Source organism: Melanerpes formicivorus, unplaced genomic scaffold (assembly GCF_026170545.1).
Source record: "Melanerpes formicivorus ecotype bairdi unplaced genomic scaffold, bMelFor1.0.p_v2 SCAF_105, whole genome shotgun sequence".
Taxonomy (NCBI): domain Eukaryota; kingdom Metazoa; phylum Chordata; class Aves; order Piciformes; family Picidae; genus Melanerpes; species Melanerpes formicivorus.
The window spans coordinates 549,200-621,288 of NW_027142457.1; the positions used below are offsets into that span (position 1 = coordinate 549,200).

Consider the following 72,089-nt stretch of genomic DNA (forward strand, 5'->3'; position numbering starts at 1 on the left):
ATTCTGTAGCTGTACACAAGGTTTTACTGGGGAGCAGGCTGAAACACATAGGTGGTGCATAACAAGCATAGCTTCAAGAACCAGTAAGGCTGTGACATACAAAAACTATGTAAACTACATTTTTTCTCAATGACTGTTCAGAATCATTACTGAGTATGTTAGGAGTTTGTTTGACAGAATTTCCATTCTGGATATACATAAAGATTATAAAATGAAACATGTGACAAATATTCCTAAAAACCAAAGCCATGGCTAGATATTTATGTATCTATATATAAAAAAAAATGATGGCATGTAACAATAACAGATAGATCCTGGTGTTCTTTTCAGTGGCAGATATCAGCAAGGAAAGACTTTTTCTGTCCTCATAGTTTGCATTACAGCACTTCATGTTAATCAGTTTATTTAGATGCTTCACAAGTTGACCTTCAGGGGAGACCTTATTGCTCTCTACAACTACCTGAAGGGAGGTTGTAGCCAGAAGGGAGTTGGTCTCTTCTCCCAGGCAACCAGCACCAGAACAAGAGGACAGTCTCAAGCTGCACCAGGGGAGGTTCAGACTGGATGTTAGGAAGAAATTCTACACACAGAGTGTCTACTGGAATGTGCTGCCCAGGGAGGTGGTGGAGTCACCATCACTGGAGGTGTTTAGGAGGAGACTGGATGGGGTGCTTGGTGCCATGGTTTAGTTGATTAGGTGGTGTTGGATGATGGCTGTACTCTATGATCTTGAAGGTCTCTTCCAACCTGTTTTTTCCTATTCTATTCCTATTCCCATTCCAATTCTACTCCTATTCCCATTCCAATTCTACTCCTATTCCTATATTGCTCATGTGTTTTACGCTATATAAATGCCAGTCACACCTTTCTCAATCTTAAAAATCAAGGCACCTTTCAGAGCATCATAAATCATCAATGCTACTGTCCACATAAGCTTAAATACACGTGTTTTACTTTAGGCAACAATAAAGTGAGACTAGAAAGCTCAATTTATTTGAACTCTCAGCATGGAATTCTGTTCTCAGCTCACCTCTCTGCTCAGGATAGCATCCCAGGGCCTGCACTGTACTTCTTGGTACGTCTTCCACACAGAGTGGCAGGACACACACAGGCCTTGGTGCTCAACAAGCTTTTTGTACACCCCAAAGCAGCGCTGCTTGTAGGTGCACAATCCTCTAGGGCCATCACTACATCTGCAGTTTTACCCAACCTGGAAGGACTTGACAAACATCCTTTTTCTCCATGGAGAAAATGATGGGGGGGGGGGGGGGAGGGGGGCTTTTGACTTACCTTTGAAGCAAACTGCTCAATAACAGAAGAGAGGTGGTCTCATCTTGTGGTGCTGAATTGCACTTTGATCCAAAGAGCCATTGCTGCTACTCAAGGAGTAACTGGCCTCCCAGACATGGAAGGACTCTGTACCTCTTTGCAAAGCCTGGTGGCTACTGGGAGACTTGTCCTTCAGGACAAGTGATTTCACAGCAGATGTGTGATTAGCTGAGGCTGGGAAAGTTTTGTCAGCAGGGCAAAAGATATTGAAGCTTCTAAACACTCAGTATTTTAGGGACGGATTGTGCTACGTGTGCAACTTTTTACACCACTCCTGGCTGAAGGAACCAGACTGCACCAAACCACATGGACTGAATTCCCATGTAGGTGAAGGTCAAAAATGCAGTGCCAAAGCAGTATTGCATCATCACCACTACTCTTGACCACTTCAAACCTGTTCTAAAGCTCTACGCCACTGACACATTTGACACTGGGCAGTACTCAACTGTGGTCACATTGCTCTTGAAGGACAAGGCACATTTTTTGCTAAGTGACTTAAGAAGCCAACACATCAAGTGGAAGCATTAGGTAAGAACACAACTTGACATTCTGCTTGCTGGAGATCAGCTCTCTCACATTTATTTCATCAAAGGTGTGATACAATTACAAACCCATGCAATCCAGAAAAACCTGAAACTTAAAACTGTCATGGAACAAAAATGTTAAATAAAGCATGTACAGAAGTTTGTGGGTATCCAGGTGGACTGCTTAGCCTGGAGGAATATTCTATGTGCAACACATGGGCAGAAGCACAAACATATGCATACGATCACTCCTTTACCTGTTTTCCTTCTCCACTCCACACTTCCTGAAGTCACAGTATCACAGTATCACTTAGGTTGGAAAGGATCTCGAGGATCATCAAGTCCAACCTATCAACACAGACCCCATGACTAGACCATGGCACCAAGTGCCACGTCCAATCTCCCCTTGAACGCCTCCAGGGTCGATGACTCAACCACCTCGCTGGGCAACCCGTTCCAATGACGAATGACTCGCCTGGTGAAGAACTTCCTCCTCACCTCGAGTCTAAACCTCCCCTGGTGCAGCTTGAGAGTGTGTCCCCTTGTTCTGGTGCTGGTTGCCTGGGAGGCCAACCCCTTCCTGGCTACAACCACCCTTGAGGTAGTTGTAGAGGGCAATGAGGTCACCCCTGAGCCTCCTCTTCTCCAGGCTAAACAATCCCAGCTCCCTCAGCCTCTCCTCATAGGGCTTGTGTTCAAGGCCTCTCCCCAGCCTTGCTGCCCTTCTCTGGACATACTCAAGTGTTTCGATGTCCTTCTTAAACTGAGGGGCCCAGAACTGGACACAGCATTCAAGGTGCGGCCTAACCAAAGCAGAGTACTCTATGGATTAAACCCTAGACCTGAGCAGACAGCTGCATCCAGAACTTTGTGTTGGCTACACATGTAGAGTACATATTTTTATACTGCTATTAAAAAAATAAATTAGACTACATTTGTAAGATGCAGCCTGTTGTGAAAAGTGTGATCTGTCCATTGAATCTCCTGACAAATCAACTCCTGTCTATTAAAAGTTCCTTTTTTTTTCAACCTAAGGTAATTCTTGCCACTCCTGAATGTCATTGAGTAACAACGCCTCTCGCAGGGAAAGTTAAGGTATTTCTACGTGATGAAGCCTCTGGAGGAACCAGACAGAAGCTGCAACAGATCAGAATGCAATCAGGATCACAGCTGGCAGTTAAAAGGCACACAAACACCTCCAGCACATACAGTTTCAAATCTTTATTGTTTTAAAATTCTACATGTCTTTTACAATTACAATAATTTGTTACTTAAATGACTCTGGTATGGTTAATGTACAATGAGGTGGTGGTTTGGTTTGCTTGTTTGTTTGTCTTCTTTTTTTTTCCTCCTGAAACTCAACCATGAAATACAATTTCATCAATATGATTTTGCTAAACAGATTACTACAAGGTTCGGCGGGAAGAGCAAGAGCCGCGCTGCGAATCAACGGCGCAGCTGCCCTTCCTTTCAGAATCTCTGTCATCAATCCATCGAAAGTGCTTTGGAAGATTGCAGATCGAACTGGGGCTGATTTTTCCCCCAATCAGCCTTATCAAATGGCAAGGGTTCTTTTGTTTTTAACATTAAAGAGCATTTTCATGTCATGAAACAAGTTGCGGTAGTTATTTGTTTGTTGTTGTTGTTGGGTTCTTTTTATTCACCTACTGAGGCAAACTCATGTTGAAGAAAAAATTATATGATTATCTGCATGCAATGAACACTCCTCTTTAAATAGTTGATGACTTTTACACATATAAAGAATCTGTTAAAGAGTGCAAGTACTTTGATAATGATTTCACAAACGGACATATGCTGGTAATAATGGCAGCTAACATTTAACATCTAGATACAAGCTAATGCATATTTAGCAGGCAATTGACATGGCTAACGAACCATGTTTCATGTGGTTGCCCTTTGAGAAAATGAACTCATTTGGTCCACACTCCTAAAGTTACCTGGGTAAAAAAATTGCAACAGTTAGGGCCAGAGGTTTTGCCTTTTTTTTTTTTTTTTTTGGGATGAAGTTCTGGTTTCTAAAATGTGACCTGTTAAAAAGTAAAAGCAGTACATCCATGATGTATCTTGTCACACGACCTCGGTATAAAAAGATGGCCTGGTGTCTGGAGCGATGAACGAGCACTGAAGGACAATCAAAAAAAGGATGGAGACAGTGAACTGAAGCTTGCTTGGGTTATACTTTCTTGTTCCACGGTACTGCTTTCACCCTGTAGAATTTTGTACCCAAAGGAACCTTAAATCTGTTTTGTGCCTACAAAACAAAAGCAAAGGATCAAATGACACCGGAGCCGTGAGAGTATTCCTCTGATTTTTGTGGTTTTGAGCAGAAACTGATTCCTGCTCCTCAGCATTCACAAGATCCTTCAGAGACTGGCAAGGTCTTGGACATAACTACCCAAGCCACCCATCACTTGCTCTTTTCTTTCTATTCGCCCTTCTCTTGCTATTCCCTGACTAAAAGACAGAGCAGGAATAGTAGGATCTTGGACAATTTTCACCTCATTTATTATGCAGAGAGAATTTGTCACAAACATTAAGTCTGATTTTCTTCTCTATTAATTTTAATCCGATCATTTTTTCCATTAGTTGTTTCCTTACCTTTTTTGCCTGGCAATATTCCTTTTCCATCACTTTTCCTAGCACCCAAGGTCTCCTAGATGCACCTGAAGCTAAAAAGACAACATAATTATTACTTTAGATAATCAGCTACAGGTAACAGGATATTATATTTAATATGAATAATAGAATAATAAACCAGGTTGGAAGAGACTTTCAAGATCATTGTGTCCAACCCATCAACCAATCCAACCCACCTAGATAACTAAACCATGGCACCACACACCCCATCAAGTCTCCTCCTGAACACCTCCAATGATGGTGACTCCACCACCTCCCCAGGCAGCCCATTCCAATGGGCAATCACTCTCTCTGTATAGAACTTCTTCCTAACATCCAACCCAAACCTCCCCTGCCGCAGCCTGAGACTGTGTCCTCTTGTTCTGGTACTGCCTGCCTGGTTACATATGGTTACAGATGTTTTTGTTCATGTGATTCATCTAAAAGCAGAGATTCATTCAACCCCCCTTTTTTTTTAGCAAAATGAAGTAATTTCAGATGTCAGAGAGGAAATCTGATTTTGCCATTTGAGTTTTGGTTTCAAAGTTAACATCTGAGGAGGCAAAAGCAAATCAAAGCTGAAATTCATTTAATGGTTCAAAACTACTCTTGTCAACCAAGCTTGACTTAGGGGTCTGGTTTAAGGTGAGAATCTATTAAAGTATTCCAAAGGATAGAAAGTTGTCTGTAGTTAGCTATTCTTATTGTCCTTACTGAAACAATTGATTTTCTGCATTAATGATGGACATTCATTACTCCTAACTATTCATTTTAATACCCCAGAGATCTGCTAGCTTGGGCTGCAGTCCTCAAAAGGCACCCAAATACTGTTCAGAAAGGAGAAAAGTGGAAAAACTCAGTAATAAACTGACAGGTCAGAGGAACAACAGTGGGCATAAACAATCTTTCAGAAGAGCTCTGAAGCAAAAGCTACAAAGACAGCTGACAGCTCTCTCCTGCTTCTCATAGTGGTCACATAGTCAGAAAATCAATTACTAAGTGTTAGTAAGTTAGGAGCATTAGTTGTAGGGGGAGATAATAATTGGAAGTAATTTGACACTTACCACACTCACCTGGTTTGAGATCCAGTGCAGCAAGAGATTCTGAGTGCAAGAAATACAAGGTTGGACTAACAGTAAACAATACATAGTTGTCATGCCTCTCATCCAAGATGATGAGAACCAGATCTCCAACCTGGAAACTGGGGGGGGGGGGGGGGGGGGGGGGGGGAGAGGGAAATAAATAAATAAAGAATCAAAACAAACAAACAAAAAAATGAAGTAACTTAACTATAAACCCCCCACAAAACTAGAGTTCCAAGTACTGCACAGGCTGAGACTGCAGCTGAATCACAGCACAGATGTTCCTCCCTGTTAAGCCAGCTTATGTATCTTATATTTTCTGAAGTCAACAAAACACTCTCCCTTAGTTTTTGAAATCTTCTTCCATCATCATCAGCCACAAGGATTTTTATTTTCAAAAGAACTGATGGTTTTGCTTTAAAATATTGGGGCTGTTTAGCCTGGAGAACAGAAGCCTCTGGGGAGACCTTAGAGCAGCCTTCCAGTACCTGAAGGGGGACTACAAGAAAGCCATAAAGGGACTTTTTACAAGGGCTTGTAGTGATGAGACAGAATGGATTGAGGCTTGAGGAGGGCAGATTTAGACTGGAGATTAGGAAGAATTCTTTACAGTGAGGGTGGTAAGAGACTGGAACAGGTTGCCCAGGGAGGTTGTGGATGGTCCCTCCATGGAGGTGTCCAAGGCCAGGCTGGATGAGGCCTTAAGCAACCTGGGCTATTGGGAGGTGTCCCTGCCCATGGCAGCGAGGCTGAAGCAGATGATCTCTGAACACCCTTTCAACCTAAGCCATTCTATGATTCCAGAAGTTCCATGGGGCATTATCCTTATGAATAATGCAAACTATGTCACTGAATTCATGAAAGCCAGCAACAGAGAATTCAGGAAGCCCTTTCTCTGTTTAATAAAAGGCTTTACAAAACTTCTATGTATGCCCAACAGGGATGGTTCAATAACCAACAGCTAAACTACAGGTAAGCACTGTGTCTCCTCACCACAGAGCAAGAACTGTGACACTCTTTAACTACACTCTGTTTATTGGAAGCACATTCATCTGCTTATATGACAATTCACCAGTACTTACTCTCTAATTGCTATTTTTTCTGAATGTCTTGAGGACACTGATGACATGCTCTGAGACATCTATAAAAAGAGAATAAAAGCTATGAAGCATTGGCAAGGTGTGATGAAATGAACATTGCAGGTAACAGTATGACAAAGAGAAGTCTTTATTATTGATTTCAACCTGTCTATTCTTGCAGATCTGTTATTCACTCCAGGAAACAGCCCCCCCTTCTATCATTCTGCTCTGTAGCAGGCTTGGTGTCTGAAGATTTTATTGCTTGTGGGTTTTTTTGGTGTTTGGGTTGTTCACTTTTGGTTTGGGGGTTCTGTTGTTGCTCTTGCTTGCTTGGTTTGATGTTTGGCTTTAATCTTTTTCTGCTTGCCTGGGGTTTTGTGTGTGTGTTCTGCTGTTGGGGTTTTTGTTGTTGCTTGTGTTGGTTTTGTTGTTGTTTGGGTTGTTTTAAACAGGTACCTTTGGTTATGAAATCTCTCCCACATTTGAGACTGAGAAAGGCTTTCCAAATGAAGATCTATTCAGTGCATACAGAAGACCTATGATAGAGCTGAGCACTCCAACACAGAAGCCACTGACACTCTGAAAAAGGCTGATGGTAAAACATTGGAGGTAAAACACACTTATTCCCACTGAACTCTGGATTTTGAGCTCAGTATGGTCTCAAGTTGACTAAGGACTGTCACAATCTAAACTTCACTGTAACAGAGCAGCACTCCCTGGAATGAATCTGGAGTCCAATTTACTAAGACCAAGGGCTCAACTATGTAAGTTTTTGGACTTCATTTTTATCTCCTGTTTGCATGTCTGCTTTTAACACTGGCATATGAACCTACTTCAGTAGGGTAAGCTAGATCTAAGAATCACTATCAATGGACATACACTTCCTACAGAAACTGGGATGAAAAGAAATGAAAATGTGGAGCGTGACTTTTTGTCTACAAAGGGATACAGAGCCCACATACAGGAAGGAGACAGAGAAGCTGATCTGAATGTATACATTTAGTTAGTTTTTAGTAACTTCCTCACAAGAAGACAACTCCTAATTGCCCTTCAGAAACTCTGACAGGAGGTCTTGCAGTTTTTCCATAGATCCCTACTTCCTGGACCATTTCTATATGCTAATCAAATCATGATTACTCATCCTTTAAGTTTAGCACATGATTTTTCAGCTGTAACTCAAATATTGTAACCTACAGTATACTTCCTATTGTCAGTCTTCCCCCCACACACTTCCCCAGAAGCAGTATCAGCCTGTTTTAATACAAGCCTGAAGCCTATTCACAGCTCAGTTTCTTCCTTTCCTCAAAGAATGAGGCTAAATTGAATGCAGCACCCCACAAAAAGCTCTCAACTTCTGATGACCCACTAAATTTTTTCTTTTACTGGGCAGAACTCCTTCTGGGTTCCTTATGTGAAGTAGCTTAATGCAGATGTAGGTTTCAGTTTTACAAATGTATTGAGAAGGAGGGGGGCAGGGGTGGAGCTTGTGGTCCCCAAGCTTGGACAGTCTGGGAAGATGTCTCTTACTCTGCATCCTTTGAATCTTTCTCAGAAGAAGATTGCTAAGTTGAGACAACTCTGAAAGGTTACCAGGTCACCCATTTGCCACTTGCCTTAACACTTAAAACATCTCTGAAGTTACTAAACCCCCCATTTTTAGACTTTAATATTTACAAGCTTCTCCAGTTTTTTTTATAAGACTTAAAACATGCATGGCTCAAGTACCTACCAATCTCTGATTTAATCTCTTATTTTCCTCTTCTTTCAACTGCAAAGTCTGAAAGAAAATCTTATCTGATTAACTAATTAACACACCTTACACAGAATAAACATCTTTTAAAAGCATTTTGATATGACCAGAGCTGACTACTTACAAAACAGCCATATTTACCACAGCTTTCCATTGTAGAACATATGCTATTTTACTTTCTACAGAAAGAAGACTGTCAAGATGCACCCAAGATAGAATTAAAGTTATCTAAGTAGTAACAACCTAAGAGAAGAATTTAACCATACCCTAGAGGAACAAGTAAATCAATCTTAATTCTTCTCCAGCTGCTTTGGATCCTTTGATAGGAAAGAGCAAATCACAACTACTTTTTGCTACAGAAATTCCCTTGTCACTTCTAAGATGGAATATTACCCCTGAAGCCTACATAAACCAAAGAAATGAACTTTAAGCTAGTGTGCAATATACTAGTACCTCTTTTAATTACTTCAAAGAATTATACTGCTCTGAAATGAATGCAATGGGGAAAATCATTCCCTGTAAAGGTATGTAGAAGTCCTGCAGACACTATGCTGCATCAGAGTAGACAACTGACCACAGCACAACTTCACACAGGCTTATGTATAAATGCTTAGGCTGTAATGCTTAACCTTACAAACAATCTACTCACTCTTTCTAACAACATTATCCTCTGTTTCTCTTCAGACATATGGACATTTTCACTAGAAGAGAAGGAAAGAAAATGGAAAGGTTAAAAATGAAAACTGTTTTCAGCACCAAAAATTATCTTTCCTACCCTTCTGCCATTCTCACTCAGTGATGGGTGCCATGTGTTTGCTAGCAGAGAGGGAGCAGCACAGAAAGTCACACTACAGGTGTTTGGACAATTTTCTCCAATTTTCATGTGGAGTTAGAACAAATTAACTGAAATCCCTTGGAAAACACTTTTTCATCCTTTTCCCCCCCCCCGAATTCTTTCCCAGTAATCCATTCTGAATGGATCTTTAGAAAGCACTAAGTATGATAATGGCTGAGTATCTTCTGGTAATGAGGCCCATATTACTGCACATGTATCATTTGCTATTCATGCTGTCTTATTCTGGTCACAGTGCCCACAGTAGAATGTGCTCACTTTAGTACAGGGTTTTTAAGCCTAACATTCTGTATTCATTGTGAGAAAATGACAAAAATTATAACAAAAACTGGGGGGGGAAATAATTTTGTTATTAAAAAAAGGTATTTTTGGAGGTATCTTCATAACCCAGTCCTGGGGGGGTATTACACAGTCCTTACAACTCCAATCTTTACAAAATTACTACAGGTACATTAAAAATAATAATCAAGGCTCTGGACTTCATGCACATCTTCAGGGAAGTCAGTATTGAAAGAACAGAAAATGCATCTGCAGTAGAAAACACCTTTGGACCAGTCTGTAGTCAAGTACTAAGACTAGATCACAGGCTAGTAGCTTAACATGTCCAACCAGTTCTACAAGTATAATCCATCAAGGCCACTTGAGTCCCATTACTTGTTTGGAGTCCTGAGGATTCTGCAGATGTGTCCATGAACATCATACAGCTTGTTTGGTTGGTTGTTTTTTTTCCCCCTAGAAGACATGCCAATAACATGCAGCCACCCAGATCCTTTACTATTACAACTGCTTTATCTTTCATACACTTAGGTCTACTTGTTCAGTCTTCAGCAGCAGCCATTTGCTGGTTGCCTACCTACTTTGTATTTCTTCCATATATCATTTCCCCTTTTCCTTTGTGGCATCTGCCCTTCATGCTGGTAAGGGGTTTGGAGCACAAATCCTATGAGGAGAGGCTGGGTGAGCTGGGGTTGCTTAGCCTGGAGAAGTGGAGGCTCAGAGAAGACCTTATTGCCATCTCTAACTGCCAGAAGGGAAGTTGTGGCCAGGTGGGGGTTGGCATCTTCTCCCAGGCAACCACCACCAGAACAAGAGGACACAGACTCAAGCTGTGCCAGAGGAAGTTTAAACTGGAAGTTAGGAAGAAATTCTTCACAGAAAGAGACATTGGCTATTGGAAGGGGCTGCCCAAGGAGGTGGTGGAGTCACCATCCCTGGAAGTGTTTAGAGAGAGACTGGATGAAGCAATTGGTGCCATATGGTTTAGTTGATTAGAGGGTGTTGGGTGATGGGTTGGACTCGATGATCTCAAAGGTCTTTTCCAACCTGGTTATTTCTGTATTCTGTACTAAACCGACACATTTCTGAAGGTAGTGACACCACAACTGTGAGCACACGTTTAAAAGAGTGGTTTTAGCATGAACAAAGGCAGAAGCAGTGTTAAAAGGTGCTTGTTTGTACTTCACAACACCCAACTGCACACATTCAAAGAAAAGAAAGTCCTTTGTGTATTTCCACTACAAAGCCTCCTACTTACTGCACAGCCATCATGCTGGTCTCCATTGTGGAGTCCATCCTCCCTTCAGCTGCAATGTCTGAAACCAATCTGTCTGTGTCAGTAGGAATATCAGCTGCACAGGCTCCACAAGGTTCTGAAGCTGCTGCTAAGTAGGTTGAAGGAGAAAAACTACTGCTTCTCAACTTAGTAACTTCTTCCTCAAGTTTCTTCTTCTCTTCAAGCAAGCGAGCTCGATCTTCAGAAAGTGTTTCAATCAAATCTGTCACATAGGGAAACAAAAATTCACAATGAACAGCCCTGTGGATCAAAACCTAACAGGAGGGAAGAGAATTGTGACCACTTCACCAGAAGTTTGCTTACCCTTATCTTTTTCTTGCTGCTGTGTAAGCACTTTTAATTTGTCACTCAGATCATTAATTATGTTTTCTTTTTTCATTTTCTCTCTTGCCAGAACAGTATTAAAGTTGGTCTGAAAGCAGAAAGATTGGAATAAGAGATGTCATGTGTAAATGTAATGCAAAAATACATCACTAGAACACAAAGAGTACAGAAGATACCACACACACCAGTTCATGTGGCCACATTAGTTGGCCAAGAAGGTCAATGGCATCCTGGCCTGGATCAGGAACAGTGCGGCCAGCAGGAGCAGGGAACTCATTCTGCCCCTGTGCTCAGCACTGGTTAGGTCACACCTTGAGTCCTGTGTCCAGTTCTGGACTCCTCAGTTTAGGAAAGATGTTGACTTGCTGGAAGGTGTCCATAGAAGGGCAACAAAGCTCAGGAGAGGTTTGGAGCACAGCCCTGTGAGGAGAGGCTGAGGGAGCTGGGGTTGCTTAGCCTGGAGAAGAGGAGGCTCAGGGGAGACCTTATTGCTGTCCACAGCTACCTGAAGAGAAGTTGTAGGCAGGTGGGGGTTGGTCTCTTCTCCTAGGCAAGCAGCACCAGAACAAGAGGACACAGTTTGAAGCTGCACCAGGGGACGTTTAGGCTGGATGTTAGGAAGAAATTCTTGATAGAAAGAGTGATTGCCCATTGGAATGTGCTGCCCAGGGAGGTGGTGGAGTCACCATCCCTGGAGATGTTTAGGAAGAGACTGGATGGGGTGCTTGGTGCCATGGTTTAGTTGATTAGATAGTGTTGGATGATAGGTTGGACTTGACAATCTCAAAGGTCTCTTCCAACCTGGTTAATTCTATTCTAAATTAAAACAAGCACACAGTTTCCTAAATGACAATTAAACAAGGAATTAGGTTTGTTTACATATTGTTTTGGTGAAGAGATAACATATCTGCGAATTTAAGGTTTCTCTGTAATCATTATTTTCATCCCTCTACTTCCCCCAAGCCCAATATCCATATGTAGCATAAAGAAATCATTATTAAAAACAATCATTTCCAAGCTGGGGTATTTTTAAATCTAATGCTTCATATCCAGTTTCAATCTGTCAGTTGCACATTTAAACAGTTACTTTAAGGATTCAAAATGGTTATTAAGACAAAGCTGCACTGCATCAAGGTGAGTTACAGGCAATAAGAAAAAGATCTTTATTAATAACCTGGAATATGAATTAAAAATACATGTCCAGTCAGGGAACAATCAATGGATGCAGAAGTCACACAGGAATTCTGGCTAATAGCTTGAATAACTGAACATAAAAGAAGCCAACACATCCTTTATCCTTCAGCATCAGTCTCACAAGTCCTTCTGCTTCATCAATCCTCCTCCTAACCATTCTGCCGTTATCCTTTCTACTCTTAACACAGAGTTGAAGAGAGAGACACAAACTACTCATAGCCATCTACTAGAAGTATATTTTAAATTACAGTTTGACTTTTTTGGTGAATTTTAAGATAGTCTTGGCCTGTGGATTGCAGCTCTCAGTCTTAAAATGGAAGGCTACACACCTTCTGCTGTGCACAGCAGCCTCTGGTATGTGTGTAACAAAACCACCACACACCAGAAGCATAAAGAACACCTCTGAGATAAACTTCACTGAGGGGAAAATGAAAAATGAGAAAGGTGAGGTGAAGTACCCAGAATCTTCAGTGAACAGCAGAGCCAGTCCAGCAAGAATTCAGCACTGACTGCTACACTGGGTTTATGGGTTTAGTTTGTTTTGTTGCTGCCCTTAGTAAAAGGCTCCATCTTTCCTGGGAATTTGCTGTTATGCCTCAGAACCTTTCCTTTATGCTGTACAGCTGAAGAATATGATTAGATCATGAGGAAGATGACAGATTAATGCATATTCTGTTGGGAAAAAAAATAACCTTCAGATTGCCAATGTAATGCATGAACTGTTCCCATCAGATGTACTCTGTAAGGCTCACTTAGGCATCCGTGTTTGCAGTCCAAAAATCTCCAAGACACTCCCTTCTGTAGAACTGTCTGCAATTTTCTCCTCTCTGCATCAAGTGATTCATAGCATTCATTCACCAAGCTGGCTTGATCGCTACACTGTCTCTTTGTCCTTACTTGATCCTACCACAGCTAAATTAGAGGTGCTTAAAACAGAAAATCCTTTCTTAGTGTTCAAATGCAAAGCTGCAGATAATAGCTGTTACTAACAGAGATTTAATTTAAGAACTGAGAACTCATCCACAAAATCTGAGAGAGGCAAGATGTTCTGAAAGGAAAAAAAAATGTGTGGATACAGATAAAATCATTAAGCTAGCATCACACAAGTTTGTGTCAAGGTGTGGAGTTGGGATTCTAAGTTTATTAAGTAAAATACAACATTTGCTTTGAGCCTCAAATGCCACTTGCTCAGGCTAGTAAAGTTTAAAAGCCACTAAGCAGCACTTCAAATCAATTAGTATTTCAAATCCTTTTGTCATGCCCACAAGTTTGGGGGAGTTGAACTTAAACTATACTTAACCACATCTTCCTGGAGACCAAGAGATCCATGGATACAAATTCACAGCACTGGTTTAAGAACTTAAGCAAAAGAAGCCACAGAAGAACAAAAACAACCTGGTCTGCCCTGGTGTCAGATATTTAAGGTGGGGATTTTGGTGGGTTTTGGTTTTGTGTGTGTTTGTGATTTTGGTTTTTGGTTTATTGTTGTAAAGCTTTAGTGCTGGAGTCCACCAACACAGCATGGCCTGGTTCAAGACAGCAGGGCATCTTCAGACAGAATGTGTTAAGTAGCACCAACCCCACCTCCAAAACTCTTTAATTTCAAAATAGCCAAAAAAAATATTACCAAACCCCAAAATCTTACTAAGTAACTGTCATGGGAGGAAAAGTGGTAAAAAAGCAAACAGCTTTACCTGCTGTTCTGCTGTGAGTGATGTTCTGATGTTCTGCATTTCTTCATTCTTTCTTTTCTCTTGCTCTTCAAGTTGCTCCAAGAACTTAATTTTTTCTTCCTGAAGCTTCTCTTGAAGTTCAGCAACCAAGCTTGACTCAGCAGATGATTCAATGGGAGGACTTAAAAGAAAATGGTTAGGTTTTAAATTTGCAGCAGATACAGTCCCAGAACACATGAAATAAGCAAACACACACACACACAAAGTGAGAAGTTCTTTTTGAAACCTTTTTCTTCCTGAAGCATGGAGGGAAAGTCTCCTGCTATTAGCTAGGCTGTGATGAACTTGTGTGCTAATACATCGTGTGCTGACATACTGACACAAGCACAACTCCTAATGCTAAAAGAGCTCCAAGAATTTCTCCTAGCTTCTATGTTAAGACTAAGATAGAAGTGGCTACACAATACCAAGGCTGGAAGACAAAGCTGTAATTTAGTTTTCAAAGCAGTCAGGATTCCTATTCCATTTTTAACATTCTTTACAACATTATAAATCTCTTAACCAGCAAACTGCTTAACAAGACAAGTCCCCACAGAAGTTGTGTTTCTCAGTTCATCTTGGCTAGTACATACCATGTACAGTAGAAAGATTGAATAGGAGAGTTACAAATGCCTTGCAGTTTTATTATCTTTCCTAATCATGACTTGAATTTCAGGCACATGATAACCAAACATGTTAGTTTTCACATCTGGGTAATGCAGGTGTCACAAACATTTCTTTGTCAGTTCTAAACCTTTTCATTAGTTTTCTTCTAGCCTGGAGAAAAGGAGGCTCAGAGGAGACCTTAGTGCTGTCTACAACTACCTGAAGGCAGGTTGTAGCCAGGTGGGGGTCGGTCTCTTTTCCCAGGGAACAGCACCAGAACAAGAGAACACAGTCTCAAGCTGCACCAGGGGAGGTTTAGGTTGGATATTAGAAGTTCTTCACAGAAAGAGAGATTTGCCATTGGAATGTGCTGCCCAGGGAGGTGGTGGAGTCACCATCACTGGAGGTGTTTAGGAGACCAGATGGTGCACTTGGTACCATGGTTTAGTTGATTAGGTTGTGTTGGGTGATAGGTTGGACTCAATGATCTCTAAGGTCTTTTCCAACCTGGTTAATTCTATTCTATTCAAAAACTCTAAACTCCTTGGGTCAAGTTTAACAAATCATTTCCCTGTCTGTACCTTCTGGACTGCTAATGTAACACGGCTCTTGCAGAAAAGGACATTTATTTGACAAGCACGTGGGCACACACCAAGCAGAAGTTGCTTTCTACCATTACAAGTTATGTGTTAAGCAATGACTGGGGGAGAATAAACAAATCAACCAGAATTGCTGACATCACTTGAGGGTTTAAGAACTCAAAATCCAAACAGCGAGACTGTGACTTTGCAGTATTAAGGCAGGTTCACTTAACATATATACTTTGTGGAGACAAAAACATAGCATGTTTTCACTTCTAGAGGAAATAAACCCCAAAAGCTAACAGCAGATTAAAGACATCAAGGACAGCCTTAGGAGGCAATATGTATCACAGTATCACAGTATAACTTAGGTTGGAAAGGACCTCGAGGATCATTGAGTCCAACCTATCAACACAGACCTCATGACTAGACCATGGCACCAAGTGCCACGTCCAATCTCCTCTTGAACGCCTCCAGGGTCGATGACTCAACCACCTCCCTGGGCAACCCGTTCCAATGACGAACGACTCGTTCAGTGAAGAATTTCCTCCTCACCTCAAGTCTAAACCTCCCCTGGCACAGCTTGAGAGTGTGTCCTCTTGTTCTGGTGCTGGTTGCCTGGGAGAAGAGACCAACCCCTTCCTGGCTACAACCTCCCTTCAGGTAGTTGTAGACAGCAATAAGGTCTCCCCTGAGCCTCCTCTTCTCCAGGCTAAACAACCCCAGCTCCCTCAGCCTCTCCTCACAGGGCTTGTGTTCAAGGCCTCTCCCCAGCCTTGTTGCCCTTCTCTGGACACGTTCAAGTGTTTCGATGTCCTTCTTAAACTGAGGGGCCCAGAACTGGACACAGTACTCAAGGTGTGAAGTATTTTAAGGTCACACTGAAAATTAATTTGCTTGACACAACTCATAACTGCTAATGCTCTGCAAGACTGAAGCAGGCAGTATTTCTTTGAAATGCATCATCATCTGTTTGATCCAATTCAAATATATACACATCTCTGTTCAGAAATTGCTCAAGTTCAAGTGGAGATAGTGGACTTCCAAGAAGTCTGATGCCACAGCTACATCTCTTACCTGTTGAGCCAAGTTTTTTGACACTTCTACAGTACACTCATACATATAAAAGGAAGAGAACATCAACCTTGTCTTTTTTTTCCTCCTCATTTCACCATATTTCATCAAGAGAATATTTTGGGTTTATTTTAATCATATCCCAGTCACAACTGAAAAAACCCATAGTTTCAGCTTATGCTTTTTGTTGTATACTGACATAGAAACCACAGAGGATGACCCAACATCATGGATATGTTTGCATATCAAAGTAATGGGGCTGAAGCAGATAATTCAAGTGAATATTCAGATTTCCCTTGCAAAAACTGAACTGTGCACACTTGTTGGACTCTGTGTGGCCTCCCCTCTCCTTCCTCTTTTTTCTTAACAAATATTATATTGATATTCAAGAGGCAAATGCCAACAAGTCTGCATCCATGTTCTGCAGCACTATTCTGGCTTTTATTTCATTCTGTCCATTTTATTGCTCTTTACCCATTTTCACATGCTTGGTGTATCACAATGTCTAGAAGAAAATGCTCTGTTTGGGCATCGTTCAAACAAGCTGCTGTGCTCCTTCACACGAGAACATAAAGGAAAAGTCTGGCATTTCAGAATAGAATATTGTTTCTAGACAGCAGTCACATAGAAAAAATATCTATTTCCATTCCATAACACCAGCATCTACTTTGCTGACATGCATTATGAGCTAGTGAGCATACATATGAGAAGGCAGAAAGAGTAATTCCAGGCACTCATGGAAAGGGAAAATCTAGTTATGGAACAACACTGCAGAAATTAACAATATAAATGGTGCTAGGATGTTGCTTAAGATAATGTTGTCCATTTGTATTTCATTTTAAAACTCAAACTGGAGACCCTGAAATTCATAAGCATGACAGCTGAAGTCAAAGGAAGTCCAGGTGGCCATGGGACATATATATAATCCCATACACATTAGCACCAACAAGAGTACAGTTAGCAAAAGGTAGTTATCAGCCCAAAAGCTAGCCACTGCGTGTTCACACAGTGAACCAGAGGAAAGGACCAGGGAGCTGGAACACCTCCACAATGAGAACAGCCTGGAGAAGAGAAGCCTCTGGGGACACCTAATAGCAGCCTGCCGGTACCTGAAGGGGGCCTACAAGAAGGCTTGAAAGGGACTGTTTTCAAAGGCCTGCAGTGACAGGATGAGGGGCAATGGTTTGAAATTAGAGAAGAACAGATTTAGATTGGATGTTAGGAACAAGTTCTGTACAATGAGGGTGGTGGAACACTGGAACAGGTTGCCCAGAGAGGTAGTTGAGGCTTCACCCCTAGAGATATTCAAGGTCAAGCTCGACAAGGATCTGAGCAACCTGATCTAGTTGAGGATGTCCCTGCTCACTGCACGGAGGTTGGACTAGATGACCTTTGGAGGTCCCTTCCAATCCAAATTATTCTATGTAAGAGGAAAGAATTTGAGATCATCAAAATGGGGCCTTCAAGAGACATGTTACTGAGGAAACCCTCCTTCAATGTAACAAATATATATATAAAATACAAAGCCTTCATTGCTGCCTGAAAGTAAAGTTGTATCAAGTATTTACAGTCTTTGAGATTAACTACAGACACAGGAAGATCGCCACCTATAAAATGGATGTGACTTGCATATAGAAACCAACCCAGACAAACACTATTGGAGGTGTTTAGGAGGAGACTTGATAGGGTGCTTGGTTGCATGGTTTAGTTGATTAGGTGGTGTTGGATGACAGGTTGGATGTGACGATCTCGAAGGTCTCTTCCAACCTGGTTTAATCTATTCTATTACAAACACACAAGTTTTACTTACTGCATAGTGCATGAATACACCATATTAATTACTTTACAAATGGACCATATTGCTTTACAACACTAGGAAAACACAGGAACAGTTCTTACAGTACCTCCGATTTACTTGCATCTCAAGTTGTTGTATTTTTTCCAAAAGCCCCTTTTCAGCAGCTTCCCTCTGCAATTCAAACTCTTTACAAGCATTTTGCACTGCATCCTCTTTTTCACAATTGAGCTTCTGAATGAGCAACTGCCTGTCCTGTTCTTGGTTAGATACTAACAGTTCTTTCTCTTCCTTAAGCTTATGGATAATAGCTTCGTATTTTTCCCGCTGCTCACAGAGAGACAGTTTCTCTGTTTTTTCCTTCTCTAGGGCACTCGTTTCCAATTCTAACTTACTTTGCAGTTCAGTTATTTGCTCTGAAAGTCTCTTTTCTGCCTCAGAAGTTTTTTGATGAAGAAGTGTTACTTTGTTTAGCTCAGTTCTAAGCAAATTTGATTCTTCTTCATATCTGTCTATTAGCTCAGAAATGCACTGGTCTTTCTCCATCGTCATCAGAGTCCTTAGTTCCGACAAGCCCACTTGATACTCATCACTGCTAATTCGTATTTTACTGTTTAATTTATCTATCTCCTTTTTTAAGCTTTCTGTTTCCTTATCGATCTGAGATTTTAAGGTCTCTTGTTGCTGGTTTCTGCTTTCTTCCAGAAGCAGCTTCATTTCATCAGTTTCTGCCTCTTTCAGGGCAAGTTCGACTTCCAATTTGCACCTCAAATCGGACAGATCTGAAACCTTGAGCTGTAACTCTTCCACTTGTTGCTGCTTCTCTTGCACAACTACCGTGTGAGATTCCTGCATTTCTTCAAGCCTGTGCTGATTCTCTTTTTTCAATTTATCTAAACAGTCCTTGTGCTCAGCCAACATCTTCTCAAATTCCTGCAAATGCCTGGCCTGGAGTTCGGTTTCCAGTTCTTTCAAATGGCTTTGCTCTAAACTCTCGAGTTCCGCCCGCAGGAGTCGCAGTTTTTCATTGTTTTCAACATGAAGCTTTTTCATGTCTTCAAGGACTATTTCACGTGACTGCCTCAGTTCCTTAATCTCACTATTTCGTGTTTCCATTTGGCATTCCAATTCCAGCAATTTCTGGTCTTTTTCATTCTGGAGGCAAACCACAGCTTCCTTCTCGTTTTGCACCATTGCAAATTCATCGTTCTTATTCTGAAGGACTTCTTCAAGGCCGAGCAAGTCACCTTTTAACTTCTGAATCTTATTCTTGTTCTCTTCACCATCCTCCAACAGTTTATTAATTTTAGTTTCATATTCACTTTTCAAAGACTGCAATTCTTTTTGATGTTTATCTGTTAGTGTTTTTTCAAGGGACAGTCTGACGTTCTCAATAGTATTTACTATTTCCAGCGAAGTGCATTTTAAAGAATTAGAAAAGTCACACTGTTCTCTTTGTACAAGTGTTCTAAAGTGGCAAAGATCTTCTTTTATACCTCTCAAATGTACCTTTGAGTCCTGGGCAATAACCTTGCACTTCTCCATGCACACACTGAGAGAGGCATTTTCTACTGTAACGTCCTTTACACAAGAAGTTGTATCTTGCATACGTCTACTGTCTATTGCATTGATAACTGAAGAGTAAAGAGATTCCACCATCATTTCTGGACTCTGTGGATCACTTATTACATTAGGAGACACTGGATTTTCTTCTATTACAAATTCATTTACTGCTGACATAAAGTCAGATTCTGGACTTTCTGCTAATGAATCCAAGTCTAACGATCCTTGCTTAAGAGCTTGCTCCAAGTTCGGATGGGCAATAGTTTCAAAATCAAACGTGTGAGCGTCAATGCTGTCTGGAGACAATTCTTCTAAAGGAGCTGGGGGACACACAGGAGGACACAGGGGACCCTGAAGACTGAGTGATGGAGGAGGAGTTCTTGAAGAGGTAGCAATTGCGGCTCCTGTTGCACTTTCAATCCTTGGTGTGGTAGCAGATTGTGGCGATGCTTGGCTATTGGAGGCCTACGAGGGATAAAACATAAAGCAAACACTTAACCAAGAGATAAGCAAAACTGATACTATTTTAAATTGATTGAAAATTACCAGGCAGTTCAAGAACTTGAAAGGTCAGCCTTATTATCTCTAAGTCCAAACTACATGACTAAAAATTAAGTACAAAGTGTAGAAATTCAGAGAGATTTTCCTGTAAGCTTCAAGAAAGTACCCAACCATTACCTTGCTTTTCCATCCCATCATCCTTGAAGGCCTCATCTGATCTTACTTATCTAAGAAAATGTGGCCATCCTGAAAACAAACTCTTCCCAAATAAACTCATGGCAATATTTGCAGCAAAAGACTCCCCTAAGACATCCAGTCTCAAAGTGGTGGAGATCACAGTCTCAAGCTGCACCAGGGGAAGTTTAGGCTGGATGTTAGGAAGAAGTTCTTCATAGAGAGAGAGAGATTGGCCATTGGAATGTGCTGCCCAGGGAGGTGGTGGAGTCACCATCACTGGAGGTATTTAGGAAGAGACTGGATGGGGTGCTTGGTGCCACAGTTTAGTTGATTAGATAGTGTTGGATGATAGGTTGGACTCAATGATCTCAAAGGTCTCTTCCAACCTGGCTAATTCTATTCTGTTCTATCCCATCTTTCAGAGTGGTGCTGTTCTCCAAAAAGCCAACATGGCCTTCAACTGTTAATCCTGCTCCTGCCCCTTTTCCAACAGTATTCATACACTTAAATCATGTGCCTGGTATTCTTTAGTATTGAAGAAACTTTTGCTACTGATCTCAGCTACTTGACTGGAGAAGGTGGAGCTGGGCAATAAATGGCCAGCAACAGAACTCCAAAAAACCTCAGACAGTAGTGATGGATATCGATTGGACTGCTGACTGCTTCAGTAATTCTACACACACGAGAAAAAGAACACAAGCAAACGTAGCATAGTTTAAAGAACATTCCTAGATGATGTGTGGAACAAAGCAACAGAGAAAGACCCAGTACGACAGGAGTACTGGGCGCTGAGAAGGAAAAATCTCTCTGCTTCAATTCCAAAAGAGACTTCAAATGAATCACCGAAATTACACACTGAGATGGGCATTTTCAAGATGACATCATGAATGGCCCAGCTCTGACTGTGCAATGCAATTTACTCTAAGGAAGGAGACAATTATCCAAATCTGTCTAAGCACTTGACATTTCTGAGTCAGCCAAGAATCCAAACCGGTCAAAGCATGGCAAAAGAGAAGAATGGGAAGAACAAATTCTCCTAATTTGGAAAACATCTTTTTTGTACAGACAGATACTGGCAAAAATGTCTCAAACAAGCAGGTAGGAGCCAAAAATGGACAATCATCAAGACTTGAACAAGACACCTTTCCTGTTCATTTTTCTACTGTTACTACATACATTTTGAATTAAAGCTTACCCCTTTGATTTATTTCACAGTTTTCTGACACTCCAATCCTTAGTGAAAAATTGTTTGAACACCCAGTTTCTTATGAGACAGATTTCAGGATTCTCCAAGTTGGGGGAGGACTTCTGTATTTCAGAGCATGGTCCAATAGAAGAGCATGTTCAGAAAACGCCCAGATGTCCCAAAATTTACAGCAGTACTACCCATCCCATTGACTAATACAGGCCCTAACACTCTTAATGGCTGTCCCAGAAGAATAAGAATATAGAGGACTTCATGTCACCTAGTTTAAGCAGGAATTGGCCAATTCAAAATTCAACATTCTCATAACCTTGGCAGCTTCCAGTCAAAGTGGAATCAAACACACAATAGACAACATGGAGTCCCATGAAAGTGACACCTTTCTTCTATAGTGAAGCTGACAGAGAAACCAAATTTGAAGCAGCTAACTTCATATTAAAATATAAGGATTGCTAAATTCATCCAGAGTTTCAATATGCTACAGTCAGAAGCCATGGTTTCACTTGGTGCCATGCTTTAGTTAGTCATGAGGTGTTGGGTGACAGCTTGGACTTGATGATCTCTGAGGTCTTTTCCAACCTTATTGATTCTGTGAAGGCAAAAGGGCCATGGTTGGTGCATTATGAAAGTCATAGGCTGAGGGCACAGAGGCAATCAAGTGTGACTGGCAGAAACAGTTTCTAAGAGAAAGAATCTGCTTGACAGGCAGAGCAAATCTAGGGGAAGAGATCTTTTTGCTGTCTGTTCTTCCTATCCTCCAAGTAGAAGACTGCACATGTTTCTCCCCTTCCCCAAAAAGCAGGAGTAGGTGACACATCAGTGTTGAAGCTACCTGGGACAGCAAAGTGAGGTCCTGAATCTTCCTTAACTTTTTATGCTAAAAGGACTTAAGCAACGCAAAAAAAATCTAGAAGTAATGACAACTTCATTAAACACAGACTGAAATGACAAATGCACACATTCCCACAGAAACTGTGGAAGTGGAATTACACTGTTAATGTATCAGTTTCCTACGTGCTGAATGTTTCTGTTAGTTGCTCAGAAGATATTCAGCATCTTTTTGACTCCAGGCAGGCTCCCTTTACTCACTGCAGAGCTCAATTCTCAGAATATTTACTACTATGTCATTAGAAAGGAAACTCCTCTTCTGCAGTTATGAGACCAACTGATCTTTACATATGGGAAAAAAAAAACCACCCCAAAAGTTCATTTCTGTGACTGACGGAATAATATTATGCCAAGATTCTAACACTTTTGAACTGAGCATTCTCTTTTCTTGGTAAATAAAAGCAAACAAATACCTTTTGTTCATTCAGCAGGTCTGTAATGGTTTGTGACATTTCATCCAAACTCTGTGCTGCCTTTACCAGGTTATGTAGAGCATGTACATGCTGGTGAAGAGGTTCAAAATCACAAAGTATGGGAACCCTTAAAAACAGTATAGGATTAATGTTTTTTTTTTCAATATTGTTAATATTCATCTATTAGATTATTGTGTGTATACTCCAACAAGACTAAGCTTCTCACTGAATTAGGTTTAGGACTTTCTCAAGTTCATTTATTTTGCACAGAAATCCACTAAGGCCATCTGGTATTTGTGTTTTAAATTAAGAACTTGAGAGCTTTTAAGGAGTAGATAATGATAATCACAACGATGAGGAAGCACTATGCCAGTCTTTCCTTCTGAGGAAAAGATTTATCAGTAGTACCTGGTTACAACAACAGTAACAGAAGAGAATTGACAGTGATTAGATCTGTAATTGAAGCACTTAAGCTTGCAAATGACTTTGTTCTTCTCTCCAGCTGGATTCCCTCCAATCCAGCTCTTCCTTTGAAGCACCTATTAATTCTCTCCTATTTTATTTTAATGATAGATAACCTAACTTAAAAGAATAATTAATGTGTCATAATCTTAAAGGCCTCTCTCTTCTAACCAGAATGATTCTATGATTCTATCATCACATTGCAAGTGTTGCAAGATGAGCTTTTGATGGCAAGCTTCCTAAACCTCTGGAAAAGCAACAGTGAATTTAAGTTGAGAAGCCATATATCCAGAATGTTCAATCTGTTCAGGAATAGCTCCACTGAAATCATGCAGCATTTGGACAATACAGTAAAGGCAAATTACACTGCAATTTTACCTTCTCCATTTGATATATTAACCAAGTGATACCTAGAGTGTTTCTGCACAATCAAGATTGAAATAATTGCTCAAACAAATATTTTCAGAAGACTCAAGCACTGTAAATAAACAGATACATCACATTAACTATGCAGCTCAGGGGTTCAGTGCTGACAGAAAAGGACTTGTGTGCTGGGTCTCAGTCTGCCTATTGCTTGCTCCTTAGAAGTTAAATGAAAATACCAAAAGTACTGCTTCTGAAGCTCAATGTCTACCACATTGAGACAGCCTTGCCCACTCAAATTGCAAGTCCATCATCATCTATATTTCCATCGAATGTAATCCTGAGCTCAGAAACCAGGAGGAACATGACATAATCCCACCTCTATTGCCATCAAGTGGAAATCTATGTCACTACAATTTGCACTAAAAGTTTAGTTAGTGACTGCTTTTTCTGACACAAAAAAAGAGGCAAAAATCCTCCTGAACTCTGACCAAGCCTCTGTGGAAGGTTGCAAAATTCTCACAACCTCCAAAATCAGGCAAACATCAGCAAGATGAGATTATCATTTACATCTTTTTCTGCAGAAGCCTAAGAACCTAAAAAGAAATTGAGTGCATCAGTTGTATCATGCTTTAGTCAAGCAGACTAAACTCATAATACTTATTGTTATTTCCAGCAGCAATGCCACAAGGATGCTGAATTAAAAGGGATTCCAGTAAAAAGTACAGGCAAAAGCCAGTAAATTAAGAAACACAAAAATCCTTGCCTGTTCCTTTACAGAAAATCAACTGGAGATGGGAGGCTGAAAGGGATAAGACCTGGGGGAGGCTATTTCTACAAAGCTGGAAAAGGTGCTTTACCTGAGTAATGGCTGTACTTCTGAAGGACAAAAAGACTGCAAAAACTGCAAGTCACTTAATGAGATATCTGGAAGCTCACTGTCAAATCGGCGAGGTTTTCGTGTCTGCATCAAGAAGAAATTCATGTACGTGTGTCAAGGCAAGTGACATCAAGATAACAAGGATTAAAAAGAGCTTAATTAAGAACAAACAAAAATTGATCACACATTCAAAATATTTCAAACTTTTTTGAAAGGAACCATGCCTGGCCCCAGCTCCCTGAAAAAGATCATTTGCGTTCATAGTCAACACCCACAGTGCCTCAGGCAGCTGTAGAATAGAGATTTCAGTTGCACAGGGCCTATGACAATCATCTAGTTCAGCTTCTTCCCCATCACCAAGCTTCAAAAACACTAAGGGTTTGTTTAAAAAAGTTAACAGAAGACACTGAAACTTAATGAGTGTGCTGCTAAACATAATTCAGTTCAGTATTTGAAATACTGAAATGAGCAGCATTCTGATTTTCCAAGTATCCTTTAAAATCAGGCTGCAAAGGAGGACATGAAAAGGTTAAATGAGGCAAAGTGAGATTAGAATCAGGGAGAGTTATCTTGCTTGAATTAAGCAAGCTCTATGAAATAAAAGTTAACAGGCAATACTTGATTACAGACATACATTTTCACCCCTTCATGTTATCAGCCATGGAAGCTTTTCCATTTATGCAGTGGTTACAGCAAGATGTGACAACTTTTTACTTGCTTTTATCATCTGAGTAATTTTATGCTTCCATTAGCTAACAGTTTGGACTCCATCTGAAAGGTCTTTTCCAACCTAAGCAATTCTATGATTCTGTTTTCCAGGAGACAGGATGACAGGACCAGATGATCACAATATACCTCCTGGCTTCTTTTTTCTGATCTTTAATAGCCATTTCTTGTGCAATACCACAAACTCCTTGCTGCAAAGGAGCACCAAATTGATGTTGTTAATGTAGGTCAATTGAAACAGCAATGAACACTAGCTCCCAGCTTTTTCATCTGTGCCAGGGCAATGTGACAGGCATGCAGCTTGAATGAATTAAGCTTAGGTTTGCATCTTTTGAAAGTACAGTTAATAAAAATGAAATAACCCCCCAAAACATACTGAGTACATACACAAAAGGATGGAGGCCAGGAGTCAAGTCCTCTAAACAGACGATTCCTTAGAAAAGATTTCCCTGGGCAAAGGAAAAATGGTTATTTGAAAGAAAGAAATGCAACATACAAAAATACCTCAAAAGAAAAGAAGGAAGCTACTGCACTACTCTAAGCTGAAATCAATTTAAAAGCATTACTAACTGTGCTGTTTCTTGGCAACATAAAAACTCCAAGTGAGCCCAGAACTTCAAGCACACCCCACCAGTTCAAGCAGAATTTCTTGCTTTGCTGAAGCCTTTTTGCTCAAAATTCATCCCAGGAAGAACCTCCTTTTTCAAGTTTTCCCTGCCAATTGCCAATTCCTTCTTGCTAATCTCCTCCTCAAAACTTTGATGAACTTCTGCTCAGTTTTCTTATCTTCTAAACCAGCTGCTAAAGCAAGTTGCAGAAATTGCAGGCAAAAGAGAAAAGGATCAAATTTCTTTTAGCAACAACAGAATTGTTAATTTTATCTTTTAACTTCTACCCAAGGCCTTTAGATAGGAGCCTTCATTCTTGTTTGTTCTCTGAAGTAGTAGAGAGGAGCTCACAGCAAAAAAATTCAGTGGCAGTTTAAAAAAAATGTTATTTAAAAGAAGAGCAAAGCTTGCAGAGCATGTTCAAACACCGACTGCATTCAAATGTCATACTTAGAAATCAGATCCTTTGCAAGTATGAAACTCACTAAAGCTTCTGCAGTATTTGGGATAAGCTAAATGGAACACTTCATTCATTTAATAGAAAAACGAATAGCCAAATACTTTGCTCATAAGAGGACCAGCTGGCACACTGCATGCATATCCCATCGAAGTAAAAGATAGTAAGACAGGTACTAAAACTACAGCCCAGTGGAATCATTTTGACTACAAAAACAAAAGTCATTCTCAACCACAATTCTCATTTCACAGCAGTACTTACTGAACAGTTTACCAAAAGATTCCCTTTTTGCCTTTTCAGCTTCATAGAGGTGTTTCCCATCTTTTATTAAAGCACCTGCCCACTGTGAAGGGAAATCATGTAGTTAGATGCAAATTGATAGACTGACACAAAGATTTAGTCTTGAAGTTTGACTTACTTACTTACCTCCCTGTAGTGTTTTATGAACATTTTTCTCCTCACAACCTCAACAACTGCTAGACAGTACATCTGAGGAACAGTACTGAGAGCTTCCACAACCTTGACCCTTTCTAGGAGCTCTGTTACAAGACGAAGCAATGCTTGTAGTTTCTCTCCATCTTGGTCAGCATGCAGCATTACAAAACAACACCACCTACAAGAGGAGGTTACACTTTACAAGACAGCAACTTAGTCATCTTTTCTCCATTTCAATTTCACTGTGATTAGCAACATGTCTGGATGTCATTTCACATGGGCCAATGACAGGCTATCTGGAAGCACCAAGCAATTCAGAAATCAGTAGCTGCCTTGCAGATGCCTGTTAATTTCTGACAGTGCTCAGAAAATGAATGTGTTAATTCCTCACACAGTGCTCAGAAAACGAGAACTTACCACCATTAGATCACAAGCAACAGAAGAATGCTTCACTTAAACTTTTAGTGACAGGACAAGGGCCAAGGGCTTCAAGCCAGCAGAAGGGAGACTTAAACTGAATATTGGGAAGAAATTCTTTACAGTGAAGGTGGTGAGACACTGAAACAGGTTGTCCAGGGACACAGTGGATGCCTCCTTCCTGGAGGTTTTCAAAGCCAGGTTGGATGAGGTCTTGAGAAACCTGGGCTAGTAAAAGGTGTCCTTGCCCATGGCAGAAGGGTTGGAACAGATGATCTTTAAGGTCCCTTCCAACCCAAACCATTCAAGGATTCTATAGTTATTCTTGGAAAACATCAGCACAACTACCAGCCAAATTTTAAACAAGATACCAATGGCTGCGGAGGTTGATGAAAGGAGAGGGGATTATAGGTCCTTGGATATTGTTTTATTGATACAAAGACTATTTAAACTCTAAGAAAAGTTTCTCTTAATCTTTTGTTTCACACTTACAAATAATTTCATATACAAACGAAGTGATTCAGCTTTTATTTCCTCTCCTGTTAAGAAAAGCTCTGTGCAGTACCAAAGATTTTCTTAAGACACACATTCTTTAAACAGTCCTGATGCAAGTGGAAGCAATCTATAAATTGAAAAGTTGTAACTTACTTCAGTCTGACTTGCAGATTATTTGCAAGCTCCTGTTTGGCAGTGGTACATTTCTGTTTAATATCTAACAGTTTTCTGTGATTAGTTAACATAATCATCAGCTGATTTGCATGACTCAAACACAAATCAGGCAGCACAGAAGGATCTTTCAAGTTCTCAGCTCTCTTCTGATTAGCCAAAAATCCCTAGAGGAAGAAAAGACACATTTGTTATGCAATTAAAAAGCATGAAGTGACCCATCTGCTCTGTAAGAGTGCAGGCATTTGAATAAACTTACTGTAACTACTGAGCAGTCTAACAGAAAGCTACACAGGTAAGTGTCAAAGCTGCTTTCTCTTCATTCTATAATCCTGTCCACATAAACCTTATCTGGTATTTTCCTCCCAAACAGTTACCAATACAACCCTGCAAGAGTTTCACACAACTAATCAATACCAGTGAAGGATCACAGAAGTTAATGCAGCAGAAAACCAGCTACTAGGATGGAGGGGCTACTGGTGAAACAACTACTGTGCCATGCCACTCTCTCCTTTATCATGTTCAAAAGGTGAGAGAAAATCCTGATGGTAACTGTGTGGTTCTCCAGGCAAGAAATGAACACCCAAACCCAACAGTTGGAGCTTTGACTTTGTTCATGTTCTTATGTCCCTACCAGTGGTCACTGTATTTGTAGTTCCACAATAACTTTGTTTTCTTAATAAAGGATTTTAAAAACAAACATTAAAGTGTCTCTCTCTGAAGCTGAAGTTGATGAGCATCAAAACTGCTTCTGTGACACTGCTGAAAAATGAAGCCACTGTCATTATTGATTTAATATTGTATTTAAGTGTTCAAAAGGGGATTGGATGTGGCACTTGGTGCCATGGTGTAGTAGTCATGAGGTGTTGGGTGACAGGTTGGACTTGATGATCTTTGAGGTCTTTTCCAACCTTTCTGATTCAATGATTCAGCAATCTTGTCATATGATGCTATAGAACACATCTGCAAAGCAAAGATTTCTACACTAGGGAGGACAGCACAGAAAGCAAAGTATCAAACAGGTATATGAAGTCAACAAAAAGAAAAGGAAGATGATGCACACTGAAGGTGGAATAGAACACTGTAAATCAATCTTTAACTGAACTCAGAACAACCTCTGTACTGAATGGGTAAGGACTCTGAAAAACAAAAGCAGGAAGCAAACATCTTAACTGTATCCACTGTCTGAGCCAAGTGAATGGAAGTCATAAAGAGGCAGGAAGAACTGAGATGAAGACAGACAGCTTCATCGTAAAAACTTGGGTGGTTTAGTCAGGAAGACAAAGATATTGAAGAAACCTGCTGTGATATTCATTAGAGCCAAGCACCAGAATGAAAGGCAATGTAAGTATGAGAGCATATGGATTTGGACCACGAATTATACTCCGTAACAACATACACAACAAAAATCTGCCATCTTCCAATGTTGTGCATACCTGAGCAAGTTCTTTTTGTTCATTCACCAGTCTGCTGCAGCTTGCTATCATCTGGTCCAATGCATAGAGCCTGTCCTCAAGACCTTTAATAGCCTTCATGTTCTGATTATCGAGTTTGGCGATAGTTTGGCGACATTCTGCCAGAAAGGGCTGGATGATCCTGGGATCAAGCTGAAAAAAACAAACAATAAATGAAATGTTTATTAGCAGTTCACAGAATCACAGAAGATTAGGGGCTGCAAGGGACCTCCAGAGGTCGAGTCCAACGCCCCTGCCAGAGCAGGATCACCTAGGGCAGATGAGCTAACTATCATAGAATCAATAAGGTTGGAAAAGTCCAACCCGTCACCCAAGACCTCATGTCTACTAAACCATGGCACCAAGTGCCACGTCCAATGCCCTCTTGAACACTTACAATACACCACCACCACCTGCCTGGGGAGCTCATTCCAATGGCTAACAACTCTCTCTGTGAAGATCCTAAACTTCCCCTGGCACAGCTTGAGACTCTGTCCTCTTGTTCTGGTGCTGGTTGCCTAGAACAGACCAACCCCCGCCCTGGCTACAGCCTCCCTTCAGGTAAACTAAATTGACTTCTTATAAATAAATAATACTATTAAGGTTATTCTAAGATGTGCCTACATCTGTCACCTGTTTCAGAATTCTGAGTTAAGGAGTCTTTGAAGTATTCCACTCTGATTTCCATCAGAGAAATCAGGATCCTTACAAGAAGATGGGACATCAGTTGAGGTGACAAGGCAGGGTGTGAAGGCAAGAGGCAGTTTAAAGCTAATGGACACAAGTCTGCTCTGAAACAAGAATCCATAGAGCCACAATCAAAACAAGTGGCGAATGTGGCTCAGTGGAAAGTGCAGGAGGGATGGTGATAGGAAAAAGCTGCAAGACCCATTAGCCTTTTCCCACTAAATGAGTGTTTCAATCGATTCTTTAGACAAAGCAGATCAGCTCTAAGTAACTGCAAAAGAAGCTATGCAAAAAAATCATACATTTGGACTATTTTTTGCTAACATTTTAAAAAAGTAAAGTAGGATTTTGAAAATTATTTCACATTACCTCATAGACCATCACCCACAAAAAAAAGTGCTTGAAACATTAAGAAGCTACCAATGTCCACAGATACTAAGGGTCTCTCTTCAAGTTTCACTCTAAGAGTAGTGAAATGAATTAGTCTATTTCCTTAGTGCTAAAAACATCACAGGGAATTGCAACAGCTTATGTAGGACAGAGTTTAGTGTAAATCTGGCATATGTAAGTAAAGAATATAGCAAGAGTTTAGGTGTTAGCAGAATATGAACCAATTTGCTCAAATTTATCCCAAATGATTATGGCATGCCATCTGTGATATAGGAATCTCTTGAAAAGACTCTATCCTGTTAGGCCATCTTAGCTGTCACAGCACTAGCTTCTCTCAACATCCAGGATTTATGCCACTTACAGACCATACAAATTAACCCTCAAAACCCCCAGCATTTATCTGACTCTCCATGAACATAAATAAAAGGACTATTTCCCCCCCTAAATCTGTTAGTTAACTATATAAAAGCCTTTCAGAGAGTACTTTCTTACACTGGAAACTCTTCTCAGGGCTATAGAGAGAAGAATCTGAAGAGGAAGCCCATTATAGATTGGTGTCTCATTCTCACAAAGCAAACAAAACCCAAACAAATAGAAAGACCACAGGGGGAAGTACCAAAACCTGTTCATTAGCCCAGAATTTTTCAGAATATGTAATTAATGCTGTTCATGAGGTGACAAAACATGCCAAAGCTCCCTGAAAACAGCAAAGGCTAGTTTTTAGTAGGTTATGAATGGCCTTATAAATATTAGCCTCTCTCAAGTGACTTGTTCATGTTTAAGAATCCGTAATAAAAATAGTCTGTGGGATTAAACCAGATTGGTTTTAATAGGATCATCTTCACTGCCATCCTATTCAGAATTACTCCCCTGTGGCATCCTCAATGACTCCAGTGCAGCATGCAAGAGAGTTTCCTAACAGGCAAAATGCTGAAGAAGAATACAGCGTGGGCTTTTTCTCCCCCCACCTTTTGCCTTCGTAGAATCAATAAGGTTGGAAAAGACCTCAAAGATAAACTAATTGTGTTTTATCTCTTTTCACAAAGAATGCCTATTCCTCTCATTCCACCCTCTAATTTACCTCTTCCACCCATTCTTTTCATTCCATCTTTGACCTGAGTACATCAGTGCCATGGTTTAGTTGATTAGATGGTGTTGGGTGATGGGTTGGACTCGATGATCTCAAAGGTCTTTTCCAACCTGGTTAATTCTATTCTATTCTATTCATTTCTATTTTCACTGGTAGAGAGTATTGTTCTCCTCATCTTTAGAAGTCTCTTCCTTTGCTAGCCTTCTATTTAAGTGGTTGCAGCAGCACTTTACACAAACATCTGGTTAGCTCCTACTTACCCACTGCTTTTATTGCAGCCTAGGTTTCTGCAATTAGAAGTGTCATTTTATATAGAAACCAGGAGACTAAAGGAGCAGACACATAGCAGCACTGTGCAAAACATCAACTGTGTCAAGACTACCAGGACCAAAAGTATTAAGCTCCTGCTCTGATGCTTTACACTTTCATGAGTATCTTACCTGAATTCAGAGTTTCCAATAAGAAATGCAATTGCAAATCATTTGTATGGTTCATATTTCCAAGAAGAAAAGGACACAGAGAAAATGCAGAGAAAAATAGATAAATAAAATTAAATTAGTACCATTTTGTTCTACCTTGCTAGGTTAGAGTGTCACCTCAAGTAAATATTAAGAGAATAAATGTGTAACAAGGTATTTATCTGCTGTTTTCCTTTTCAGCTTCAGGCCAATTCTGTTTTCCAATTAATTTTAAATCAATGGTAGGCAAAGATTGAATCCTTTATCTGTGCTGCTATCAAAACAGAGCAACTCAATGTTTTCTGAAGGAAAACTAGGAGCTACTCAAATGCTTGAAAGCTTTGGGTTTCTTGTGAACCAAACCAAATCAAGATTGATCAAAGTTCTATTAGTGGTGGCCAGTACAGTCTGACTAAAGTGTTTTTTCCCACCTGCCAATTCTGCTTATGCCAAGAAATCAGAAAGAATCTTCATTTTCACAGGAGCATTCACATTTTTTCCCCTACAAGAATCACCTTAAGTTACAAAACAATTGCAATGGTTAAAAAACCAAAGGATTTCTGACTAGCCTTAGGTAAGGTAAGGCAAGGACAGAAAAGCACACAGTTACAAGGCAGGCTGTCTAAAAGAGGTGATGTGGGTCAGATAAGACTACAAGCTGATAAAAAATGTACTTAAGTAAGGCTTTAACTGCAGTGGTTATGCTTTCCTTTTTGTACATGTAGTACCACTGTAATTTATTTGGAAGCAGCTGTTTAACATCTGTCTTTAAACACTGATTCTTTTTTCAAAGAGATATTACATTTGTGCCCTGTTAATATTAAGTTGAAAGTGAGTTTATTCTCTCACAACCACACCACTGGGTTTTATTCCTCTTGTTTTAAAACAGTAGCAAACATCTTGCAGCATTATAGAACAGGATAGAGGAGTGTCCCAGATTTCAGCAATTAGGAAGCTCTTCACAGTTTTGCTAACTGTACAGCCCACTCTTTCTCTCAGCCTTTCCTGCAATTTGGACAGCTCAAAATCTTAAGCAGCCCTTTATATCAAGCCAAATTTTCCAAGCATATAGAACTCATCACATCATAGCATTTTCTACAAGAGATAGGGTTTAGACTTAAGTTAAGACAGTCTTCCAGTCCTGCCTTTCAGAATAGTGTCAAGGACAACAGAAATGGTTTTCTTTGTTCAAGGTATATTGAGTTATAAAATTCTATACATGCAAACAAGGCTAGACAGTGTAAGAACAGCTACAGTGAAAGCAAAGAAGGAGATATCTCTAGGCCAAAGGATTTTTAGAGGTTATAATGCTCACTGATTAAAATAATGACTTGGAAAGAGTGAAGAAAGTGAGCAATGTGTTATTGTACCAGCAGGAGAAATGCAAACTGGGCTCCTCGGAATGCATCTGTACCAGCTAATCGAGAATGCATATATAGAAGATAAAAATTCATCACAATTAACCACATCAATCTGTCCTATATTTTTAATAAAAGCTTCAGTATTTTTAACACAAAGAACATTAACTTCTGTGCAGAAAAATCTTTCCTTTCATTACAGGCATGTTTTTTTATGCAAGAGGCAAAGAGAGAAGTCACTTTGCTTATGGACTCCAAGAAGCTCTTGGCTTTCTCACCAGAACAGCTGCTTGAGACACAAGCAAGACAAGAAGCACTCATTGTGGAATTATACATTTTCCTAAAGGTCAAATTCTGAAAACTCAAGAACTCTTCAAGTATTTCCCACCCCCTCAGTCTCTGCTTTGGTCTCCATTCAGAAAGTGATCTGAGAAACAACGTGTTACAAGAAGTTGAGTCACTCCAAAGGCACCGAGATCTGGAAAATGAACAGCAGCACTCAATGCAACACAATCTGATTTTGAAGAAATTGTTAACTTACCCTGCTCATAGAATCAAAACATTTTCTGACCAGTGATTCAACATCATTAGGTCTATCTTGAACATTTATCCAGTCTAACAAAGACACATTGAAGGAAGGCTGATCATCATCTCTCAGTTCTACTGATGTCTCATTGTCCTGCACAGCAGCATTTTGACCAGACTCCTTAGCATCTTTCACTCCTTCAGGATCTGTGCCTTCCAAAGTTGAATGTTCAACTGACTTGCAAAATGAGGCTAACATTGATTTATTGTTCACTTTAGATATATCAGGATAAAGCACCAATTCAGCAGATTTCCCATCCTCAGTTTCATCACTTTCTGTCCCTCCATGGTCAGCTGAAGAATCCACTCTTCCCAAACACTCCTTGTAACTGTGTCTCGTGAGGCACTCCAGCAGTGGTATCTTGGCCATGATAGAAACAGCAGAACCCAAGCTTTTTCAGAAAGGAAAAAAAAAGGATCAGTGCCTAGAAGCCAATGTGACAGAAAAACTTAAGACACAAACCACTCATACAAATATTATTCATTTCAGAAGTGAAGCAGATTTCAAAATTCCTTTGGTAACTATCCTTTCAGTATTAAGACAGTGAAAGGTCAGCTAAAGACAAAGTTTTGTTGTCTTCCACTGCTTAAGATGAACTGTTCTAAACATCCAAGTCACCTTATGTGGATAATGCAAGGACAGTTTGATAAACTGAGACGTGTCCTTTTTCTCTTTAAATGCACACCTGGCACTTTTATGTTTCCAATCTACATGGCCACCAGGGCCTACTAGCAAAGACTGAAAAAGCAGTTAGCCAGAAGACATTCAGAGTTGTTTACCATGAACTAAGGAAAGTTCAGCTTCCTTTTCTTTTTTAAAGGAAATATATATTATATATATATCATAGTATCATAGTATCATTCAGGGTTGAAAGGGACCACAAGGATCATCTAGTTCCAACCCCCCTGCCATGGGCAGGGACACCCCACACTAGATCAGGCTGGACAGAGCCTCATCCAGCCTGGGCTTAAACACCTCCGGGGACAGGGCCTCGACCACCTCCCTGGACAACCCATTCCAGGGTTTTACCACTCTCATGGTGAAGAACCTCCTCCTCACATCTAGCCTGAATCTCCCCACCTCCAGCTTCATTCCATTCCCCCTATATATATATATAAAAAACACATTATTTCTTTAAGTAACCAACAACCACTTACATTCCATTAGGCAAAGCACTAGTGGAAATGCCATAATACTATAATATCCAGAAAGATGGCAAAGATTTCCCTTGAAGTAACATCTAGAGCTTGAAGGACACAAGTGTAGACACGTAGATGCACACAGAACACACCCTCCCAAATGGATAAACACCCAAAGTTGGTGTTATAACCTCATGCTTTCAACACAGATCACTGCTTTTAATTAACTCAAAAGTGCAAATATGTATTTAAAAATGTTGATTAATGTCTAAATTTATTATCTAGTTATTTCTAGTTCACATTTGGAAGGACTCCAGCTCTTAAACAGCTGTTCCTTAACAAGCAGATCTCCCACATAATTCAGCAAAGGTTTCTGTGTGCTGACTGAAACAAGGAAAAAATGCCAGTTAAAAAGTGACTGGTAGGAAACAAAGCAAGCACTCCATGACACAAACACACACATGCTGCATCACAACTCCCACCAGACATACACCACCTAAAACACCCAGAAAGTTTCAAATGTAACTTTGGAGACTGAGGCCGAGTTTAATGGCAAACCTACTGAGTAAGTTTCAACTTGATATCTTCTATGGACTGCAAATAGCCTGAATATACATTTTCAAACTTGAAAAGTAGCTTTTGGTAAGAGTATGTACAATCTTCCAAGTTGGCCATTATGGCAGCCCAGCCTTGATGCTGAAGATGTTCATCATGTACAAGACCTTCACAAAAGGAGCAAAGTTTCTTGGCAACCTCATACATTTCCTGCAATTAGAAAAAAAACCAAACAATAACCTGGTTTATTCTATTCTAATTAAAATAGATATACATACACATAGAGATCTCCAAGAAAATGCTTCAGGTAATTAAACTAGAAAACACCATCATTAAAAGTGTTAGATACTTCAGAAGTTATATACCTTAAAACTTCAAAAATAATTTTTTTCCTTCTTAAATCACGATAATAAAGATTTTAAAACAACAACAAAACCAAACCAACCAAACTTAAAACACCAAATGCCACACAGGCTTTTTACTGAGGAATATCTTCAAACCAGGCAGGGGAAAGTGGCAGTTAGAAAACAACTTCATAAAATTAAATGCTGCTAATATAAAATGTTCAGAGCACTCACACACTCATAAGAATGCCTGCACAATCTGATAGAAGGAGTTGGCAAACAAGGTCCATCAAAGAGTAAATTATTGACAAGCCAAGCAGAAGCTCAGGACAACAATGAATTGCATGATCAGTCAGCAGAAGTGCAGGTGCATCTGATGCAAGAACAAATGCATGAGGAACACAGCAGGGCAAATAACTATCTCAAGCCTTCTACTGATGAATAAACCACAAGCAACATGATGGGTCCACAAAAACTCTGAAACTTGGTATATGCCAACCAAGAGGAAAACTTTCCTACTAAAGAACTGGATGACACAGAGACTGCTATTAAAAAGGTGAGAATTTACTACCACCCAACCTGGGAGGGTTAAACCACAGACCTACATATGGCAAGTACCATATCTTAATAAATGTCCACTAATAGCAACACCTATTACATTTTATTCATAGTATCATAGTATCATTCAGGGTTGGAAGGGACCACAAGGATCATCTAGTTCCAACCCTCCTGCCATGAGCAGGGACACCCCACACTAGATCAGCCTGGCCAGAGCCAAGATTTAACTAGAAGGAAGAATAACTATTTAAAGTTCATGAATCTAAGAACACACACTGCCCTACTGCTCAAGCACCAAAATGAGAAAGTAAATCAAAGTTATACAATAAATCCATCAGCTCAATATTTTATCAGTAACATATTGCATGGAGAACACTCTCCTAGGAACACTTGTGAGTTGGGGTTTAACAGCTACTTACCCTCTGTGGTGGTTTTAGGCTATGGCTTTAAAAGTTAGCTGCAGATTTTGAGTAGAAAAGTAGAAAAACAAACTAAATAAATCACTTTTGGGTGTAAAAAGGAAAACAAAAAGATTATTCTAAACAAATTCATTGGATAAATGGCTGGGATAAGAGAAGCTGTATCATAACAATTCTTCACATTAACCTTCCATTCCCATTTCTTTTCCTCTTCTGATCTTGGCTGTTATTGCTTTGGTGGGGACAAGATAACACGCTTCTGGCTGGCCTTGAGGTAAGCCTAACACTGTTTTTCTCTCAACTCCTCTCTCTCTCTTGGTACAGGGGGGGTTGGGAGGTTTGGGGAGGGGCAGTGGAACAGGCTTCTCTGGTCTTCTGACCAGGGGGGGTTTCATGTTATTTGCTAATTGTAAATATCTGTATAATGTTGTAAATCCTGTATATTTTGTACACATTCATTGCATTCCATTGTAGAGCGTAGTTTTTGTTTGTAAATACAGCTTTGTTTGCTTCTAACTGAGTTGGTCTGGCTTAAAAGTTAATGCTGGGAGGAAACTTCAACCCACCACACCCTCCTAGAAAGAAAACCTTACTACTGCTTGCAGGTTGAGTGTATTGTTACATTAGGACTGAACAGAGAAGTTTCCTCTGCTCTAGCACTTGTGAGAAAATGATGCATGGGGAACCAAATCTCACAAATACAGTGAGAAAGCAATGTTAAAACCCAACACATCAGTACACTTCAGAGTGCATTTGCTGCTGAACACATGGCTAGCAGCACATATGTATAGGCCAAAAAAAATGAGCCCAACATCACTTATCTTCCCAATATAAACCACAGAACCGCAGAGCATTTTATCCAAACATTTGAGAACTAACAAAACCTAAAAGTTATAAGCAGTCTCCACTCTGTCAAAATAATATCCAAGCCTTGTCTCAATCAGTATGACAAAATCCCACTGTCCTTAAATCACTGGTCTCTAAGCTATCAGCAAATGAACAATGACTACACAAAGGTACATTCACACAGACAACTCCAAGCAAATCAAGAGCCACTACAAGCTTCTATCACTTTGCAGTGAAGATGGTATTTGTCTTCTTGTCTTCCAAAATTTGGTCACTTCCTATGCACACCAGAGGAAGGATTTCCAGTTTGGAAAGAACAGTAACTTTATTTGCTGCATGAGCTCTTGCTTTCCTAAGTCAAAAGCAACCACAATACAACTAGGACATCACTCAGTGCCTCCTGAAATCTGCAGGTCATTTTCTTCAGACTATCTCAAGTTTCTCTGTACACCTTCAATCAATATAAGTTAATATAACACTGATAAAAATTAATGTATTATTACTATTTTTGTTATTATTTTAATAAATTCTCTTTCCATAGAAATTAGTGAAAAGCAAATTCCACACCATATAGAGTAGAATAAACCAGGTTGGAAGAGACCTTCAATATCACCACGTTCAACCTATCATCCAACACCATCTAATCAACTAAACCATGCAACCAAGCACCCTATCAAGTCTCCTCCTAAACACCTCCCAGTGATGGTGACTCTACCACCACCCTGGGCAGTACATTCCAATGGCCAATCTCTCTTTCTATGAAGAACTCCTTCCTAACACCCAGCCTAAACCTCCCCTGGTGCAGCTTGAGACTGTGTCCCCTTGTTCTGGTGCTGGTTGCCTGGGAGAAGAGACCAACCCCCGCCTGTCTACAACCTCCCTTCAGGTAGTTGTAGACAGCAATAAGGTCTGCCCTGAGCCTCCTCTTCTCCAGGCTAAGCAACCCCAGCTCCCTCAGCCTCTCCTCACAGGGCTGTGCTCCAAACCCCTCACCAACTTTGTTGCCCTTCTCTGGACACGTTCCAGCAAGTCAACATCTTTCCTAAACTGAGAGGCCCAGAACTGGACACAGGACTCAAGGTATGGCCTAACCAGGCAGACTTACTGCTTCCTCAATTACTACATTAAGTACCCCAAGGTGCACTAAAACATACACAGGAAGAATGAAGCTGAAAAGGTAACTGAACATCCCCATTAAGTTCTAAGGTATGTCCTGGAAATGTACACAAGCATTTCAATTTCAACTCACAAACATTATTCCTTTTCCAAGTCAGCCTCCCTCCAAAGTACTGACAATAACTCCTAAGTGAGATCATATACAGAACCACACATTAACTCGAAGACTGAAACAATAAAAGCCATCTACAGAAGCAAAGCTCCTATGAAGTGTTTTTATGCAGCTCCTTCAGGTCAGTATCATGGTTTACCAAAAGTAGAGTGGACTTCTCTCACCTTCAGACAAAAGCCCTGAGTAAAAGCTTTAAAAGCCTTTCAACATTTCCACAGAGGGGGCACCCACAACCTCCCTGGGCAACCTGTTTGAGTGTCTCACCATCCTTACTGCAAAGAATTTCTTTCTAGTCTCAATCTCCCCTCCTCAAGCTTCAATCCAGAGTATCACCAAGGTTGGAAGAGACCTCAAAGATCATCAAGTCCAACCTGTCCAACCAATCCACTGCCTCGTGTCCTATCACTACAAGCCCTTATAAGAAGTCCCTTTAGTTACTGCTCAGCCTAACTGTGAATTCGAGATTAGCCTGGTTTTGTCAAGTCTTGTACTGATACTGGAGCTTCTTGAAGTCCACGTTCCACTGGTATGGTGAAGATCTCAGTGTCCTAGGTGAGCTGGTATAGGTATACAAGGCAACTGAGCAAGATACATTTTAATGCTGTTATGCTGAACAGTAAATAGAGCCATCCTCACTTCCCACTTGTCAGGAAATTCACAGGCCCAGCAGAAGGACTTTTATTTTTGGCTGGGTGCTTCAACAGAATTAATTATTTCCTTTGGTCATTGTAATTTAAATGGAGATGATTCTTTGGATTATAAATTAATTCTTTTTAGTACCTTTCAACCCAAATCAATGGAAGTACAAAGTATGTTTTATCCCAAACAGAAATTAACTGATAAAGTGTTTCCCATCGATTTCAAGTCTGTCTTTGCATCCTACTGTCCTAACTCTGCTCATCTGAAGGAAAAAAAATCCAGGGAAGATCTCTTTGTCTTAATTGGTCTTTGGACTTACCTCTAAAGAACAAAAGTTCTCAGGAAATGCAGGGTTCTTTCCATTCTCTACAACCCTGTGGTAAAAGGAAACAAGTCATCAAAGTCCTCTATTTCCATGTGTGTGACATCCTGAAAAAGGACTCCTCATAGGTTTCAGTGGCTCTACACATCAACCTCAGGCCAACCAAAAGGACCCTTGAAAGTGAAATTACACTAAAACAGCACATAAACACTTCCACTGTTACCTTGCTTACCAGAATTAGTAACCAAGACCAGTATCTCTAATTCATACACCTCCAACTAGAGCATAAAGCTCCTGATGAACCACTTCAAGATTTCCGTTTTTAAAAGCTGGAATTGGAAAAGCTAACTTCACATGACATGTGAAACAGACCCACTAACAAGATACCAAGTCTCCAATATCCTCCTTCCAGAACAAACACCATAGAAACTTGGGTTAGATCACTAAATTAAGTAAATAAATAAACCAACCAATCCTTTCCTAAAGGCTAAGCTACCAGAAAACATTTTAAGCAGTACTGTTGGAAGACCACAAGATTTGAGATGATTCCCACAACATAGCTCATTGCGCAATGCACCGCAGAGAGAACAGTCTGTCTTCTAAGTTGGTGTGTACCTAACTTTCTGCAAACACTCACTATCCACATAAGGCAGCTCAAGGCCAGAACTGCTGAAACAGAAGAGAGGTGGGACACCACCAGGCTAGGTGTAAAAAGGTGGAAGAGAGGTGGGACACCACCAGGCTAGGTGTAAAAAGGTGGAAGAGAGGTGGGACGCCACCAGGCTAGGTGTAAAAAGGTGGAAGAGAGGTGGGACACCACCAGGCTAGGTGTAAAAAGGTGGAAGAGAGGTAGGAAACCACCAGGCTAGTTGTAAAAAGGCAACCTGCAACCCTTTAGACACAGACATCTCAACAGACAACTTGGGAAACCAAGATAGGAGACATAAATGGAAAACTGATTTAGAAAGTTGATTTAAGTGATATTTAGAAGGTTGCTTTAAGTGAGACTTAAAAGCCAAACAGTAGATGCAACAAGCACTGACCAAAAAGGATCTGATAACAACAGCCTATAAAACAAAGAGATTGTGACACACATGACAAATCCTACAACAAGAATTTCAGTTCAATTGGTGAAAGCATAAGCAAAGGTAAGAGACATAACTTCCTCAAAGCTACCTGAACTTTGTATTGTGAATTTTCCATAATGAGACCTCAGCTAACCAACAGGAACTTGGTAAGTAAATAAATAAAGCTGTACAGGTGTTAAAATCATGGAAGTAAAAAGAAAGGGGGGAAAAAAATAAGGTATCTTGATAAGATCATCATAGCACTCTGAAAAACCAAGCCCATGGTAATAAATTTCCCACAGGAATTATTTTTGGTTAGGAGGTATTCAAATCCCAAAAAACACAAGGCTGCATAAATTAATGAAGTTAATTGGAATTGGAAAGATTAGAAATCAAATTAAATAGAAACTGGTAGCTATCAAATACTGTCCCCTACTTTGGCAGCTGCACATCACTGCTTCTTGTTGACAAGAAGAGGCAAGACTTTTTATCATGAACAACATCATCATTGTAACTATTATTTTCTTAATAAACCACATTCTCCCATGGATTAGTACCTGGATTAATAGCAGATAGTTGTTAAATTCAACTATATTACATTAAATAATTACAACAGACAAAAATACTCTCCAGCAAGTGTTGCCACTCTGCTTTTGTGTAAAGCAGCTTACTGCCTGAATCATTAGAAGGCAAATTTTTCAAGCCCATTTTCCCAGAAGTCTCCCATACAGTACTCTCAGCATGACTTTGGGTGCATCCACCTCACAAGCACAGAGGTTCAGAGCCTTTCTAGCACTCCCTAGGTCTTAATCAATTTTGAGAAGGATTAATACCCCATGTTCCCTCTTCCTCCCAGCCAAGAGGCTTATGGTGAAGCCTGAAGAAGATTAATGTTCTAACCACATTCCCAGTCCTCCCTCAGTTTCTTTGAATCACTGCTCAATATGCTCCATGCATTTCAGTATGAAAAACTTCTTTAGTGCACTGCTGCAATACTGCTTCATAGAGTTTTCACACCTTGGTACACCTGAAGTTGTGGCAGCCTATTTATGAACCTTCCACCACACATGGTGCTTTTGCCATTCCCCTGACCTCCCCAAGTGCATTTTCCCAGCCTAACACAGAGCCTATGGTATTGAAAGCTTTAAAATCATAGACTGGATGAACTGCAATTGTAAAGGTGTAGCACATTTCATAATATTTCTACCTATTTAATCTTCAAATACATTAAGTTTTCTACAAAAGATGCTACCTCATTGTGGTACTTTCACAAGCAGAGAAGAAAAGGAAAATGTTAGGAACAGAATCTCTTTCAAGTTAATACTGCAAGGTAAAAAGAAACCCTCCATTTTACTTAGATCCATACTGAATTCCTCCCCCTATCATGTAGTGCCATCAGGGATGGAAAATATTATTGTCTCCTTGCAAATGAGCTCAGGATCCCTCTGTCTAGATAAACTTCTCAGCCTCTAGCTAAATATTATACAGCTCTGGTTGGCAAATAAAAGCTGCACTCCATGCAGAGACTTTTAAGAGTGTTTCTGAAATGTGAGTTTCCTTTACAGAAGGCATGACACCAGGATGTGTCAGAAACAGCCTAAATTAATTGAAAAGCAGAATCTCTGCAATAAACTTCTTTGCTCTGCATATTAATACCTCCTTTGGAATCAAAGGGGTAGAGAGGACAACACTAACATTTCTTTTCAAGTTTAAGCAGAGTATACTCCTGGAGTATGAAAAGCTTACTCCAGAGGAATTAAACCTGATCTGTCAGCAGCTTCACCAGACAGAAAACCAAAATGAATCATCTTCAAGAGCACAAAATAAGGGATGGGATGAAGAGAGAAGATAAAATATCAATGAGAAACACGAGAGTAGGTACCACCACCTTTCACCTCCATTTCCCTTAAGTACAAACAAGACTGTAGCAATTACTACAGCCTATCTTCTCTATCAAATTAATATTAGACATTTAACAGTCTGTCTTGCTGACTTACATCCTCTTAGTACCTCACAAAAAAATGTTTCTCAAGCACTTTCAGCTGCTAAAACCAGAATCCTCACACTCTTCAAGGAGCACAAATGAAAACCTCCCACTCCTAGCTGAATTTGCTTTGATATCCACTGTCTGTTTGACAGCCATATGATTCACAGATCCCTAATAACATAAGGTCCTATTCACCAAGTCAGCAGTAACTGTTAACAGGTGGCGGAGAGGGGAAGAGAGTCTACTGGAGTCAATCCTTGCCTTAAACCACATAGCAAGTAAAGGTCAGATTATTCAGGCTAACTTTCCCACCTCCTGACAAGTCAGGGAGGCTGAGGGAGAAAATAAAACACCTCATACTACATGCAAGACTTGGCACTTTGCTCTGAATTCAGCTGTACAGTAGTGAAAACCAGCCACTCTGAGTGGTAAATACTCTTTTGGATTGCACTGAAGTTGTCACTGAAAAGAAGAAACTTTATTACCAAGAGAACATCCTAAAAACATACATTACTATCCATCTAGTGCTACGTGCTACACTCAACCATTCCCCCATTCCATGCTGTTCAATGTTTAAATAATCTTCAGAGCCATGAAAAATATTTAATGCATTTAAGTTTGTAAAGGAAAATGAGTCCAGTAACTCCTAACACAAAGCAAAGCAAACATCCAGCTACTGAAGGCATCCTGTCACCCTCTTGACTAGCCAGCCATTCCTACTGCATGCACACTTCATATCTCACTGACCATGCTGCAGGGAGCTACTTCTCCCTATTGAAATAACACAGAGGGAATCAAATAGGAATTTTGGTGAGTTTGTTTTTCTATGTAACTAGAAGTCAGCACTTGGTCATAAAAAGACCTGAATCAAAGGAAAAGGAACATTAGTTTTACCAATTCCTCACTGGTGGTTTAGATGCAGGATGAAACAGAAGCTTGACAAGGTGCTTTACAAAATTATACTGCTGATTTTCTACCTGGGTTAATAACTTTTCCAAAGTAAGTTTCATGTTTTCAAGCTGAGGCAGACAAAAGACACTGGAAGTAAGGCAGAGCATTAAGGCATGGGTCCAAAGCAACCAGCTTGCTTTTGTTTTGCAAATGCTGTGAACACAGGCATCCATAAAGCTGAATTACAATAGGCTTTAGAAAGAAGCTTTCAACATGCTAAAGAAGCATTTTAGTACCTACCTTGAAACTCTGAGACAAAGGCTCTGAGGAACACATCAGCACTAATCATTCTTACCATCTTTTAAACAATCTCTACATTTTTACCAAGCTTCCCCTCTGACATAGGAAAAGTTTCTTTTCCTTTGGTATGCAAGTAGAGCAAGGAATTGACTTACCACAGCAAGTTGTGTTCGTGATGCTACTGTATGAAACACTGCAGGCATCATGAGGGATTCTTCTACTTTCAATTCCATCTCATTCTCTGCTGAAAATGTGGTTTTGGGGATGGCTGGTGGACGTTCACACAAGATCATTTCTTTGTTGAATAAAAAAATTGGGTTGGTATCCTACACTCAAAACAAGAAAATGAAACCCAATACTGAGTAAAGGCAGCACACTGTTCAATCTCCAGTTATTTCATCATGTGGGTGACATCCTAAGAACATGTTCAATTCTACAGGTGTAAACTGAATACACAAATATGTTTCTTAAACCAAAGGAATTCCAGCAAAGAGCACACTACAGGAAAATACTTTTAGATGCCTTAGGAAAACATCTTTTTCATCCCCTACATGAGAGTTTAGGCTAATAATGCAACCTGCACTTACTGTTCCAGCACTGTAACTACACACTCTTCTGTCTGGTGCCATACACTCTCCTCCATTGACAACCAGTACTTGGTGCTGAATGGCAATCTTGTATTTTGTTTGAATTGCATGTTTCAGATCAGCCACACTGGAAAAAAAGAGTGGAGAGGGTGCTAAGTTTAACACCAGACTTGGTAGGTAAATAATGGTGGGACTAGAGGGACTAGATCTTAAAGGTCTTTTCCAACTGAAACAATTCCGTGATTCTCCCTAAGCCAGAACCAGCTTTTGCCCATCCTCGACAAGAGACAAAACTCTGAATGCCAGTTCCTTGGCATCCAAGCTAAAAATTCTGCAAGAGGCACTTTTTCTTCAGGATGACTGTACAGTGATGGGTGAAAGAGCAATCTGTAGAATGTCTTCAATGATGCCAGTCAGTAAAAAAATAAACCTTTTAGAGAGGATTCTAACTAAAAACACCATCCAGTAAAAGGCCACAGACCATCATCAGTCATTCCAACCCTCTTTCCAACGTGATACCAGACAGCTAAGAACAGGTCATCTTCTGTCACTGCCCCAGAAAGTAAATGAGCTTACCATTCTCTCATGGGACCTCAAACACACACAATCACCTGCAAGGCACTGAAACACTAATCTAAAAACAAAACAAAGCCAAAATCCACTCAAACAGATGAAAATCTAGAAGGCAACACCAGGGACATACTGAAAACCAGCTCTCTGACATCTCTCCAGACCCGAGTACACACAAAGTATATTAACTCCTTTTTCTAATTTTAAACACAAACAAGAGGGAATTAATTTACTTTCTTACTTTTGTACAGCAAGTTCTGTATCAAAGGTGAGGGTAGTTCCAGTGTTGACCAGAAATACATACAGCTTCATGATGATTTCTTTAGGTCGCCGAAGTTTGTAACTTCCACTGCTAAAATCATTTAGAAACTGAAAACAAACACAAATTCAAGTGTGAGCTTCACACAGGAGTTCTGAAAGAGATGCACACACTTGTATTGCATTTAGCGCTCATATAAGCACTGTTTTCCAAGCTGGAGTGATCTCTAAGAGAGACTCTGTCCAGAAACATCATGTACATAGAATGAAACCTCCATCAGTTACCCCTGCATACCTTAACACTAAAGCTATTTCAACCCTAGAAATAAAAAACATTATCAAGATCAGAAATACTTATGACAGCATCTGCCACATATGCATCAGAAGTCCCCAACTTTTTAGCTTTAAACAAAGAAAGAATTACCTTCAGGCACTATATAAAGCTACCCTCATCTTCCAATTCGGGGGTAGAACACACGCACACATTCGTTTCACTTGATTTTTGGCAACAGAGTAGCATGGCTGTTCAAAGCCAGAGGAGATCTGCAAAGGAAAGACACAGAACACAACAACAGGTATTATTAAGAGGCCAGGATTTTATGGCAATCATTGCATCTAACCCAGAAATTAGCGTCTGTCAACACCAGAAGCAATAATCATGTGGTAGTGGCATTTTCTTTTCTTAATTAATGCTGTTGCCTGGTTATCTGTCTGATCAAAACTGCTGCATACCTGAACAATTTTGCCCATAAATTTGGGTTTAAATAACCATTTGTGGAATTCTTCAGTATTTACAGGGAGGCAAATTCAGTTCACTTAGAACAACTGTTTGTATTTCCATCAACTGAAAGTATTTTTCAGCGCTGGTGCAGAATGCTGCGAGGAAAATGCTAAGAGCAGTAAAGAAAGTCACAACAAAATGCATTTTGTCTAAGGAAAAGCAGTGAAAAAAGGCACACATGCTACTGCTGTTGAATGGTCTTATCCTACAGCTGTACCTAACAGATTCCTTCAGGAATCTTCATCACCTTCCTTCCCTGAAACAAGCTAAGTTTTTGTTAAGCCTTTCACCTACTTTCAAAACATCTGTCACTAGCATCCTTGCAGGGACTTCTGCCCCCCGAAGTGCTGTTTAAACTACAATGGAAACTACAACAATCACAATAAGCCAGATCAGCAAAGGTGAGTCTTTTCAGGCCACCCTAGTTCATTTTAACTGTTTCCAGTTAAGTAGCAGTGCCAAGGAGTGGTCTTGGCAAAGAAGGCAACAGTGAGCAGCTGGGCTCAGGGCAGTTGGGCAAGTGCATAGCCAAACTGAACTGCAAACCAACATTATTTCTACCATGTTAATGCCCAAGCAAGCTTTCTGAGGAGATGATCAGGCACTATAATGGGTGATAATCCATTACTAAAAATAGGTTTGCTGAAGCCTGAAAACCATTAGAACGTGCAAATCATTTTACACAACTCTTGCTACTAACTGTAAACCACTTTATCTCAAATTCCAAAAGCCTTATCATAAAGATAAAACCCAAAACAACACCAACCCCAAACTGCTGTACAACTACTACATGTATTTTATGTTCATGGAACAGACAACACTTCATCAGGATGTTATGTGAGCCATTATCTTCCTCCCTTCTGCTCCTTCCCTTTTTACTCCCATGGGAAACACACACATACCACTTTGCCAGAAGCAAAGGTGCAATAAAACAAGGGGGAAAAAAATATCTATGTATGTATCCATCTGTTTTAAGTACCACCACTGGAAAACCAGTAACTGAAGCGCTCTCCTCCAGTTTAGCTATCAGCAGTCAGTAGTTGTACTTGAGCAAAATAAATGTATGAATACTTTAGATCAAAGTAATCCACATTAACATGAGTAAGAAGAAACTACTGAAACAATTCTGCCAAAAAGTAGGATCACAAGGCTATAACCTCTTTCTAATTCATTTACACTCATCAAGAAGCCAAAACCCAAGTGCTGTTCCTTCCACCCAATATTTCAACAATCCTAGGGGAAGAGAAGTACAATTACACAAGCAGGACAAATTTGTGCTCTGTTACTCTTTAAAGGGAAAAAAAAGAACACAAAAGAAAAAGGTAGAATTCACTCATTCCCAAGGTTGCTAAAGATTTCAGTAAGTACTTCCAGGAAGAATTGAATCATGTGAAGGAAGGCTTCAGAAAAGAAGTGGCTTTAACATCCAGCTTTCCTGCAGATTCACTGCTGCCCAATACAGGCAGTCGGCAGCCCTCCTTCCAGCAGGAACTATGTCAAGTGCCTGTCCCTAGCTGCCTGCTTTCACAACACTGCAGGAAACTGAATTTTGAGAGCTCTCCCTCATCTTGCATCTCCAAATAACATCTGGCTGAGTCTGGTCAATAAAATCCAAGATAAAGGGGGAGATGTGTGAAAACTAGTCACTGCTGCCTAAGTCTCTTTCCTTTCCAAGGTCAGGTTACAGCAAGCTATTGCAAGCAAGGTCAGCTCCATATCACAAATTAACCTTTAAGTACGTTCTCAAAATTCAAAAGTGTTATATCAGCAGTAATGCAAGTTTTTGACTGAAGCTTGGGGTGAAAGCCAGGCACTTCCAAGCTGCAGCAGAACATGATCATATCCATAAGCACATTTTTCCTTTGTCTGTTTGCATTACCTGAAGTGGCCATTACCTGAATGTCAGGCTCTTTTAGCATTACACTGCTACACAGGCTTAAGTTCCAAGCCTTTCACTATTGACATAATTCATTTTAATAAAGGTTGAACAGTTACAAAATCTGATAACTACTGAAGACAGAGCAGCTAACTTTGTAACCAAACTCCAACAAAATTACTTAATCCACCCAGATTAATTTTGTTGGAACTGTGTGACCTGCAGCATTAGATCCCTGCTATCACATAAACTTGAATCTTCAAATTAAGAGATGGAAGCCTGTATGGTCAACAGCTGTGAGTTAACACTATGGGGGGGTTAATACCATTTAAAAAAATAGCTGAAAATTGGAAAAGGAAATTCCTGTAGCAGCTGCCAGAGCACACAGAAGCTGGTAGTCATGAACATGAAGAAAGAATAGCACAAAGTAGGAAAAAAACTTTCAGAATTGATTCAGATGTGCATTTGGTTCCATCAGCTAACAAAACATCCAAACCAGCCATGAATATGTTGTGCTGGTTCTAACATTTCACTGCTCTACATTGTGTTTACATTGCAATGCAATTACTTCATCTGCTTCACTTCATGAAAGTACTGCAAGCTTTTAATGCCCAACATAAGCACTTCAACAACTGAGTACTTTTGAAGTCCCTGTTGATCAATCCTTTCACTGCATGCTGTTTGGAAGTTTTGGAATGCATCTTATTTAGTTCAGAACACACTCACTGTTGCATCTGTAAAAGGCAATGAATGTCTGTTTACAGAGCTTTCGGTTTTGGAATTACAGAAGAGGCATCACGGGTTTCACAGCGCTCCAGAAATGATCCTATGGCTACATTAACCATCCAGTCCTGCCATTGACTGCAGAATCCCTGCTCCATTATCCCAGTTTGACTGCCACATTATTTCATGGTACAATTATTTCCAACTTAAATTCAAAACACTGAAATACAGCGTTCAGAGCAGGACAAAGAAGTCAACATTTATGCTGTTTGACTTTAAAGGGGCATTATCAACTTTACATCAAGTTTCTGCTATGATATCCCAAGATTTAAGTCCATGCACATGTTTCTGAAATCTCACTTCCCATACCTCCTTTATAAACTGGATTACAAACTAAGTTTAAGCAAAGAAAAGATGCTAATACATTTTGCTTTTAACTCCCTGGGATTGAAACAGAACTATGCCAAAGTCAAGGCTTTCCTTTAAATCCAGTGATTTAAAATTCCATCTTCTACCAGAGCAACACAACAGCACTAGAAGGTACTTTGCTTTGTGCCCCTGGGGAAGTACTGCTTCACATCTGTACAGTAAGTGTCACACTTATCAATGCTTCACCTCCCAGGTCATAGAGGCTCAAACTCTCTCCCCACTATGTCTGTCTCCAGGCTGGAAGGGGCTCACCTCTGAAAGCAGACAGACTCAACTAGTCTAACTACCTAAGCAAAGCACGACTCTCGCTGTTCACTCAGAAGCCTGCAATTCCACACTGCTAATTAAACATTCACATAGCTCTGCACGAACATCATCTGCATGCTGCTAAAAAGGAAGTTTTCTCTTCTCTTACTGCAGACCAGCTGAGGCTACACTGCAGGTAACTGTGCCTCCAATATGAGTCATAAAAGTTCCCCTCGATTACAAGGGTCAGGCATCTCACAGAACATCACTGCAAGACTCCTGCCTGTCAGAAGGCTAATTCATCTGAGGCAAAGGCTGACAAGTCTGTCACATGCTTAAAAGACTCAAGTGCTATTCTTCATTCACTGAATTTCTTCTCTGCAAAACACCTTCCCTCAAGGAGAAAGACCTTTATTAACTCTGGAGATGGAGAGGCAGCTCTGTGGCGCATTAACATTACTGATCTGTACTTCATTTCCACACAGCAAATTCCTGTGATTTCACCTTTCTCTCCTCTCCTTTTAGAGATGCATTTCCTGTTTCACAACAACTTAGGCATCTCTGTAACAGACAAAAGTACAAGACTAGCACAGAATGTTCCTTCCAATTCATTTTGCTTTCTTCTACAAACTTGTATCTCTATTTCCTTTGTGGTGTGGTTTTTTTTCAGGTGCACTTCTCAGAAAATGCTCTCTTGCTCCAACCTGCACGCCTCACCTCAAAAGCAAAAGATTTTATAGCACATAAATCCTAGTATCAAAGGGGGGAAAAAAACCACTAGAGTCTCAAGTTGGAAAAAAACCCACAAAAACCCAAACATACAACAAAAACCACCTCCCTTCATGTTAGTTGTAAAGCACCTCTAAAAGCAGACTTCAAGGAGTTTTCTTTAATACTGCAACCAATGCATCTAACCAGAAATATCCTCATTTTGCCAAAGACTGCTACCGTCCCCAGAAGAAGCAGAATGACCTCATTAAGAGGGAACACATTCTCTACTAATGCTTTTAGCAACAGAATTGGCTTAGTTTCTAAAAGACAATGCAAATGCATACCCTTACCATACCATATTGAATGCATAACCCAAGTGTTTGAAAGGAAACACGCTTTAAAAGGCACAGAGTTTTTAAAGTAAAACTTTAAAATAATTAAATAAATCCTATGCTATGTGATGAAGTAATAGTAGGGCTTCTCCTGACCCAGCTGCAGAGAATAATTTCATTCTTCACTCCTCCAAATTCAATGTAATCAGAAGACCACATTGAACCACTGTGATAGGATCTCCACCTGGAGTAACATTTATCTCCCTTTACCACCTCATATCAAAGCCTATAAATCTCATACTCAAGCCACACTGTAGTCTTAAAGAAAGGCTGTCAGTCCCTGACATCTGTAAGGTGCCATCTGGAGCTCTATTTATACCATGTTGAAATGTGCATCAGGCACAGAGGCGGTTACTTAATTACAGCATCTCCAACAGTCTCTGTGTTGTTAACAGCTCTCCAACTCAGCTGCTGGTCAGCAAAGCAAGTCTTTTCCACTCAACACAAGAACCAAGCTACAACTCTGCAGAGCAGCCAGGAAACATGCCTAAGCCCCTGCTTCACAATTCACTGAAGAGGAATGCCATGAGTCAGTAATTCAGCATACAGTAACTCATAGTGTAAAAGGCCTTTTTCCCCCACTTCTTTAAGTTAAATTAAGAGTTACATATGACCACCATACTCAGAGTTGCTCCTACAGCTCTGAAACTCCTCATTCAGCAAAGCAGTTGCAGCAAAACCCTCTCAAGTCCTCAAGAGTATCAGTGGTGGAACAGCAGGAGATCAAAAGCAACAGCATCTGGTCAGGTAAGAAAACACTGTGCACTGAAGAACAGAGTTGAAATTGGTGTGGCATGAAACGATGCAGCTTCTTACAAGTTCAGGCAAAATGTACACCATGAACTCTGGGAAAGCAATAGTTTCAAACATGTTTGTGAGGCAACAAGCACATTAGGCATTGTGTCATGATTCCATATGTACATAATTACAAAGCATCAGATCTGAGGGTTGGCATCTATTTACACTGCTGTTTTCACTTATTTGAGGAGCTGCCAAAACACAATCCATACAATGGATCAGAAAAAAATGAAGGTTTTCTCCTGCAAGAGCAGAAGAAACCCACACACTTTACCTGTTTTTCAACCCCCCCACTACCCCCCAATCTCTCACACAACAAAGTGAACCCTGAGTGCCACAGTTCACAACTACAAGCCAGAAAACAAACCAAGGGTTTCTGACATTCTTACTGCCAGGAAACTGCCCACAGCAGTTGCATTTCATTGACGGAAAGAGGCTTTCCACAGCTGTCTGTGACTTGGTCTTTGTCAAAGTTGTAACTGAAGGTTTTGTCAGCTGGCTGTTTGTTGTTTTGGGTTTGGGTTTTTTTAATGGATAATTTTGCCATTTCAAAAGCATTTGTAGACTACAAGTCTCCCTACAATTACAGAGATTGATATCCATGTTGCAAAGAATGGGACTGTTGGGTATGTGGAGCTTCAGGTGGTTTTATTCAAGTTAGTAGCTGGCTCCATGCTGGTGGGAAGGTTCTCCCTGTACAGGCATACTCTTTAAAAATAATCACCACGTGAAATCTTACAGTGTTTATAAACAATTCTGCAAGAGCCAACAAAAATGCCTTTATTTCTTACATCAAACTCAGACAAGTCAGCACCAATGCTCCTGCACTAACAGTCTCTCTTTGGTCAACCAAGACCACAACCACATAAGCACTGATCATAGCAAGGGCACCAGATTTACAAATCCCTTTCTTAGGGATTTGTTGTTCTTCTGCTCCTTTCCCTGCCCCAGGCTTCAGTGATGCATTTCTAAACTTCTATGGAGTAAACTGAATTACTTTGCCATGTCAGAAAAAGTGTAGGTCCCCTGGTTACTGCTAGCTCAAATTAGATCCATGATCCAGTTCACTACACACCTCCACAAACTCTTACACTGCAACTAAGGCTGCAGAGGCTGATGAATACAGAAGGCAGCGAACATCAGCACCACCATGCAAGAAGACAAGTGAGAATTTCCAGGCCGCTTCCTTCACATTCTTAAGTGCCCATGCCATCATCACTTATTAATAGATAAATACTTCTAAATAGTAACCTATTCAAAAAAGACATTAAAAAGCCTGAATCCTCTTAAAGAGCAGGCAAAGAGAACTCGAAAATGGGCAGTATGGATGCAATTGAGGACAGAATAACTCAAAATCCAGACTATGAAGCCCTTTTCCTGCCATCCCCTCTCCAGGTACACAATCATAATGCTACGAGGGTGGGGTTTTTTTTCCCCCTCTTATGTGGATTTGCTTTTTGAAATGTATAGGTATTTGATCTCTGAGTCTTTCACGCTATGGGAGAAAAGGAAAGTTTACACACTACACCCCCTCCTTTCGCTCAGACAGAACTGAGACTTTTGAGTCACGGTTGCACTTTTTGTTTAAGAACCCTTCACTGGGTTTGAATTGTCTCTCCCAACCAGCAGACAACACAGGTATTCGTAATAAGGATATTTTTAATTACCATATGCAAGTCATCTGGAATTCACTAGCAGAGCACTTGCAATATAGCATAAGCATAATGCATTAGAGGAGAACTGCTAGTCCAGTTACACAATATATTCTTATGTAAGAATCTCTACTTCATCTGATTTTAATAAAAATACACACTCTGGAGGATGGAAGGAAAACTGTATGAATAAAAGCACCATTTTGTCAGAATGAACTGTCTATGCTAGGCACAACTACACTATATAAGGGTCAAATATCCACGCTTGTAACATACCGGCAGAGTTACTTGGCATCAACAAACCCAAAATATAATTTGAGATAAACCACTGACATTTAGAGTTCCTGTAGCATCAGGAAAACATCACTGTTCAAGTAACACAGAGCAAGAATTGCTGCAGCCATATCTACAATATAAACAGTACACAAAAGAGCATATTTTGCAGACTGTAGCATGAGCATGTTCAATCATACACAAAAAAGAAGTCAGTTACAAAAAAAGAACCTGAACAGTAAACAACAATAAAATTGGGGAGTTCAGAAGCAGCTACCTCAAATATTCAGAAACCAGACCTCAGCAGAGAGCTACTCCTAAAAGAATTTCTATTTTAGCTTTCCTGAGAGTGGTCTGATTTTTGAGTTGCTGATAGAATTGAAACTTTCCATTTAATCAGCTCTTCAATGCAGCTTTCTACCTCTAAACTACACATTGTTTTCAATCTGTTCAAACTGAAAACAGTACACTGGCCTTTCAAGCACATCATCAAGAATAATAATGAAGATTGACATGTTGGTGCTATTTCATAACAATAACAGCACATTCTGAGGTCAGAGAACCATCAGAACACGTCTCAAGCAAAGCCCTCTCAAATATTTGCACATTATTCTTCTTACGACAACTACAGCACTGCACAGCAAGAGAGATGCAGGACATTTGGAACACAAGTAGTCAAAGCAGTTTTACATTTTACTTTCAGTCAACAGGTAATCAATACAGGCCAGAAATTCGTGTAACACTGAAGTCATTTCACACAGCCAGCAAACTACCACACTCTACAATAGCTCATTTTCTGGATACACAAACTACTAGAGATAATACATAGAACACTGAGATCTTTTCACCTTGATGTGATAAAGCCAGCAGACCCTGCTGCCAAGTCTGGTCCCAAAAGAAACCATCAACATTTTGGATGCTGCTGAGTTGGTTGGTTGAGCTCAAAACTCTACTGGAACTATAAACTGCCAAGCTGAGCCACAAAAGGTACATGCACACCTGGAGATATACAAGAGACAAGCAATAACTGCCCTAACATCCTAACTGGTTCTCCTGACCAGCCAACAACAGCCAGCCCTATATGAATCTCTGTATCAATCAATTTGCTTTGATATTTCCGTCCACAGAAGCTTTCTCTATTATTTATGTGCCATTAATAATTTTGTTGTGCTCTAATCCTATTAGAAAATGTATCACCAAAGTATCTAACCCTGCCTACAAACAGTGACATAAAGACCTGATACATGGCAATGATATCTTCCAACTTCCCTTTCAACTGAACTCCAAACTAAATTAAGAGGATCTGCCAAATGAATTAACTCATAAATAGACAAGTGACTTTCACAACAACCACAGAAAGCTAATTAGCTCACAAAAAGTCACTGCTAGCAATTTATTACCATTAATCACGCTGTAGGCTTTTACAGCACCGAATTTGTCTAAGGATCTTTCAATTTGTATGCTGAAATCATTACTCAGACAAATCAGCTACAAATCAGCTACAAAACAGACATTTTTTAATTCTAGCAATTAGATTAGTAATTTATGTGTTAGTGATACTGCCTGGGATCCGTGCACTGTCAGGTCCTGCAGCATAATACAGTATTATGTAAGTTGGCACCTTGTAATCAGTATTATCGAGTAGCAAACACTCAATTATCAACTTTGCATCAGAAATGTTAACCAGCAGTAAGGTCCTTGAAAGCAGCAGAACATTAAAACTTTCCTCTTTTTTTTTTTCCCCATCCTCCTCAGAAACTCCCCATACAACGCCAGAAGCAGTGGATCAAAACCAGGAGCACTTTCTTGGGCAATATGCAGATGCAGAAGAAGACACATGACTGCATGGACACTGTCCAAACGACTGAGGTAGTTGGTGAGACAGCCGGGTACTCACACTACAGCTTTTCACTTTGACTTACTTCACTTTACCATAAGGTGCAACCCCAACCAGTGAAAGTCTCCAGACCCTCAAGACACTCTGAGCCAGTCTTTCACAGAAACGAACAGCCAGCTTAAAGCCAAATACAGACTTCAGAGCATGCTGATAACAACCTACCCTACAGGATAAAACACAGAGAAATGCTTTCAAACAATCCTGCAGCAAAAGCCAGTCTCTTATCAAGAGGAACAAATCCACACATGCTACTCATATCCCCCCCCATATACACTCACCCCACACTTCCCCTGAATAACTGAAATTTTAAGAAATGGACTAGCAGTTTAGAAATTTCACCTCAAGTCTATGTTAGCCATGTTCAGACAACGTGCAGGGATCAACAATGTTTTAAACAGATGCCACATAAGACCTCAAAATAACCCTTGCCCTCTTCTCCACTCCCAGTGGAGTACATACACTGCTGCACACACTTCTAATTATAAATATGGTAACATGACATGGGGAGAGCACCAGCCCCTCAAATATCAACTCAGAGGCTACTAACCCAAATCTGCACTGAGCACAAGGCTGCATGAAAGCAACGCGGCCTAAGATAGGTTTGGGGTGATTTTTAAATCCACAAAACATACAACAGTAATACACTTCCAAAGTGCAATTAGGTCTATCTCGCACTGATCCATTATCCCAGAGGATCTTGTTTGTTTTTCCAGCTCCATAACTGGCATGGCTGAAGTTCCTTACCTCACTTTCTTCACTAAGTTGTTTTCTTTTCTACTCCCAGCATCATAAATCCATTTTGAGTTCCAGACAGCATTTAAAATAAGTACAAATATATACTCTGCACACTTTGATTTACTCTGAACTTAATGATGTTTAAACATCTAATTTCTTTCTGGTTAATATTTTCTTCTTGGCACTGAAGTTTATGTTAGAGCACTAGGCAACAGTAAAGCCCTTTCTTCATGTGCTAGATCTTCCAAAAGCTTCCCAAGGTACTAGAGAACAAACATTCTTAAAGTTCACAATGTAACTATACCATACTAGCACACAAGTTCTGTATTGTTATGATTTACAGTGTCTAATATTCCTCACAATACTTCTCAGCTGTATGAACTTCAATTGTAAGAAGCACGTTTTTCCACCTTATTTCTCCAGTACCTTCGAGGTATCTTTCACCAGACAGTCAACCAAACACCTTCAGAAGTTCTTCCATAATGCCAACAGTGTAAGCTACTTCTAACACACACCCATCTGAGTGGTGGCAGGAAAAAAAACCCCAAAACCTAAACGTCCTCATTCTCTCCCACAAAGAAATCAAGATGAAAGCTTCAAATACAAACCAGAGGGAATGGCTCATGGCCAGAACATACCCCTTAATTACTTCAGACAACAAAAAAAAACAAACCAAAGCACAAATGACACAATAAGAAAAACAACCTATGGCTACAATTAGATTAAACAAACATTTTCGGCTCCAAGTATCTCAAGTGCAAACACGATTTCTACGTTTTTTTCCTCTCTAGGTGAAGTTAAGATAGAAGCACAAGTGTTACAAAGATCCCTCCGTTTAATTTTCGCAGCGTTGACATCACCATTTCCACCTCTAGGTCCCTGTTACCCAGGGCTCTGAGGGGCACTGAGAAACACCAGTAGGGATCAACAACGCAGCCAGGAAGTCTATCAGAGAGCAACAACGAGAAACCGCCGGGAATGCTCAGCACACGACATACGCTTCCTTGGGAGCAGAAACCAGTAAACAGCCGAGGGAAAGGCAAAACAACGTTTGTAAACACAACGCTTCTGCACGGCGCTCGTCCGACCGCTGCCGCCGGCAAGTACGGAGGCGCAGCCAGGCTGAGTCATTCCTTGGAGTAACTTCACCGCGAATCCTTCGTCCTGGCACCGGAGCCCTGGGCAGGGAGGGAGGGAGGGAGCACCCCGGGCCGCCCGGCGCTGCCCCGCCACCATCGCTCTCCGCTGCCAGCTGGCAGCTTCCGACTCCCACCCCCACGGCTCCACGGGGTCACCCCGACATCCCGGGACCCCAGCCAGCAGCGGGATCCCGGCTCTCCCCGACACTCCCCCCCCATCCCCCTCCCCCACCACCACCCCTCGTCTCTCAGCTCTTTGTCGCCCGCCCCACGGGTGCAGCCCTGCGTCCAGAGCCGGCACCGCCGCCTCTCGCCAAGGCCGCCCCCCTGGTAAGCACCGTCCGCACCCTCCCTCTGGCTAGGCGACTCCGAGACGAGGAGCGGGGCGGCGGGTAGAGCCTCACCTCACCCAGCGACACTCACCCGAAGGTCCCGCGGCAGCGCCGCGCATCCTGCGGCGGCGGCGCGTCCACCTCCTCGCTCCCCTCCTCCGCGCAGCCGGGCCCAGCGGCTTGGCGGGGGCGCGCAGCCGCCTCAGCGGTCACAGCGACCGGGAGGGGAAAGGCGGCGGGCAGGCGGCCGGGGAAGGCGGTGCGGGGCCGGCGGGGCGGGCTAAGGAGCGCCGGGACGGGGAGTCCTAGCGCAGCCGCCGCTGTTTGTTATTGTCGTCAGCCGCTTCCGGCGTCAGGGCATGCCGGGAGAGGGCGGCCCGGAGGAGGAACCGGACGGCGGAAGCGCTGCGCGGGCCCGGGGGAGGCGGAAGTCGCGCCCTGGCGCTCACCCCGGGAGACCCCGGGGACTGTTGAGGCGCAGGCCAGGGCGGTTGAGACCTGCAGCCCGTAGCCAGCCCCTGAGGGTGCCGATTGTGAGACGGTCAGGCTCGGAGCCGCAGGCTGTCGAGGCCTTGCCGCAGCGTGGGTACCGAGGCGGGCAGCAGTCACCCTCCACCGCGCTTGGCAGACGTTACGTGCGGCCCTCCCGGGGCTGGAGAGCGCAGGGTTTACTTGCCGTCCATGCCGGGATGTTCTCCCTGGAAGAGGGAAGGTTCCTGGAGGGGCTCGCACAGCTTTTGGCTCGAAGCAGGCTGAAAGCTGTAAGGTAGAAGCAGCCTCCTGTTTCTGTCTTGAGGGGAAAAGAGAAACAGAAAAACCACCACAAAAAACTCGCATGTGTCACTGTATTCCTTTTATTATAGGCTTCTGCAGAGGCTCAGCCTGCTGAGCTCTTATTTAAGATGAGGGTATAGCCACATGGAGAACAGCAGACTGGAGTGTGAGAAAGTAACTTCTTTTGCTATGCTGGAGTTAAAAACATTCTCCCTCAAGTATCCTTGGAGCATTGTGTTCAACTGGGTTATATCTTCTCTACTAGCTCCCTGTGACCTCTCCTTCCATAACATACACCATGGGCAGCAGGTCAGCCTCTGCAAGAAGTTGAAAGTACACTAGTGAAAGTACACTAATGCGGCCAGAATATGAAACCAGCACATCAGAAGAGAAATACCAGACAAGGGCACAAGCATCTAATTTTCATCCTTCAGGACAGAAGCCTTCAGTAAGACAGCTATGCTCATTATTATATAAAGTATCCTCACCTGAAGTTTCCTGCCTGTTTAAAACTCATCTGCACAACACTTCACCGAAACTAGAAGTAAAAAAAATTACACTTACCAGATTGTAAGTCTGATGTGCCAGGGTTAGGGTTTTCACAGCAAATTCTTAGTAGCTACCTCTGCAACCTCGAAGAGCTTACCACCTAACTATCATTTTAAAGACAATGTGGAGTGGTCACAGCCTTTCCAGGCAGGTATTTGTTCTTGGAAAACACCACTGCCATGGGCTTTTGAAAACAAACACGGCTTCACTGCCCCAAATTGCCACCTTGTGGCACCTGATAAGTGCTCCTCGATTCTGCAGCTTGCAGGGAGATGTGTCCTAATTACCCACATTCTGAAAGATATCTTAGGCACATCCGACTGCAGCAGTGAATGGAGCTGAGACAACATCAGTAGTAGCATGAACAGATGTGGGAAATGTAATTCAAGTTTCTAACAAAGCAATTCAAGGCAGATTTGTGTAATATAATACCAGTTATGTCAAAGTTAATTGGTTTTCTGTTCCACAGATGGCAGCTTCTGGTTTTTTTGCATCACCTAAAATGGTCTTTTCCTTCATAAATACTCTGAATTTGTTGAAGGACTAACCTTTACTGTGAAAGGAAAGAAAAAGTGGGAAATTCACAAAACAGGTGCCATACATGCTATAAACAGGGAGGTAAGCCAGAGGTCAAAAGCAACTTTGAGGTTGAGTAAGCCTGAAGCACCAGTGAGCCTCATTGAGCTTGTCTTGAGAAGATATTACCGAGAGTGACCTCTTGCAGTTTGAGGAGCTGAGAGATGAGCAAGAGAAGCAGCAGCACCTCTTAAAATACTGAAGCTGCAGCACTGACAGGGCTTGTAGTTGTCTGGCAAAGCAGCCCTGTCACTCAGGCTCTCAGCAGTTGCATAAAATGAGGCTCCAGGCACTCAAGTGCCGTTCAGCTTTTTGCAGCACGTGTGGGACAACTGTTGATGGGAGAGGCAGCTCAGGCAACACTGAGGCAGGAATTGGGGAGTGAGCAAAGTGTTTCTAGCAGAGCAGGTTCATCTGGCTTGTTCTTGTAACATCTCATTATGTTGCTTCCTCTCTAATCCAGAGCCACTTAATGCCAAGCAACTAATTGCAGGGTTTTTTCATGAGCCTGTCTGAACAAAACCAAAAAATTAACATTATATTCAGCACTTCTAGCAGAAAAAAAAACCCACCAGTCTTTTGTGAAGATTATTTTGCTTCAGGATATATGAAAAGAAAGGATTAAATCAGGCTTGCTGCTAATTCTTTGCATTTTCAAAGTGTGGTACCAAATGTACATTGTTCTTCTTTCAACATACTGTTTGGGATTCATCTGTATATTCTCATTCTGTAAAAGAGACAAGGAGGAGTTCTGTTGAAAGAGCTTTCCACTGTGTGCTTTTAATTTGGGAGGCTAAATTTGGTATACCAAAGATTTTTACCCTGTACATTTATGCAGCTATAGTCAGGGAGCAAAAGTCAGGCTGCTCTGCGTGGGAGCTGGGAGCCAAGGCTGAGGCATTATCAAGGACTAGAGGCACAGTCCCACAATACCAGAGTGAGATCTGGTGCCAAAAACCCAGTTCAGTGGATACTGTGAGTGTGATTTATAGTTACAAATTCCATCTGCAAAGGTTATACATGGCAAAGAATTTGAAGCAGGGTTGATTAGCCACTGCAAACTATGGGGGGTTGTAGATTTCTGAAAGTGAAGAATGCTTTGAGAGATGATTTAGAGAACAACAACAAAAACAAAACAGATTACTGAGATTGTTTAAGTAGGAAAGAAAATGAGATGATGGGAATTACTCTGATGACTCCTCTGTCTTCCAAAAACAAATGGCACAAGATTGAAAGCTGCTGTTTGATTTACAATCTGGTTCAGGTAAATGAAGTGTGAACCTAAACTTTCAAGGATCACAGTGTTTTATTAAGCATTATACTATTACCTCAGCTGGGCACCTTCACTGTCAGATATTGATCTGTTTCTCTGGAGATTCCTGTTCACATGTGGTTCCTTAACACCTCTCAGTTTTCTCCATGGCACCAAATACACAAAGCCTCTTGAGTTCTACACTTAAGAATTTATTCCCATAGTTCATCTGCAGTACTCTTGATACATTAAGCACCCCTCTTAAACTCATAACAGGTCAGGAAAACTATTTCAGTATCAAACAGAGAAGTAGAATTTCAGTCCTTCTGTGCAATTGTAATCTGCCACTCCAGTTATGAACCGATGCTGCCAGTATTTTAGTTCCAAGTGTACTTGAAAAACCACATCTTCCTATTTTCTTTAGCAATAGTTTCTATAAATTCTCCCTATGTACTTCTCCTTCCCTTACAGTTGCTATCTCGACCAACACCCCTTCATTTTTTTTTGCTTTTCTTTTTAGTCCTAGAAATGGCTGCATTCACTTCTCTTCTCAGACACAGTGATGTTTTAAATCCAGGTTCCTCCCTTCTCAATGGAGGCTTTGTGGCATCTTGGAAAGTAATCTTGAACAAGTATTCATTTGCAATTTAAGTTTTCTTGCAACTAAATAATCACTTTAAAAAATCATGTAATTTTTTTTTAAAGCATGAAGTATATTACTGGAACTGGAGTATAAGAAGTAGATGCCAGTCTCCAACACCACCAGTTCCTTCAAGTTAAGGAGAGATGCTTCAAGAACTGTAGGGGTTGGGAGGGACCTCTGGAGATCATCTAGTCCAACACAGGGTCACCCAGAGCAGGTTGCCCAGGACTGCAGTGTCCAGGCAGGTTCTGAAGACCTCTATAGAGAAGACGACTCCACAACCTCTTGGGGCAGCCTGCTCCAATGCTCTGGGACCCTCACAGTAAAGAAGCTTTTCCTTATGTTCAAATGTAACCTCCTGTTTTGTGATTGCTTCTTGTCCTATCACTGGGCACCACTGAAAAGTGTCTGACCCCATCCTCTTGACCCTTATCCTTTAGCTGTTGATCAGCATTGAGAAGATTTCCTCTCAGTCTGCTCTTTGCCAGGTTAAACAGCCCCAGGTCTCTTAGCCTCTCCCCATCAGCACTTTTGTAGCCTTCACTGGACTCTTCAGTAATTCCCTGTTCATCCTGAGGTGGGGAACCTGGAACTGGACCCAGTACACCAGATGTGGCCTCACTAGTAGTATCCTTTAATGGAGCCTGGCAGGCCATAAGCAAACTCCAAGTCCTGTCACCTCTTGCTTCTTTCCCAGAGCACTGACTGGTCCACAACTCCTAGTAATTTGTGTTTGAACAGTCAGTGACTCAGGAGCAGCTGATGCCATTTTCAAAAGCACACCACTCCCTCTGACCCCTTTATGGATCATTCCTAACCAGTGATTTTAACATTGTATGGCTTCCCAGTGTTTCAGTAATTCTGACTACCCAGGCTTTGAATTCCTAAGTGATTTTTCTTGTTTATTGCCAGAGCTGCTTTGCAGGAAGGTGATAGTTAGCTTTGATTTAACATCTAGGTCATGAGATCAGTTCTTGGTCCTAGACAGAAATATGCAAAGAACATTTAAACCTCAGATAAAATAGTCTGAATGGACATGCCCTCAGAACTGGTTAAGGGCAGAAGCTCTTAAGGGAAACAGGCACCCTGAATAATTCTATGAAAAGCCACTGCTGTGCATTTTGGTATGAGACTTCATTCATATAACATAGCAACTGGACCTTCACACCACCACATTTCCACAACACACACATAACACTGAATCACAGGATGGCTTAGGTTGGAAGGGACCTTAGAGATCCTCTACTCCAACCTCCCTGCCATGAGCAGCAATGCTTCTCCACTAGACTTGATTGCTTAAGGCCTCATCCAGCCTGGCTTTCAACATCTGTAGGGAAGGAACATCCACAACCTCCCTGGGCAGCAACCTCTCTGAATGCAGCAAATCCAAGTAAATGCACCAAAGACTACATGGAACAACACTAACAATGCATTGATAGAAAGATACTGCTGTATTGGCAGTACTGAGAGGAGAGATGCCACTTTTCACTGTGTTTGGTTTCTTTCATAGAAGCACAAGTCATGTTCACACATAGTCACAGTCTTAAATGTTAAGTCTAATTCCTGCTAATAAAATAAATTACACAAGCAGATATTTTGGTTAAAAGGTTATACCAGGAATTGATTTGGGCTGAATTGCTACAAACCTGATTTATTTTGCTTCAGGTTATGGCACTGAACATACTATCCTCATTTGCATAGCAACATTCTAAATCTCTCATGGTCTTTCTGTTCACAGGTAACATGCTCTGGTCCTTTCACTCTCCTGCTTAGGCAGCCATAAAGACAGAATTTAGTAACCAAAGGGCGCAGGTACACCCAGGAGGCTTCAGCTCCTCCCTCAGATCCAGCAGTGACCTTTGCCTCTCACTGCAACCCCTGGAACAGCAGGGCTAGGCACATACAAATAGCATTATTCCAGGAACAGGGATTTTGGGGGGCTCCAGCTGAAACCCCGGGCCACAAGCCAGACCATCACAGCGGTCAGCCTGGAAATGGACCTCACCAGGCACTGCAGTAAGGCAGGTTCAGATATCCACTCATCCTACAGTTAGATCTTACTGTGCAGTATCCTTTTTAAAGAGTAGAAAAATATGATTATATTTAATATAAGCAGTTAATTTAGATTTTGGGTTAGTTTATATTTAGTTAGTAAGGACTAATTGCCTTTTTAAATAAGCATATGAATTCCCTTCTCCTCTCCAAGCTTTGTCAATACAGAGTAGAAATTCAAGCTGTAAAAACTCTTGATGTATTTTATTAAGAGTATTTAAACAAGAGCCTTAAACCAAAGACATAAACCCCACTTCATGCTTACAGGAAGATGGAAAGAAACTATCATCCAGTAACATACAGCATGAACTTTTTCTCCTTTGCTCCAGTAATTACAGCATTCAACCCTTTTTGTTTCACTTTCATTCCTGAATGGAGCAGAAACCAAACCAGAGCTCCCAGAGCCTCAATTCAAAGAATTAGTCACCAAGCTCAATTAACAGAAGGAACTGAAATGATGAACTAAATAAATTGAAGTGATGATTCTTTGCAGCTCCTGAGGAGACTAGACCTAGCAAAGGTTCCTAAGTACCCAGCTCCATTATTTTAAGTGATGCTGTAGGAGTAGCCTGATTTAAACATGGGTTAAAATCGTTTTGCAAGAAGAAAAAAAAAAAAAGGAAAAGAAATCTGACTCTGCTGAGTGCACTTGCATTCATTACTCATTCTTGGGAGCTTTTTTATATTCATTGATGAGATCAGGCGTGGGTGCTGGTAGAATCCTCTTTCAGGGCTTTGCAGCTTCGGAATTCGCTCTGCACTTGAGCGTTACCTTACAGCAGCTGAGCTGAGTGCTGCTTTGATTACACTGTTTGTGTTCCCTGTGCATTTTAAAAGCATGTATAGATTGTTCAACTCAGGGTAGACAGGGATTTTTGGAAAGAGATGGAAATTCTGGCAGGCTGCTTTGGAGTTAAGAATATCCAGAGCTCTTAAATGAATGTTTGAGAAATGCATTTCTCAAAGACTATTCCATTTAGTACATTTATACTTCAGCATATGAAGTGCATCAAAGTGAAAGCTAACCCATAAAAATCTCTACTAATTGGAAATTACTCTCTCCTCCTGAAATAAGCAACTTTGAAGTATTAGAGATCAATACCTGCATAATTATTTGGGCACAGGAAGGAAAGAAATATGTCAGAACTGTGATGTGTCATCCTCCCCACCCAAACTGAGAAGAGGATTCTCTCCTTGACAACTGCTTTGGAGGTTTGATTTTCTTTAACACTGTGTATGCAACATCAGATTTGTGTGTAAAGTTTTGCAGTACTCCTGACAGTGATAAAAATTACATCAGTATATTACTGCCTCCTGTATGCTGTTTCCTGAAATATCCCAAGTAAATTTCCTGCCCTGGATCCATTTTCACAGACCATTGTGGAGCAAGGGTAGCTGTGTTCTTAGTCCTTTTATCTGTATTAACTGAGTTGAACTGTTGGCATAATAAAGAAAGAACACAGTGCAGGCACCACATCAAACTACAGGTGTAGCAATTTAATCTATTTACCTTTTTTGAGCATTGCCCTAACCATCTCTGGAGGTGTCCAAGAGGGGATTGGACATGGCACTTGGTGCCATGGTCTAGTCATGAGGTCTTGGGTGACAGGTTGGACTTGATGATCTTTGAGGTCTTTTCCAACCTTGTTGATTCTATGATTCTATAACATTAGTACTCTGCCAAGATTCTGAAGTTTCCCTGATTTCCACGTTGTTTAGTAATACTAACTTTAGTGGACCCCAATGTACAACCCCAAGTTACTTGGATTTCCTTCAGCTCTGTCTCTAGCAACTTTCTTAACTAGCAGCAGAGAATTTTCATATCATTAACATTTTCAGCACCTTGCTACAGGCTTAATGTTGAGTTCTAGAGCTTCAGGAACAAGAGAGCCACTGACCCCTGCCTTGACTGGCTCTAGATTTCAGCTTTCCAGTGTTTCATGTTCTGTAGTTTTCAGTTCCCATTGCTCCTATCCATTTCTCCTTTTCTCTGGTGTGTTACATAATACTGATTAGTTTTGTTGCTGCTGCTACTGTTTAATTTCAAACTATGTCTTTTGCATAACTGGTGAAGCTGGATAGGCTCTTAGCAGTAGCTCTCTCTAGACTGCAGAGTCAGGGCTTTCTGCCTGCTTAGGGAATCCTTTGAGAGGCTGCTTGGTTTTCAGCCACATTTTTCTTTGGGTCTTTTCAAATCAGTCTTGCTCATTACCTCCACCTCTGGAAAATTATGTAAATGCAGCAATTCCTTTGTCTGTGATGTGACCAAAACATCCCTGTTCTGAATTTGAGACAAAAAGGATTTTTAGACACTAAACAATCACTAATTTAATAATTAGTTAATATAGATTTATCTGCATGAGGAATTGTTTATTTACTGCTTAATTTTAGGTATATTTTTGAAAGATAGAGAAATACTAAATGAAATTATGACACTTCCTCCAGGTCTATTTACTGACTCTGCTTTGGGAGTTTGCTTAGGAGTCAGGAGAAGAAAACCCCCTAGTCTGTCCCAAACACTTCATAAAAGCTGAGCTTGCTTAAGCCTCTGTTTGCATTATGCTCTCCAGAGCTATACAGAAATCCAAGCATCTCCTGCAATTATCTTTAGATCAAAAAGGCTCCAGACTACCATCTCAACCAGTTTTTGTTTTCCACACTCCCCTAAGATTGTTGTGCTGTTTAATATTTGTGTGAGGCATACTCTAGCATGAATCACGTGCTTTTTGATGTCTGCAGACAGCTAAGCTTAGAATCCCCACACAGTGCTAATGCTATGCATGGGATTGCAGATCATAGAAGCAAAGTGGAACTCACTTTCTGCAACTGCCTATTTTACTGGTGACAGCAGAGCTGAAACATATGGTTCAGCCAAGGCTGCAAAACCATCAAAGGGGAAATTCACAGTCAGCTTACCCAGCCTGAGCTCTGTGCTGCTGCAGCTATGGCACCAGCAGTGCTGTGACCAATTCCAGTCTAGCAGAGTCAAACCTTCGAGGAGAGATTTTATGACTTTCTCTCTTGCTGCAGGATTACATTTCTGAAAGTCTGCTGTCAAAGTAATCTCAAACTGCAGCTAAAGATTGGCTAGAGGATTGCACAGGTGTACTCTGCAAAAAACCCAACATATTGGTAGAGAAAGTAGCAATAAAATAGAGGTATTTGAAGCAAAGCAGTGTGCTAAATAGTTCAGAAGACTCTTACAGTTATAAGGAATAGCTCAGCAGTATGCTTAATGTTCTTGTTAGGGGGGAAAAAAGAGAGAAGTATTAAGCAGACATAAAAGCAAGGAACAAGTGAGAGAAAGCCAGATCTAAAAGTGGAATTCACACAGAAATGTTACTCTCGTCAGTGCTTGGTGACCAGAGCAAGCCCTGGAAAAACCTAGGAAGATGATTTTGTGATTTCAGTTAGGTTAGATTTGTGAGGTATCCTTCAGTCCTCAGGTAAGCCACACAAGGGTTTCACAACAGATTTCATGATATTTTTAAACCAGCCTGCTGTAGCATTTTGGCCCCAAAGATGATTTTTCATACTTCACTGAAGATGTACACTTCCCCCTCTGTATTGAATAGAAATAAATCAATTCTGTTTCTTAGGCAATCATACAAGGATTCTAAAAGCAGAGTCTGAACTGGAAGATTTAGGCCAAGAATTCTGCAATGCTGCCAAAGAGAAGTATTGTGCATCCTCTCAAGCCTAAAGGGACAATTGATTTAGATTCTAGCACTGCCTTTTTTAAACCACATGTGTCTCTGGTGGCTGATAAAGCCAACATACAACAAGGACCTTTGCTTATGCAGGGGACAGCAAGAGCCTCATCCTTGCATGGAAAGCATCTTGGAAAGTAATGCTGCTCTGTCCTTTCTCCACAAATGGTCCAAAGGATGCATATCCAGCAACACTATGAAACAATGGCCTGTCAGTTGCTACTCTGATTGGGATTTAATTCACTTTGTCCTGCTCCTCCTGTCCTAACTGTGCTGGGCATGAGCCAGACAGTGTGACACCTCATCTGATGCATAATCCTTGGTCTGGAACCAGGTGCAAAGAAGAGTTTGAGTTACTCCCTACGTTGTCAGAATCCAGACAGCATTCCACTAGTTTTTACTGGCTTTTAAGAAAAACAGGAGAGTATTTCTGCTGCTGGTAGCTTTAATTAATAGAGAAAGCATTTTTTGCTTCTTTCAAAGACCTTCTTCTGTGTTACACCACATAGTTGAATAACACATTCCAGAAATAGCTGGCTGTTCCATGGGTGCTGCCGTTGATTCTAGCAACACCCTATTGCATTACTTACACCAGAACACTAGAGGTCAATGCTAGACTTCACATTTTTAACCTGTCTGACAGCAACTGTTGGAGCTCTGAAGAGTTTAATAATAGGAATTCATTTTTATCCTCTCCAATCATGCAGGGTACAGAGTAAGTCTGGGATCCACATCAGCTCTTGATGTAAGGTTTCACACTTTCACAAGAAAGAGAAAGTGTGAAAAAAATTATTTTTAAGGGAATTCCAGAAGTGGCATGAACTTAGTTTGTAAAGATGACAAGTTTCCTTTAAAGCCTTCATATCTTTCATAGGAGAGTGGAATTAAGGTTGTTTCTATACTTGTATTACCTATTCAGCTATGTAAACAGCATTGGTTTGGGCTATTTGCCTCCCCCTCCTCCCCCCCAAGGACAACTTTATTACATATTACTTTTTAAATCACCCTTTTGTTAATATATCTTATGTTAATAAATGTTCCCTTAGGTCATTTTGGGTCATTTAGCTGCACTACACTGCCTTTTACCCTTGGATTAACATTTGCAAAGTAAACAGATAATATACATTTGGCAGCAAGCTTGCATTGAAGAACAAATATTAATGCCCTACATGAAGTTTGTCTTTTTAAGAGTCTGGTGACATGGTTCCTTGAGGCTGATTACAGCAGGGCAGGATATATTAGCATCCTCTCAGGGTACTGATTTTAATCCTATTTCCCTTTCTGATTTGTGAGCAGAGTTTCCATTTTCCTCAGAACATCTTGCACAGCATTTGAGCGTTGTGAAAACCAAGTTTGATCACGTGGCTGGGGCAAGCACATGCAAGCAGAAACAACTTGCAGTTGTCTCATACCATCTTTCACATGGAAAACTGGCAAACATTTCCTTGAAAAGGAGCCCAGATAGTCTCAGTGCACTACTACTAAATTGACATTACAAATGTGGATGTTTGAGAAAAGCAAGGCTTAAAGCTAACCGCTATGAGCATGGCTCGTCTGTTCTTCACTCTGCAAGCTGAAACTGTGCTCGCTGCAATACCTTACATGTGCCCTAGAGAGCACGACTGTCGTGTTTGCTTTCTTCTTGTTACTTCATGTAGGAAATAGGGACAGCTCAGGGGGAGGAATGTTTAATACATGTTTTTCTTTCAGCAGAGTTTTACTTGGATTTATTTGGTTGAGCTTTTTAACAATATTCCTAATTCCTAACCTGAAGGGAAGTTGTAGCCAGGAGGGGGTTGGTATCTTCTCCCAGGCAACCAGCACCAGAACAAGAAGACACAGTCTCAAGCTGCAGCAGGGGAGGTTTAGGCTGGAGGTTAGGAAGAAATTCTTTACAGAAGGAGAGATTGGCCATTGGAATGTGCTGCCCAGGGAGATGGTGGAGTCACCATCCCTGGACGTGTTTAGGAAGAGACTGGATGGGGTGCTTGGTGTCATGGTTTAGTTGATTAGATCGTGCTGTGTGATAGGTTGGACTCTCTCTCTCAGAGGTCTTTTCCAACTTGGTTAATTCTATAATTCTAATGTTTTCTGGAGAAGGGAAGGCTCTGGAGAGCCCTAATAGCCACCTGCCAGTTCCTGAAGGGGGCCTACAAGACGGCTGCAGAGGGACTGTTTACAACAGCCTGCAGTGATAGGATGTGTGGCAATAGTTTAAAGAGGAGATTTAGATTGGATGTTAGGAATAAGTTCTGCACCATGAGGGTGGTGGAACACTGGAATAGGTTGCCCAGGGAGTAGCCAAGGCTCCATCCATGGGGCTATTCAAGGGCCAGCTTGACAAGGGTCTGAGCAACCTGATCTAGTGGTGGATGTCCCTGCTCGCTTCAGTGGTGCTGGACTAGATGACCTTTGAAGATCCCTTCCAACCCAAACCATTCTATTATTCTTCACTAACTGTATTAACTTATGTCTTCTGTTCAGTTGTACTGAGATACTTTGACTGTGCTTTCTTCAAGCCCACAATTCCCTTAAAGTCCTGACACAACTGGGACCTGCAGCCCCTGTTCCTTCCACCATCCTCTGTGATGGTACTGATTTTTTAACCTATTTCCTCTCCATTTCATATTTCCTTGGTCTACATACACAGCTGCACTTTTTCAAGGCTGAGTTACTATACAGTCAGAATAAGATCTTCCATACCCAAACTTAAGGAATTGACTTAAAAAAAAACACTTTTAATCAGAAATTAAGTTGGGGAAAAAATAGTATTTAATTCTTCTGTGTAATCACCACCACCACTTGCAGAATGGCTTTTGGACACTAGATGACAGTGGAAGATAGTAATTGCAGACAGGATTCTGAAGTAGAACATAACAGAAAATACAGCCTGGGTTAAGGTTGTGTGTTATAATCATTGATATTCCAAGTTATTTCTGGAGTTAAGCTATTTTGCATGCAACAGGGGATATTATTGATCCTGTCAGTCTGGCAAAATCTTCTGCTGGTTTTAGTATTTAAAATGTCAATACTCCCATTTCCTTTCCTCTCTCAGAAAGCTATGTGGTGTTTAATTGAAAGATTGAAGGGATTGCTGAGTCTCTGACACAGGTGAAAGTCCAACTTGTGCAGTGGAATGATAACGGGATCACTGCACAAGAAGGGCAGGACCCATACCCCACTTCCATTTCATATTAGACTTTAGAAAAGAAATCAATACCAGGAAAAGTTCAAATAGATATTAAACAAACACTATTTTTATAGGCCTCATTAGTATATCTTGCTCAGACCAAAGATTTTTGTTTATGGATAATTCTGAATCAAGCTATCTGGGTAAAGCCGTCCTGTGCTTTGGTAATGGTCATGGTAAAACTAGATGTGAGCCCTGTAAAATGATCCAAAAGGAGCAGAAGCAGTCCCTACCTAGATCAAGTTTTCCCATTTATACTGACCATGACATTTCTGCTATGAGATACAACTTTAGCCAGCTCAGCTCAAGTGTCCTGGTTTTTGCTTATCCCAGCTCTGGGTGACTGAAAACTGCCAACAGCCTAGAATTTTATCCCAGCAAAACCAGGGCAGGCATCCATGCTTATTTTCCATGTGGGAACGAATAAGCATGACAGTGTGTGTTATTTATTGTCTAAAGGATGTTTTCAGGCTGCTGCTTACTTGCCCCAAACCAACACTTCAATGGCTCGTGCAGCTTGATTGTGTATCTTGGGCCTTAAAAGCATGTAGGTTAAAAATGATGAAACCAAAACAGATTTGCAAAGTCCTTGAACAACGATAATCTCAAAACAGAATAGTCATTCCCAATCTAATCCTTCACACATGATTTTGTCTGCATCTGAAGAGAACCTATGCACTTACAAGCACACTGAAGCTGTCAGGTCCCATTACCTGTCCCAATTCTCATGACTGTTAAAGGAAAGGTATTGATAAGGTCCAAAATATTCAGTGTTTCCATCTTCCCACAGAGGATGTCATAGAATCAATAAGGTTGGAAAAGACCTCAAAGATCATCAAGTCCAACCTGTCACCCAACACCTCATGACTACGAGACCATGGCACCAAGTGCCACATCCAATCCCCTCTTGAACACCTCCAGGGATGGTGACTCCACCACCTCTCTGGGCAGCACATTCCAACGGCTAACAGTTTAGGAAGGATGTTGACTTGCTGGAACGAGTCCAGAGAAGAGCAAAGTTGGTGAGGGGTTTGGAACACAAGCCCTATGAGGAGAGGCTGAGGGAGCTGGAGTTGCTCACCCTGGAGAAGAGGAGACTCAGGGGTGACCTTATCACTCTCTACAACTACCTGAAGGGAGGTTGTAGACAAGCAGATGATGGTCTCTTCTCCCAGGCACCCAGTACCAGAACAAGAGGACACAGTCTCAGGCTGCACCAGGGGAGGTTCAGGTTGGATGTTAGGAAGAAGTTCTATACAGAAAGAGTGATTGCCCATTGGAATGGGCTGCCCGGGGAGGTGGTGGAGTCGCCGTCATTGAAGGTGTTCAGAAGGAGACTTGATGGGGTGCTTGGTGCCATGGGTTAGCTGTTTGGGTGGGTTGGATTGGTTGATGGGTTGGACACGATGATCTTGAAGGTCTCTTCCAACCTGGTTTGGTTTATTCTATTCTAATAAAGGTTTATTCTATTCTAACTTTCTCCTCACCTCGAGTCTAAACTTCCCCTGGTGCATCTTGAGACTGTTCCTCTTGTTGTGGTGCTGTCATGGCAGTTAAATGGATATTTTTAGCATATCTGTGGAAAGAAAACAATAATGGATCAGAATACTGAACTAGGATCACAACTGAGCTGAATACTCTGGAGAAGTAGGACAATCTAAACCCACTTAATTACATTTTCTTTGCTAATCCA

At 41.0% G+C, this 72,089-nt stretch overlaps 1 protein-coding gene across 2 annotated transcripts; it reads right to left on the reverse strand.

Annotated features, from left to right (window-relative positions):
- Positions 1 to 3,059: 3,059 nt before the first annotated feature.
- On the reverse strand, positions 3,060 to 57,992 carry RB1CC1 (RB1 inducible coiled-coil 1). 2 transcript variants are annotated; one of them, XM_068166720.1, is made up of 24 exons: positions 57,742 to 57,992; positions 46,091 to 46,209; positions 45,650 to 45,777; positions 44,839 to 44,965; positions 44,407 to 44,577; positions 35,598 to 35,800; positions 33,852 to 34,287; positions 29,310 to 29,480; positions 27,856 to 28,040; positions 26,782 to 26,968; positions 26,617 to 26,698; positions 25,678 to 25,739; positions 24,545 to 24,648; positions 22,860 to 22,986; positions 18,223 to 20,141; positions 14,040 to 14,199; positions 11,131 to 11,239; positions 10,789 to 11,029; positions 9,051 to 9,102; positions 8,381 to 8,428; positions 6,655 to 6,713; positions 5,564 to 5,691; positions 4,473 to 4,543; positions 3,060 to 4,125 (listed from the first exon to the last, which is right to left on the reverse strand). In XM_068166720.1, the coding sequence occupies exons 3-24, from the start codon at positions 45,718 to 45,720 to the stop codon at positions 4,048 to 4,050; spliced, it is 4,791 nt and encodes a 1,596-aa protein (XP_068022821.1). In that variant the 5' UTR covers positions 45,721 to 45,777; positions 46,091 to 46,209; positions 57,742 to 57,992; the 3' UTR covers positions 3,060 to 4,047. The 2 variants fall into 2 exon arrangements, with proteins under 2 accessions (XP_068022821.1, XP_068022820.1); XM_068166719.1 differs by having other exon boundaries at positions 5,555 to 5,691.
- Between the last annotated feature and the right edge of the window lie 14,097 nt (positions 57,993 to 72,089).

What these genes read in the sequence shown, in the direction of transcription:
- RB1CC1 (XM_068166719.1), bottom strand. Translation starts at nt 45,720, where the DNA reads ATGAAGCTGTATGTATTTCTGGTCAACACTGGAACTACCCTCACCTTT. An exon ending in CACGAACACAACTTGCTGTG is followed by an intron (nt 35,801 to 44,406) that starts GTAAGTCAATTC and finishes TTCTAATTGCAG; the next exon opens with GAAATGTATGAGGTTGCCAA. An exon ending in GCAGCAAGAAAAAGATAAGG is followed by an intron (nt 11,030 to 11,130) that starts GTAAGCAAACTT and finishes CCTATGTGACAG; the next exon opens with ATTTGATTGAAACACTTTCT.